The 62,359-nt window shown below is 41.1% G+C and overlaps 1 protein-coding gene across 5 annotated transcripts; it reads right to left on the minus strand.

Annotated features, from left to right (window-relative positions):
- Positions 1-12,818: 12,818 nt before the first annotated feature.
- On the minus strand, positions 12,819-60,337 carry DSE (dermatan sulfate epimerase). Of its 5 annotated transcripts, none has more exons than XM_042445321.1 (6): positions 60,174-60,337; positions 39,953-40,421; positions 23,476-23,729; positions 20,117-20,356; positions 17,740-17,947; positions 12,819-16,570 (listed from the first exon to the last, which is right to left on the minus strand). In XM_042445321.1, the coding sequence occupies exons 2-6, from the start codon at positions 40,366-40,368 to the stop codon at positions 14,812-14,814; spliced, it is 2,877 nt and encodes a 958-aa protein (XP_042301255.1). In that variant the 5' UTR covers positions 40,369-40,421; positions 60,174-60,337; the 3' UTR covers positions 12,819-14,811. The 5 variants fall into 5 exon arrangements, with proteins under 5 accessions (XP_042301255.1, XP_042301253.1, XP_042301254.1 ...); XM_042445319.1 differs by lacking the exon at positions 60,174-60,337 and adding an exon at positions 58,233-58,340; XM_042445320.1 differs by lacking the exon at positions 60,174-60,337 and adding an exon at positions 40,808-40,854.
- Positions 60,338-62,359: the final 2,022 nt, after the last annotated feature.

Genomic DNA, 62,359 nt, shown 5'->3' on the forward strand with positions numbered 1-62,359 from the left:
CTGCATTTAATTAGTCCACTATAACTGTATTTTAATAAACATTTTTAAATTTTTTTAAAAATAATTAGGTTGTTTATTTTTGGTTTGTTGGGTTTTTGTTTTTGTTTTTACAAAATCTTTTTTTCTGTTTTGTTATCATAACAATACATTATATTTGAAGATACCCAATGAGCACAACTGCCCAGTGCTTTAAATAGATAAATATGGTTCTGATTTGGCATTTGATGCTAAGGTTCAACTTTAACAATTACAAAATTTCATAACCTACATTCTGATGGTGTGTGTGTGTGAGAGAGAGAGAGAGAGAGAGATTATGGAGGGAGAGGGGTTTCTATTGGAAGCACTTGCCACTTGTGTTCTAATGTCTGCATTGTCTCCCTATTGCCTTTCAAGCTTGAATTAAGCTCTTGGTCATTAACCTATAAATTTTTAGCTATCACAGGAACAGTAGAACAATAAGAATAAATAATTTACACAAAAGCAGATCTCCTTCCTGGTCAGTTACCACCAGCTCAGAACCAATCAGTGTATACATGATGTTACAATTTTTGCTTCAGTTTTGCTCCATTGGGCTGCATTTGCTAAGACCATGCCACTGTCCTAAGAGATCCCCTTTTTGTTTTAACCTCTGTAAAGAATTTGAGGCCTAAGTACTGTACCTTAAAGACACCAGATCCCATCTAATCTTGAAAACACACACACACACACACACACACACACACACACACACTTCTTTGTGCTCCTCCAAAACTGGAGTTTTGATCTGATTGGTGCAGGAGAAAATGGTGGGTCACACACTTTCACCTTTAGAGGAAGGCAATGACAAACCTCCTCTAAATAATAAATCTTGCCATAAATACCTGCTGAGGGGGTCACCATGAATCCAAACTTACTTGAAGGTACAATTTCTTCTTCTTCTTCTTCTTCTTGGCTTTACTTCGTGAACGAAGATTCAGGAAGGACTCATCCGTACTTTCTACAAGTGCGTTGATGTTGGATGTATCCTTTGAGCCTGTGCAATGGATTTTTCTGTTGGAGTGCAGCGTGCACAGAACTGGCCCCACCCTTTAAACTAGAGGTTTGACAGCTGAGGCCTTGACAAGCATGGACGGTGGCAGCGAGGTCCTCGGGTCGTAGGTTTGATGAGAGCTTCCTTTTCTTAGATGGTTGACCTTACAGGGTTAGATGAGCACCATCTGCCCAGGTTTGGGGTTAGAGTTTTCCTTCTAGGATGGTTGCCATAAGGCTAGAGAGCCCATCCTACCCTTTGGTGTGCTTTGTCAGACCCTTTGGTTGTGACCTGTCTGGCATGGGAGGCCCTACCAGTGGCTATTATACCACCGCCAGCATAGCTCACAACTTCATTAGGGTACGCAAGCCTCTCCCCCACACAGTCAGAGCATAGCTGCAGGGGAATAGGAGGCCAGAAGATGACAGTTAAGGAGGGAGGAGCCTCTTTCTTCAGGCTAGCCCTGATGGAGCTGGGTCTGCCTGATCACTCCCTCTCAGGCCGGAAGATGACAGTTAAGGAGGGAGGAGCCTCTTCCTTCAGGCTAGCCTTTATGAAGGTACATAACAGTAATGGATAGGCTGGTATAAACCAGATCAGATTAGCCCATAAATTTATTTCAAAGCTCTGCTATTTTCTAGCCATTACGTATGCGGTAATACATCTCTGCCTCCCTCTCTCCTGTTATTTAGAACAGGCACAGGGAGCTTTTGACCCTCCAGATGTTTTGTACTAAGACTCCAACAGTCTGTTCATATGCAGGATAGGGTCATGGGAGTTATTGGCTTTGGTGGATCAATGCTTCCTCATTCCTCTTGGTTTAGAACCAAGGAATCCAAGGGATAGTGTAAGTGTTATTCATCCTTTTGATATGCTGTTTCTTTAAACATGAGCTCAGTTCAGCAGCAGAATCAACCAGTGCAGAAAGCTGGAAGGAATCACCAAGCTACTGAATTTAATTCCTGCCAGAAGCTTCATGTGAGGCAAGGTTCACTTGGGCATAACTCCAAAGGAGAAATGAGCACAACTGGGACAGATTTAGTAGGCTCTTCCATTTTATTTTTGTCTATTTTTCATCTTGGTTCTGGTTCTCAATTTGTAATCCCAGAAAATTATGGGTGAATTTTCTATTTTGCATCAAGTTCCTAAAATCCAAGTGTGTTACTGGATGCAGTAAATCAAAGGGCCCATTTGCCAAGGCTCCTTGTGTCAAAACAGTATGACCATACTCTCATGCTCTTTTGCTGACAAGAATTTTCCCTGCACAAGCACATTCAGTGGAGATGTCCAGTGAAATCTCTATTGATGCTGGATTTTTGTGATGCCATTCATCTTTCTAACTATGCCACAATTTGGACTGGAGTTCAGATGTGTGTGGATATGGAGTGCATCTTTAAAAATAACTGAGTTCAACTAGGAATATCACTTCTAGTTAAGCAACAAGTGCCCCTTATATGTACATGGCATCTTAGCCTCATTGCAGAGTATGCACAGGCCACACTACCCCCCCCCCAGCTTTTCATATAGATATGTCCTTATTTTAAATATTCCTCTATATAATCCCCTATTAATTATGAGCCATGAATACTCTGAAAATTCTGTTTCCCCTTTCCATTTAATTTTACATTATTTATATGAAAGAAAATGTTGTATCTCTTTAAATTACCTAAATGTGAGATTCAGAACATCCGTTTTAGATGCTTTTTTTCTTTTTTGCCACACATTCTGGCCTCATGTGCAGATAGTGTCATTAAATAGTTTAGTCAATAGGTGGCAACATACATAGTTGTATGTAGACTGAGCTAAGGATTCTGTTTTAAAATAACAATTCTTATCTAGCTTCCTGACTGCTGTATCTTTGCAGACATATGTGAAATTATATGCGTGCTCTGGAATCTTGCAATATGTTGGCTGGAATCTTGTTGGTGCCTTATGGTGGTGTGGTATGCACAATGTAAATATAAGCGTTAAGGCACTTTTTGGAGTGGCATCCAACAGCAGCTGAGGGATGGAAGAAAAAGTCATCTCCTTTACCAGAAAAAGTTGCTCTGTGGCAGCTTTCTCGCTTGATAGTGTTAAGGTTAGCAATCCTAGCATAACTATATGCAGTACCTGGTAGTTTGCATGTCTTTCTAAGAGTTTAGGCATAGCATGTATTCGTGCCATTTCCTGTTTGTTGATTTTAACTACACCTTCTGTCTTCCTGCATCATAGTCTGTAGTGTGTTAATCCTCTGCTTCATAGTCTATAATTCACTGCCTATCTTTCCTCCATGTTTGAAGAGCACATATTACTGATGTTCACACTATGATATGTTGTGAAATCTTTCATATTTGTAAGTAAAGCTACTTTGCTTATTTTTAAGCAAAGATTATACCTACTTCATTCATCCAAAGAACACCTTATGGGTAGGTGATTGTGTGTGACTGGATGTTACTCACCTTCTGCTTGCAAATACTAATTATTCTGCTTGTGAGATACACTACTACTTATCACAGTCACTAACAGACAAAACCAGCTTCCTGTTCTGCTACCCTCCCACTTAACCCCTGCTGCTGAACCACCACCATCTCTGCCAACATAAATTCAGCAAAGAATAGGATTGTAGCATCAGATGTAATGGCAAAAACAGGCTTGGAACTAGCTATATACTACAATTGGGGCTTATGTGGTTTAGTGTATAAAACTAAATTAGTTTGGATAGTAGTAAAAGTTTTATGAAAGTCTTATTAATTGGAAAAGGAGAAATGGAGAGGAGATTGCCCTTGGTGGAACAAGATGGGGGCCTGTGGAGCTTGCTTTTCGAAAAGAGACCTACCTACAGTACATTCCCTCAAAGGAAAATGGTTTCTCCCACCCTCTCAACCTACCTCCTTCCTGGCCTGATTTTTGAGGTTTTTAGGGCTGAATTCTAACCTCAGGGCTGAAGTAGTGGAAAAAAACCTTTGTTCTTTGCCCCATAATTTTGAGACAGCACACAGACAGGAAAGGAGTTGTATTGCTCTTCTCTTAGTTCATGAAGCTGACATCAGTGGAAACAAAGCTATCAAATGTCAGGGTTATGGTGAACCCACTCATTAAAAAATCTAGTCTGCTTCTGAATGCACAGCTCTGCTCTGGACACATGAATGGGATGTACATATATACACGTTTGTACTTGTCACTGTAATCTTCATTTCCATGGTTGAATAAAACAGGCAAAAAACCAAATAAGCAAGAAAAAAATTAAACAAGAAGATGTTGATAAAATAATCAGAACACTTGACTTTTGAAAGCTAAAGAGTTGTTAAAATTGTTAATCAAGATGTATCCTATTCATATGTGTCACCAATATTTAGGTAGTGTGTCTGCTTTTAAGGAACACTCTGAAATATCAGTGAAGTTCAATCCAAATGAGGAAAGAAAACAGACTGAAAAATCGTAAAGGTTTTGGCAAATAATCAGAGGACAGCCAATTAATCAAGCTTGGAATTTTTGAGCCAATACATCTAGAAATCTTACCAAATGCAGCTGCAGTTTTGATTTATAGAGAAAGGTATGGTCCAGAAAATTAATTTGTTCTCAGTAGAAAATCTAAAACTGAGGAAGTTTATAAAGCTTGAATACTTAAACTTTCACTGACCCTTCATTGCTTTAAACAAGAAGGCAAAGAAAAATGAATCAGGAAATAGCTTTGCTTTTTCATGAAGGTTTTGGACATCCAACCCCCTTTTTCATTTAAAATTAACTTGCAAGCACACTATGGAGTCTACAGAAGGGTTGTAGGTTGTTCTTTTGAACTGCATTGGAGTGGTTGTTGGCTAAATGTTTGCTATATTCCTTTTCACATTTGTAAACTGAATGCAAAATGTATGCTAGCTAGATGGCTTGGATTCAAATAATATGAAAAGCCCTATCTCCCAGCATAAGCCTGTCAGAGTTGTAAGATTTTAGGAAAGAGCTTTCAGTCCCACCACCATCACAGGCACTTTTGGTGAGGACATGGGAGAGACCCTTCTTGTTGGTTGCTTCCAGGTTGTTAATGCCCCAAAACAGGAGAACTGGCTGGCCTCATCTCTCTTCTCCTTCCACTGACAGCCAAAGGCCACCTTATTCAGTCAGGCCTCTAACTTAGAATTTATGTGAGAGAAAGCGCTTTTGATGGGATTGCACATTTCTCTTTTAACTATGGCGTTTTACAGACCGCCCAAAAGGGCGGTCTGCCACTGCCCTTCTTTGCTGTGTGAGGGAACAGCAGTGGACAAACCGCACGGTTCCCCGGTGCAGCAAAAAGAAGCCGCCAAAAGTGGCTTCTTTTTCCGGTGCTGTTGTGACACTGCAAGGTGCCGATGGCGCCCTTGCGGTGTCACAAGGGCGCTGAGACGTGCGGGCGCTAGGTGTCCGTCACGTCAAAATGGTGGTGCCCATCTGTATAGGGCCCCGCCATTTTGACGCCATCGTTACGTGCGAGGGGCAAGGCATGTCAGAAAGTGCTGCCCCTCGCGCGTAATGACGGCACCCGATAGGGCCCTTCTGGAATGCGCCTGTGTTTTCATTGTGTTTTATACTGATTTAACTTTGAGTTTTAAACCAAACTGTTGTTCCAATTATGTGGGGTTTTGTTTAGCATTTGTACAAATAATTTTTAAAAGATGTATACTGATGTAAGCACCCTTGGACCCTGTACAAGGAGAAAACAAACAAACAAACAAAAGGTCTATAGCTGAGGTGGAAATTGGCTGGCCATCCAAATGTTGGTGGACTGTAAATCTCAGTAGCCTAAGCCAGCACAGCCAGTGGGGAAGGATGCTTGGAGTGGAAGTTCAGCATCTGGAGAGCTGCACATTTCCAACCCTGACCTACAGTGACATCAACAGAGGCTTCTTCTCAAAACAAATTACATCTGGGTTGGAACAGTATTTGCCAGGACACAGCATGGGGACAAGATGGCCCCATCTGTTCCAGTTCTCATCCTATTTAGGGACATCTATGGCTGCTGTATATGAACTGTACTCAATCTGACCACTTCAACATTTTTTGATCTAAGTGGTATCTAAATGTTTCAGAATGAATCGATGAATAAATGCAATTAACATCATGGAGAGAATCCAGTTAGTGACATGAGCACATGCAATTGTTTATAGGCATTGTTTGTGGATGGAGTGAAGGTGCTATCCTGTAGCCCTTTGCACATCATCCAACCCACACCGCCTCAGCTGTCAAGCCCTGAGTGGGAGCATTGCTGCTGTGGCTTACAGAAGGGAGAGAAGGAAGGGGGGAGGTAGTTCATATGATGTAGTTCTGCACTGCATCCATGAGTGCATTCCCTTCCCATTTCTTTCTCCCTCTGAGTTGAGCTATTTGCTTCCCCAGTCATTCTTTCCCCATCACTAAGCAGCAGCTGCCACTGCATTTTCTGAGGCTTGACAGCTGCAGGGGTTTAGATGGGGCATGAAAGGCTAGAGGATAGTTTCTTAACATATTGGAGGACAGACACGGGATTGCAAGGACAAACTATTACACTCCTCCTGCTTGATATAGAATCTCTACCACATTTATGACTTGGAACAGGGCAGCTTTTTATATCATTAAGGTTATTCTTCAACCTTTCTGGAAATTTAGTCCAGAATGAAGTTCTGCTCTTGGTCATGGATAATTTTTGTCAGCTCATAGGTCATATTCATTAAGAATGCAATGGCTTTATTCCTTAAAAGCTTCCAGCATGAAAGCAGAATGCCCTCAAAGTATTCCAAACCTTCCCAGGGGAGGAAGAAGTACAGAAAGGCACCTTCACCAACAACCAAGTGAATCATAATCAGAAACTGATTGTAGATTGCAGGTTTTGAAGAAAATTTGCTGTCCTCGCCCTAATGTCATTTATCCCGGTCTGGTTGAAGAGTAGGCTTCTGAGTTACATGTTGAATAAAAAACCATTTTCTCCTATGATGAGGCTACAAGGGTAAATCTGAATTATTCATAACATGAATGGAAATATATCTATCCTACCATTGGATAGTCCCATTGGTCATAACAAACGAAGCATTCAGAACTGCTATTTTGTTAGTCACTCTTTCCTGAGAAGTTTTGTAATGTAATGTAATGTTTATGTACATGAACAAACATTGCCAGCTGAGGCTTTCCATGGGGGGGGGGGGGAACATTACTCTTTTACTAAGCCAAAGGAAATTAACAGCAGTTTGAGCACCGTGTTCCAGAAGTAAATGCTATTCTCCAAAGTAATTTTTTTGGGATGCGGCAACTTAACCAGGAAGCTCCAATTTGTCAAAGGAACTGATGGGTGACTAGACATTACCACAAACTTTATAGACCATTGCACGCAGCTTCAGTCTGATACTTAGACATATTAACACACACTGTGTATTGGGGGGAAAACCTCTCTTTAAAGGAGTTTCTGGTATATATTTTTAAAATCAGACTTAGGGAAATGAGCAAATTGTTTATCTGTGATGCTAATGACTTATCCAATGCTGGCTAACTGCAGCCTTCATTCTATCCATGAACTAGAAAACTCACACAACTTTTAACACTGCTTTAGTCTTGCAACAGTTCTTAGTATAAAATACCTTTTAGCCTTGAATTCTTTTTTTTTTGGGGGGGGGAAGCTTTCAGTCTCACATTTTCCCATGTTATAAAAATGCATGCTCTAAATGAACACTCCCAGACTGCAGGCTGATATCTTTCTACTGTGTTAACCATCTAACATAAAGGAAGGAGAGTGTTTGTCAAATTCTCTTCTCAGACATACATTTACTTTTCTTTGCACACAATAGAGAATTATAGCATTTCTTTTGCATCTGTCTTTTGGCACAAGTACCATTTTCTGAATAGTTTGTGAAAGGATACTGTGAGGGTTTGATAACCCCCCCCCCTCTCTCACAGCTCTTTCTTTGGCTGAGTTCACCCTCCTCTCCTCCTTTCTCTTCTCTCCTCATTTTCCTTCTCTCAGCCCCAGCACGTAATAAGAATAATGATAAGCAAGCTTTGATATCAATGCGTAGTTTGGAAGGAGGCCTTCACAGGGGAGGATAGGATGCAAAAGGGAGTCAGAGATGCCCAAGGTCTTTGACTCCCCGGGAGAACAAAGAAGCCTCACAGCAGACTGATAAGGAAAGTCTGGTTATAGAAACGAAAGTTATCCTCTGTTTGTTGGAATGTCAAAATGCTATAAAAGCTTTGCTCCCTGTTTTGGTCGGGGACACAGCTTGGTGAAAGATCCCCTGTGTTCTTTTGCATGCAAATAAAGGCCATCTTGGATCAACGGACCTGGTTTGTTTGTTTCTCCTGTTTTGGTACCTTTACAATACTAGACCTTCCTGGGAGGAGGAAAGCAATCCCGTGATTATTTTTTTACATATGTACTCCCAACACAAAATTTAATCTCTTTCACTCTCCCTTACATTAAACTATTTACTATGGAATTCCTCCCATCCCCAATTTTCTGGCCTTTCCACATGAGTTTTATTAGCAAATATTACAGCATTAAGCCATGCTGCTTATAAGAAGATCTATTATCAGCAAGTTTTATTGAACTATAAAATAAAAGCATTTCTCTATCATTTTACACATCCTGGCAACTTGTAAAAGCAGTAGCTATATCATTAGTTTTTATGTGGTGACACAAACCTCCCTCCCTCATGAACAAAATCTCTCTGTTTTTTTGCTAATGGGGATATCATCTCTGTGGTTAACAGGTAGTTCACAAATCAGTTTATCCTGAGGATGATCTCAATTAAAGAAACATATAATTAACATCATAGCACAATAAGTGCTCACTGGCATATTTTGAGACACCTGTAAAGATCAGCAGTTTGATTTATAAAGTATCTGAAGGAAGATGAAATGGATGTCTTACGCCACCCAAAGCCTTTCTAGTTCACACTGATCTAGGAGATGGGGGGCAGGCTCCCCCCTCCACAAAGAAGTCAAATTCATCCTTTTTGAGACCAGTTCCAAGCCAAATCTTGGGGTTTGGGAGCTGGAGATCCAATGTTGCCTCCAACTTGCCCTTGGCACACTCTCTTTCACAATTTATTTCCAGATGCTATGCTTCTCCCATAGACACATTTCCTCTTTGCTGGTGGAGGGGCCCTTCAAGTCAGTGGATCTGGGGTTTAGGGTTGCTGTGTTTGGTTATGATTAAATGATACCTCTTATCTAATGTAATTTGGATTTTTTTTACTTTAGCCACTCAAATTTTTTTAGATCTGTTACAGCTCATATGTTGCTTTCTGGAACTATTAAAATTTGCAGCTTGATACATCCACATATGTATATATTCAGTAGCTCATAGCATGTTTTTTTTTCCTTGCATGATCTCCATATGTCTTTTGCTAGTAATAGGGATAGCCTAAATAGCCCAGAGCCACCAGATCTCTGGAAGCTAGACCTGGTTAATGCTTGGATGGCAGACTGCCATTGAATATCAGATCCTGTAGGCTATATTTCAGAGGAAGGAACTAGCAAACCCCCTCTCAGTATTCCTTGCCTAACACCCTAGAAAAGTCATGGAGTTGTCATAAGTTGACATGTGACTTGAAAGTGCGCGCATGCGCGCGCGCACACACACACACACACAGAGGAACCCTTTGTGCAAGACCACAGAAGAAATACAAACAAGTTTCAAGAAACCTCATGGCGTCCTCTCATAGGGCAAGGTTGTCTAAAGCCATTTTCACCCAGTGACTATAAACTCCACAAGACAGAAAGGAATGGTAGCCATGTAAAGTTTTGCTTTGGGGTCCTTTGACATATACACAATGTCTGAAGAATTCAGCAGTGCCACTGTGGTTATGTCAATCATCTGACAAATTGAAATGGAAAATTTGGGGACTTTCCAAATATTGTTAGATTGACTCTCCTCTCATATGCCACCATTGGAAAGGCTGGCCAAGCAGTGGCATCATTGAAGTTGGTCTCACCTGGTAAAGTAGTGCAGGGGAAAGGGAGGCTGCCTCTGTCTTCCTCCCACTGCCTCGCTTGCATCACCACCCTGGGCCACCACTGCAGCCTCTGGATGGCCTTTCAGGGTCTGGTGTGCCAGATTCTGAATGCAAGGCACTCCTTGCAGCTGAGGGGAGGTGGTGCTGCAGCCTTTGGAGGGCCCATTCAGGGTCTGTGTGGTTGATGGGAGAGTGAGTAAGGGAGGTTATGCCCTTTCTCACTCACCCAGTAGCTGAATCAGTCCCTCCAGGTGTACCGCCCCACCAATGTCAACCAGTGCGGTCCACTCCTTGCAACACATGATGCCTCTGTGACCAAAACTAATGGAAAGTAAGAACCACACATCCCTACTCCTGCCATAAATGGTTGATAAGCTACTTAAATCACAATTGTGACATTAATGTTACAGTCATAACTCCCCTCCTTTACCAGGCATCATCTTTGGGGAGAAGGAAGTCCATTTTGCAAGTGGCCACAGCATGGGTGAACGACCTTTCTTTCAGGTGGGGGTAGGGGTCAGGCCAAGAGAGGTTACTTATTTAAATATACTTAAAGAAGTAGCTGGTGTAGAATACTAGCCTTACTATCTTACATGGGCATCCTTATACAATTTTAGGTAAAGGAATACTGGTGGTATAGAACAGAAAGGCAGCTATTTGCTTTTCCACAGCAATACAGTACTTCCCTTGAAAACTTTGGATCTCACTATATTAGCAGAATATCCTTTCCTGTATTTAAAATGTACTTTTAATGTATCTTTTCCCCAGGTGGAGAATTGTGACACTTAATACTAAGTCACATAAAAGTGCAAGTAAATATATTAAAGGAAGATAAGTGGAAAGTTTAGCTTCTGCTAAGGCACTGTGTGTGTAATGTTACTCTTCTTAGGGTTCCTTGCATAAAAGGGCACAGAACAGATACTCATAACCTCAAAGAATACTGAAAGAATATCACTGCCTGTGTGCATTTAATGCAGACAAACAATAGTAAAGTCAGAAAACACTTTTATATATAAAAATACATTGGTAGGAATGAAGTAGATAATTCATTTATAACTTATGATAAACAGCACTAATCCCATCTTGCAAAGATCAACACATTTTTACTGACAAGCTCTTAGGCAGCCTTCCAAATCTGGTGGCCTCCTGATGTGCTAAACTACAACTCCCATTACTTCAGCCAGCTCTAGTCCTGCAGGCTGGGGGTGACACTGGGGATGACAATGTACTTATGGAGACAACTACTTTAAGAAGGATGGTGCAGAAAATAGCCATTTCTTTGTTAAGGTTTTCCACTAAGTGAGAAGTGTGATTAGTGAAAACAAATTAAAAATGCCTTTAGAAAAGAAACAATCCTTTCTCATCTGTTCTACCAGGAAAACCCATCTTCTGCTGTCACTTGTAATTCTTTCTCTCCCAGAGTTTAAAGTCAGAAACAGACATCCCTCATTTACTTATCTGTGCATCATCCCATATTTTCACATTTACAGGGAGAGGGGAATGGGGTGGGTGGGTTTATGGGATATGGAGTGTATGTTATAATGTTGTTAGCCACCTCAGTTGTGCTGCTCAGAGGGGCAGGGTAAAAATATTATTATTATTATTATTATTATTATTATTATTATTAGACAGCCTGGTCTATTATTAACAGCTAAATGAAGCTTACATAATTGGAACACTGGTTTAGAAATAGGTTAGAACAGACTTTGACCAGGACATATCACAACAGAGGAACTAAAATCCACCTGCCAGGCTTGGACAGTATGTCCCATCTTGCCTTCCTTGAACTCTTGCTATCAAGATATCTACAACTATTTCATGGTCTCCTGTTGTATAATAATGTAATAGCATGGAAGGCTGCTTACCTGATAAATAAATCATTAACAAAAGTGCTCATGACTGCTCCCAAGAGTTTTAAAGATATGCTTTAGTGGAAAGTAGTAGGAAACATAGAAAGTGCCCATGAGCAATCTATTGTATCAATGGACAATCAAATTCAAATACAGTGTTACCCCGGGATACGAATGCGCCGCCTTACGAAATTTCCGGGTTACGAAAAAATCCAATTGAAAAAAACTGTTCCGGGTTACGAAGGTTATTTCGGGTTATGAAAGAAATTTTGGTGCTTTTCGGCGCTTTTTCGCACCAAATCCCGGCTTTTCCCCATTAGCGCCTATGGGGTTTCAGCTTGCGAAAGCCTTTCGGGTTACGAAAGCGGCGGCGGAACGAATTATTTTCGTAACCCGGGGTAACACTGTAGTGTATTATTTTGTCCAAACAATAATCAGATTTAGCTTTCCTTCAGGTCTCATTAATAGAACAGGATGCAGTTTGTGTAATAACAACATTTTATAATATTATTTTATAAAAACCCAGTTCTATGATATTAAGAAAATGTGCCTGTGTTCAATTTAGTGCATAATTATTTTGCATCCACACTTACAGCACCTTTTACCTGTCTAGACACAAGTCTTAATGAGTTCATTAGGACTTATATGTAAGTACACCAAAGATTGCAGCCTTGGATAGCAATATGTCTACAAGGATAGGAATTATGAAAGATTGGGAAGTATTAGATAGCAGTAAGGAGCTAAAAACACAAGAGGTCTGTGAAAAAAAAGATTGTATAGAACAGTAGTCCATAACAATGTGCACGATTATTTGGGAAACGTGCCACATGTAACATATACATAACAGATTTTGAAAAGTTCATTTTAAACAGTAAATAAGTCTTAAAGATGTTTTTGTGTTGATTTTCTAAAAATCTGTAGTAAATCCTATGAGGGCCATTATATAGAGGACCAGAAAATACTCATTATAGAAATATAAACCTGAAGAAGAAAAATAATCAAGTGAAAGATTCGCAAAACTGAGTTATGTATAATCTGTTTATTTAGCAAAAAATTATTTGGGAAAAAAGTTTTATCTCCCTCAAGTCATACAATAATAAGGCAGTTTTTCAGCTTCTCATTTTCAAATGTCTAAGATTAAAAAATTAACCCTATGATTGTTGCACGCAGGAGTATCACATCTGTTTATCACAGAAGCAATGCTATTTCCTGTTTTTTTTTTAAAAAAAAGATCTGGGTACCTGTGGAGCTGGTGAGCCTTCAATGTCAGGAGCATCCTCCAACTATTCCCACAAAAAGATAGTCCTCTCCAGAAGTCATTCAACAATCATGTACTTCACCACACACTCCCAGTTTCACTCACTCCCAGTACCAACACTCACCCACTGATACAGATATATCCCATTCCTTCATCCTGACTGCTTCCTATCTTTCTCAGTTGAACAACTGGGTTGGACCTATGCAGCTATTATTTCTTCCTCCCCTGCTATGATGGCATTCTCACACAATTTAAAAACCAATTCTCCAGTCAGGATTTGTAGATGACCAGCAGCAGATTTCTGAGAACAGATTCTATTGAAAAGAACTTGAGAGTCTTACAAGACTTCTCTGTGGTATTAGGACTAATGGTGTCTAATTCTGTAACTTGCAATGTGGAATGTTTTTTGCTTTATAGGCATGTGCAAGCTTTTAGTCCCACTGAAGAAGTGTGTGGCACTGGCCAAATCACATGAAACTGTTGCTCCTTCCCCCTCACCACAGTATAAATGGGGGGAAAGGACTGGAGACAAGAAGGATACCTGTGAAGGTATCATACTCTACCATTTCAAATAACAAGTGCTAGCTATGCCCTATGAGGAACAGCTTAGGGAACTGGGTATGTTTAGTCTGGAGAAGAGAAGGTGAATGACAGCCATATTTAAATATTTTAAGGGATGTCATATTGAGGATGGAGCAAGCCTGTTTTCTGAGGCTCCAGAGATTAGCACATGGAGCAATGTATTCAAAGGAATAAAGGAAAAAAGATTCAACCTAAACATTAGGAAGAACTTTCTGATGGTAAGACCTGTTTGACAGTGGAATATGCTGCCTCTGAGGGTGGTGAAGTATCCTTCTTTGGAAGTTTTTAAACAGAGGCTGTATGGCCACCTGTCAGAAGTGTTTTGGTTGTGTATTCCTGCATGGCAGGCTAGATGGTCATTGAGGTCTCTTCCCACTCTATGACTCTATCATTCTATGCAGACATCTGGAAGCTTTTGGACCACATATTCCCAACCCTAATTTAAAAGATATGCACAACCAAGCTCTTCATGTTCCACGGGCTGTAAGCTACTCCTACTACCTTTATATCTTAAGTTAGGCTATCTCATAACAAGTCACATTGGAAGGGAGAATGATTTCACATCATATTAAATGGTGTGGTAGGATGGGAGCAAGGCAAAGAGTATCTTCTTTGGAAGGCTGACTGAGATGAGAATAAAGCCCCACTGGCAGCTGTAGTGCCAATGCTTTAAGATAGACAGCGGCATGCATAAAAGAGTTTGGAGTGCAATGGAACACTGCTTTCATACAACCATCCATTCCAGTCTCTGTAGCACATGAGAATAGCCAGGATGATATTAAATTAATCTCAGTTGAATTTTGAAACACACACACACACACACACACACACACACACACCATGAAACAACTCAGCAAAAAGGGATTTTGTTTCTAAGGAAGGGAATGCAATGCCATACATGGGATTTCAGAACAAGGAGACATTAATTCATAGGACAAATCCAACTTGACCCGTATCTAGGGGGTGGTCTGAGAAATGTGCCCAAAACTCCAATGCCCATTAAAACTTATGTTCTCTGACTGCAAAAAGCCAATCTGTTTCCTGGAATGTGTCACAAAAGAAACAAAACATTCTTTGGCCCTATTAGGGTTAATGCTTTGCATAGGCATATCTAACCACAGAATGGTCAAGTTAACAGTCATGGCCTATTTTTCCTGCCTTTTTTTTCTTGTGCTAGCATTGTGACTGGGAACAAGAAGAATACAGCCACAGTAATATACAGCTGTCAATTAGCAAGACTGCATAAAGGCATCTTTGGCCATGGAGACTCTTGGCTTTCTGAAACCAAGTGATTTGCATTGCAAGCATGATAAAGAAAATCACAATGTTCAGAATGAGGAAGAGGCGGGTGTAAGATGCTGACATTGAAGGAGCACTACTTCGAGCAGTTGCAAACATCTGTGCAAAGCCAAATCGGCCTTTGACTGATACACTGTTTTTGTGTTTCCCATAAGTAATATCTGCAAAATCCAGAAGATCTTTCATTTCCTCATCTTCATCCACAGGCAGCTCTTTTTGAGCCAAAGTCTGTGCCTTCTGTCGAACTTTCCTTTCATTGACTTCAATCTGTGCAAAAATGTCAGGGCCAGCATCAATGAACTTATAGCCTTTGGCCACTTTTCTGTTCCTCTTTGACCTGCCTTGCTGCTGCTGCTGCTGAGAGATTGCAAATATTCTGTCAATGGCCTCCTCTGTCTGTCTCTTATCTGAAAACCTTAGCAGACGTTCAGCTGTTTTTCTGAAACTGTCTGTATTTCGTACCCGGGACAAAATCTGTTTCTCTAGCTGCTGAAAAACAGGTTTGAAATGCTGAAGGTTCTGTTCGACGACTGCTGCATAGTCTCTTACTTCTGATATGGGGAAACTTCTAATGGAAGCAGCTCGGTCAAACAGGACCTTCTGGCGGTCTGAAATAACTTGTGCAAAGACAGAGCGGCTTCTATCCTCTCCAGTCCACAAATAGATGGCATAGGCATGCTCACCAGTGGTAATGAAAACATTCAACTGCTGAGAATCCCCATGGACACTGAAGCTTTGGACATCGATGGAAGGTCCAATGAAGAGGTACACAGCTCTAGTGACCGGTCTACGTAGGCGAGTTGTGACATTCACATAATTTGTTCCATTGTAAGGGTAGCCTCTGGGATACATTCTTGTGTTGACAACAGCTTTTTCACTATAGCCAGTGTCATCCATCCAATACATCTTGTACAGCCCATCCCGTTGCCTAATAAAGGCCCCATGGACATCATCAATCACAGTTTCTTCAAAAGGCACATCCACATTGTGGAAAAAGCTGGTTGCCATTTCCAAGGGACTATCATTATCAAGATGTATTTGGTCCACTAGCAAGAGCAGCTGAGGATGTATAAGGAAAAGGTTTCTTTGGAAGCTTTTCAACTTTAGTTTGGGGTTGTAGGCACCTACTCCTTCACCTCTGATAAAGATGATCCCACTTCTTTCCATAGCAGCAACCACTCTCCCCTGGCAGTCTGCAGCCAAGTCATGTTTGTACTTTAACCACTTTGATGAGCAGTCTTCGGTAACTTGTCCTTCCCATGGATAGAAGCAGCTCTTTGATGCAGCTGGAGAAAACATCAGCACATTGTTTAAAAATGTGTACTTTGGTCCATACAGAGCTTCCGTTATGAAAGGTACACCATTGGGTGCAAAAGTAAACGAGTTCTGATCTGGGTGTTCATGACCAGCATTGAAGTTCCGCCAACCTTTGATCCAGTCTTTGTATTTGTTCCTGTGAACAATATCATATATTGCACGTCCTCCAAGCTTTCCCGATTTGAAGGAGAGGAAGGGTCTGTTGATTTCAGCTGGCAGTGCACTTCCATATGTTACAACTCCCCAGTCCTCAAAATAATGCAGCTTTGGAATACCATAATCTGGTGGAGGTACAAAACCCAGGCTTGCATCATACCTTAGCAAAATAAAAGAGAATAATCTCATGTTATGACAACAGCTGGTATTAATTATTGGTATGCTCAGATGTCAGTACAGACCTTGCTTATCCGTACATGGAGAATACAGTAACATACACTACCCCCCCCCTCCATTTTTGAAAAAGGGTGAAAAGTAGGTCAGGAAATTTTTTCAGAGAAATAAGTGATTTGTGAAAAAGTTGCCATGAGGAATGGCAACTTCTGAGATGAAACTGAATTGGAAAGTGTGGGTACAGGATGCAAACTTCTCATCAGGAGAGCTGTGCCCTGCTGCAGGTCAGAGCATACCCCTTCCAATATGAATTTGGTCTGAAAAGGGGTTTGTGCCCAATGCTTTTTTTTTTAATTGGGATATCATGGCCAGATGCAAAAGTGGCAGGGGTCCTCAATCTTTAATATTTTTGTAGAAGATGGAATTTCAGTGGTCACTCTCTGTTATACAGAATTGTTAAAAGTGAAAGAGATTTATTTGGTTTAGAGGAATATTCTCCCTTCCCCAAATCCTACAATGCTATTTTTTCTATATTGCTGCATTTTAAACAATGGGCCCATGCAGACAGGCCAAAATAAAGCTGCTTCAAGTCACTTTGGAGGTACGCTGTTTAAATGATGCATGCGTCCTAAGAGGCCAGAAGCCACACCAAAGCCACGCTCCAGTCCTAAGGACTGGAGTGCAGTTTTGGCACAGCTTCTGGCCTCTTAGGACGCATGCATCATTTAAACAGCATACCTCCAAAGTGACCCGAAGCAGCTTTATTTTGGCCTGTCTGTACAGGCCCTAAGGTTGCTTTTTGAAGAGAAAGTGTGTGCATCTTCACCTTTTTCCTTCTAATCTTAAGCAACAATGACTGTTATTTGCTAATTATTAGATGTGTGTGATTAAAACTTTAATCCAGAACACAGTTTCCTTGGAATAAACCTGACTTAGTACAGACTGACTTACTTTTTAATCTTGCACTGGACTGCACAATTAAGTAAACTGCAGCAGTACTGCAGGACTGGACAGGTCCTGGTGCATATCAGGTTCAATATAAAGAGAGTGCAACTCTTATTACTAATGAGTAAGACTCCCTAAAAAAACAAAACAAAACAAAACCCTCCCTCTCCCTCTTAAAATCCACATTCTAAGGATTTGTTTGTCTCATACCAGATAAATTCAGTGTGAAGGGTGCACCATCGCTGTCCTTTGGATGGAGTCCCTGGGCCTTCAAGCACTCTGTTCCTTCTGATCTGATCTGCCAACCAATTCCCACTGCCATTGCGCATAACAAATTTATCCAGGAATACCAACTGGCTCTCTGGTCCATAAAACCAGTTGTAGTTGGAATCTGCAATAGCAACTGTCCTTTGGAATCCTATGAGGGAATGTGAAAATGAAAAACAAATCCATACACACAAGTAAATTACCTAATACTATCTAAGCATCATGATGGAACTGTCACACTAAAACCAGGATGCCTAGGAAACTATAATGTTATGTTTAGCTATGTGCTAAACACTAGTAACTTCCTTGTCAGTATAATTATCACACTTTGTTCTTATAGGACTCATGCATTCTTCTAGAACTGTCAAATTAAGCTCATTTTAAACCACAGATCTTAAATGTGCCCCCTGGCCTGTGGTGGCTGGTGGCTTTCATGCTCTGGGTTTTACTTAGAACTTAGCAGGAGTTATCCAAGTGGGTGGATCTATTTTGAGGATATGATTCAGCACCCTGGGTAAGTCTTTTGAAATTTAACCTGACACCCGGAACAGATTTACTACCCGACTGGTCCTTGCTACAGTGTGCCTGTTTACAGAGTGCCTTTCCCCTGCTTTCTCTTCTTTATGAAAGAGGAAGGGCCACAGGCAATCCAGGATTGAAGCCTAACCTGCAGTTCTTCTAGCCCAGGTAGTCGTGGAAGTGTCCTTCTGGTGTCAAAGAGGACTGCATGTGCCTCTGCAAAGGAATGCTTTTCAAAAAAAAACTTGATGGGTTTATATCTGTTGCCAGCAGCACATCTGAGGGCATTATGCCCCAAACCAGGGCCTGCAGGATTAAGGCATCGACAATGCTAATCTAAGGCCTACTTATTTCAAGTGGATGCATGACAGGGCAGGAATCAAAGCAACACAGATCTGATAGAACTGTTTATGTGAACATCTGCTCAACCTCTCCCACCTTTTGTTCTGACCAATGTGAACCAGCAAAGCTTTAGAAACAACACATAATCTCTTACATCATTTCCCTAGCCCTTCCCATGTAGGATGCCTTGCCAAATCTCATGTCTAAAAATGCTTCACATTTCTGCATGTTGGTTGTTGTTGTACTTGTAGTAGTTTTAAACACTGCTTCATCCCTGTGTGCATTTTAATCCTCGTTTGATCAGGATTATGATAATTTATTTTCAGTTCCTTCAAATGATTCTTTTAAATGAAGGAAATGCTATCAACAGACTGATCAGTGGACAGGGAATGCACTTCCAACTGGAATTTGGAAGGTCCCAATGTCAAAATATTTACAAAGATCTTCACGACCTGTTCGTTCACATTTGACTACTTTTCTAACTTTGGATTGGCTATTTTATTCTAAAACTGCTTTTTATTACCATGAAATTATTGTCATTTAACTCTGTACATGTGTGTTGTGTAAGGACTTTGTTGCACAGGCAAAATTGGGGGGAAAGCGGGGTTTTTAATGAACATTGTCCCATGAAAATCACGTAATGAAGTGAAGATTTTCACACAACATCATGATTAAAGAGGACTTATCCCGGCAGTAACCAGGTAATAACCAGCAACAAATCATTCATGGGGAAATCCTGTGAATGATTTGTTGCTGTTGATTACCTGGTTATTGCTGGGATAAGTCCTGTTTAATTGAGATGTGTGTGAAAATCTTCACTGCGATCACATGATTTTCACGGGATAATGTCCATTTAAACCCTGCTTTTCCCTCGTGTGATAAAGATTGCATATAGAACACTGTGAGAGCAAGGGCAAAAGGACTGCTCACACTGCTCTTACAAGTAGATTCTATATCAGTTACATCTTAACATTTGTCAAAGAAGTTGTGTGGATGAAAAAAACATAATTGGATTTCATTTGTACAGGATACAAACAGGATATAAAACAGAAGATGTACATAGGGCATCTTATGCATGAGAAAGTGCATCTGTGGAGCAACACTCCAGATACTCCAACCTGTGTTATAGTTCAGAGGTTGGAAAAGTTACCTTTTTGAGTGTCCATGATGTCTGGGCACTATGCTGGCTGGGGGATTTGGGGGGACATTAGTGCAAACCAGTAACTCTTCCAAGTTCTGGACTGCTGCTGGTATGATCTGAAGTTGTGCTTGTGCTGCTTGCACTGCTTTACAGACAACTGGTGCATGTTAGCTCTGACACCAATTGTCACTTGAAGATACTTGAGTGGAAAGGCATCCCACTTTGAGTGAGAGCAGAGTTTGATACAGACACACAGTCTGGCACTGTAATGATCTAATAGTAACAGATTTTGAAAAATAAAATGATTGAGCTACTTGCCTGGCAGAACTGTCTTATACATAAAAGCAAAATGTTGTTTAAGCCAGGGGTGGTTGAAGTGGTTAATGTCAAAGTGCCTTTGGACAAGAAAGATGTACTGAAAAAGTGATCTGGTGGTGTAACTGCCATATGCTACTCCTTCATAGAGAGAGCCATCTGTCACTTCTTGCAGCAGAACTATAGACTTCTCCATGATGGTTAAGACTTGCTTAGTCCATAGGTATGCTTCCTGAAGATAACCTGAAAGAAAAAAAATGTAAGTGGAATGCCAATATCATCCCTACATGATTGATTAACTAAGATCCTTCAAAAATAGATGTAAATAGACATGGCATGGAGAGGATTGCAAATATAAGCACATGGGGTCTACATCCAAATTGGGAGTGGACAAATAATACACTATCCCTTGAATCTCAGCTTTCTTTTTAAAAAGGGACTCTGAACCATCAAAACAAATGCAACAGAATGATCCGTTCTCCTACATATTTGCACAAGTTACTTGTGGTCTGAATTGCCTATGTATACAAACCTTGGTAAATAGCATGAAAGTTAGATCAAGAGAAAGGAGGGAGATTAATGTGCAGTTGTCATCTAAAAGTAAAGGTAGTCCCTTGACATGAATATCTAGTCATAACTGATTGTGGGGGATGGTGTCCAAACCTGCTTTTCTTATACATTCTGCATACAAGTTGAACAGATAGGATGAAAGGATACAGCTGGGAACCATTCTGTTTCTCCGTGTTCTGTTCTGACAGTAGCCTCTTGTCTAGAGTACAGATTCCTCATCAGGACTATCAGATGTGTTGGTACTCCCATGTCTTTAACGGCATTCCACAGCCTTGCATGATCTATGCAGTCAAAGGCTTTGCTATAGTCTATAAAACACATGCTGATTTTCTAATGGCAAAATCAAGGCTTACTTTTTTGTATTTATTTATTTTTTTTAATATTTTCAAGCCACCAATGCCTGAGTATGTGGATAAATAATTCATGGATATGGAGGGCCAACTATTAAAAACAAATTATAAAAAGTAAACCTTGAATTTGCCATTTTATATAAGGACACCATTTTACTATTGTATATAATAGGATATGAGCATCCATGCATTTTGATATCAACAGGGAGTCCAAGAACTAAACTCTGGATGCTAAGTGCTCACTGCACTGACAAATAAATTGTGTTCAGATGGAAGACAACAGTGCTCTACCTATTCCAGCCCCAATACAGGTTGAATATCCCTGACCCAGAATTTAAAAATCTGAAGTACTCCAAAATCCAAAATTGTCCACACGCATGGCTGAGACAATGATGCCTTTGCTTTCTGATGAATCAGTGTAGGCAAACCTTGTTTCATGCAAAAAAGAATTTAAAATATTATTCATAAAATTACTTTCAGGCTATGTGTATAAGATGTATACGAAACATGAACCCAACTCAAAGGGTGCTTAGCAATGGCTCCTCTTCATCTTGGAAATAAGTGACCACAGGGTTCTGTCCTGGGCCCAGTGCTAGTCAACATCTTTATCAATAACTTGAATGAAGGAATAAGGGACATGCTTATCAGATTTGCAAATCATACTAAATTAGGCTAATACCTGAGATGACAGAATCAAAATTCAAAATCAACTTAATAGATTAGAAAGTTGGGCTAAAGCTAACAAAATGGATTTCAACACAGAGAAATGTAAGGTACTGCACTTAGGGGGGGGGAAATGAAATGCACAGATATAAGATGGGGGACACCTGGCTGAACGAGACTACATGTGAAAGGGATCTTGGAGTCCTAGCAGACCACAAGTTAAACATGAGTCAAGAGTGTGATGCAGCAGCTAAAAAGATTCTAGGCTGCATCAACAGAAGTATAGTGTCTAGATCAAGGGAAGTAATAGTGCCACTCTATTCTGCCTTGGTCAGGCCTCACCTGGAATACTGTGTCCAGTTCTGGCCAGCAAAATTCAAAAAGGATGTTGACAAATTGGAGTGTGTCCAGAGGAGGGTGACCAAAATGGTGATGGGTCTGGAAACCATGCCTTATGAGGATAGACTGGGTATATTTAGACTGGAGAAGAGACAGTTAAGGGGTGGTATGACAGCCCTCTTTAAGTATTTGAAAGGGTGTGGTGTCACATTGAGGATGGAACAAGCTTGTTTTCTGCTGCTCCAGAAACTAGAACATGGAACAATGGATGCAAGCTCCAGGAACAGAGACCTCACCTCAACATTAGGAGGAACTTCCTGACAGTAAGAGCTGTTTGACAGTGGAACACACTCCCTCAAGGGGTCCTCTTCCTTGGAGATCTTTAAACAGAGTCTGGATGGCCATCTGTCGGGGATGCTTTGATTGTGAGTTCCTGCATGGCAGGGAGTTGGACTGGATGGCCCTTGTGGTCTCTTCAAACTCTATAATTCTGTGAATTTCTAGTTTAGACTTAGGTCCTATCTTGAAGATATTGCCTTATGTATATGCAAATATTCCAAAATATGAAAACATCTGTAATCCAAAACACATCTGAGGTCGCAAACATTTTGAATAAGGGAAACACAACCTGTACATACTTCCGCTTGGTTGCATAAGAATAGATGTTGAGTACTAACATGTATGAACTAACTGTATCCATTTCCTAAAGGTTATTCATTGCAACATACCAAATTTAGATGTGTGGCTTCAGAAGTTATTGGATGTAATTGAGATGGACAAACTCTCAGCATACATAAAGCATAAAAACATTGACAAGATAGAGAAAGAATGGTTCCCGATAATACAATTCTGTAAATCGAGATGGCTGATCGAAGGGGTTCATACACAAACTTAAATGTATTTGGAAAAATCATGTACTTGTACAGCGTGTTGTATCTCATTCTTTTTGCTTTTTTAGTGCATGATATCTAGGTTTTTCTCTTTCTTTTTTTTATAACTAAGACAAAGTAAATACATTTAAGAGTAAAATTCCAGAGGTACAAAACAAGATAACATGTAATTATATGTAAAAACCGACTGTAAGACTATGTTAATAAGGGATAAGGAATGAAGGAAGTTGTTATTAGGGGAATATTACTTGAGGAGATAATAATAATAATAATAATAATAATAATAATAATAATAATAAGTTTTATTTATAAACCGCTTTTCCGCAGTGATCAAAGCAGTGTACAAGTAAGAATTGCAATGACAAAATACAGAATACAGACTAAAAATTGCAATACAAAGATAATATATGCTGTAAATATATAATCTTGCTAAATCATGTGAACAACTGTAATTTTATGTATTTGTAACAATAAAAAAGGTTATTCATAACTGGCAAACACAAATGTTTTAAATACACTTTAAAGGGGAGTCTCATTGTTTACCACATACCTTGATTCATTAGAACCAGGCTTCCTGCCAACAAGGCCACACAGTTGGTAGGCTGATGGTTGTGTAGGTATTGGAAACCCCATCCACGCCTATACGATGCTTCATACATATAACCTGAGGCGTTGGCAATTACCTCAAGAAATTTCTCCTGCTGAAACTTGCTAAGGTAGTTGTACAAGAAGTCATAGGCAGTGGCAAATCCGACCAAAGAGTGAGCAAGAGGAACTTCATCCCAGGGTGCATCCTTTACTAACCTGTCAAAGAGAGGAGAAGCATCAACGCTCTCTCATTTTTGCTGTAGAGAAACATTCTAAAAAAGTAACTGTAAAAACATGTAAGATTTTAAACTATGTTAATACACACTGCCAAGATCAGCTTCTCATTCACTCAAGCTGACTAGCAAATGGCTCTAAAATTCAGACGAATGTCATGGATGATCACAGTAGAAGAAAATTAACACTCATGTGCACATGAACTCTTACTGCCTTCCTTTTTCCCCCTCTTTTTTGATATATCACATTGATGTTGAAATACACTTTGTTATTAGAGGAACTGGTATAACAATTGAAAATTAGATAAGAGGAAACAAACATATACGAGATAAACAAGAATGGTGAAGATCACTATGGAAGTGCAAAATACATGATGTAAACCTTGATGTAGGATCTAAGATATGACTAACAGATGGATGAAAGCTGATATGTCCTTTTATTGTGTTGTAATGTGTTCTATGTGTATGTCTTTGGTTTGTTTTGTTACATGTATTTATAATTAAAAAAATTTAAAAAATGAGCAAAATTAAACCCTTCCCTTTCTCTAATTTCCCTAATTTCTGCCTTTGGAAGAAGCAAAGTTAAGCCCTTTTCCTTTCCCCTTGCTCTTTCAAAAAGCAAAATCCCAGGCTGGTGGGGGTTTTGACTTTGGAAAGAGCAATGTTTCTTTCCCTTTTCTCTATCCAAAGCCAAAATCCCATGGCTGGTGTGGTTTCTGTCTTTGAAATGAGCATTTTGCTCTTTCCAAAGGCAAAATCACATCTACTACCTCAATAGAATGGGGGCCTGGCATTCACATGTAGATGTAAAGGGGGGGGGGGAGCTTGAGAACCACTGGTGTAGTGGTTTGAATGTTGGACTGAAATTCCCTGACACTTGGGTTCAAATCTCCCCATGCCTATGGAAACCCATTGGGTGACCTTAGACAAGTCGCACACTCTTGGCCTCAGAGAACGGCAATGGCAAACCTCTCTGAACAAATTTTGCCAAGAAAAACCTATCTTGTGCTCACATAAGGTCATAAGTCCGAAATGACTTGAACGCATACAACCAGTCACAGGTAGCTCATGTTCAACAAGTTAAACTGAAATCAGCTAAGCCACTATTTCCCTCTTAGCTCATTTCCAAGAACATTTGAATTTTATTATTCTTCCTACCTATTCCACCTCCTAGATGTCTGACAAGTCATGGACACAGGCAAGCCTCCCTGACTCCAGATTTCAAGTGACAGATTTGCCTAGCTGTTGTTGTTCCACACACTGGAAAACAATTAGCATAAACAAGCCACAGCCAATAACAATGTGCATGTGATCCTCAAGACATGGGGAGCTCTCCCACTTACTGGTGGTTCTGATCCATGTACTCAGAAATCTTTCCCCATTCAACCTATTGGAAGTGCATGACTACATGTAAAGATGTTAAATCCACCAAAACTTCTAAGCATAACTCCATCACTGGATGGGAGACCTCCTGATCTGATTTTCATCTGCAGGGAAGAATTTTATTTATTTATTTAATTTATATGCCACCTTTCTCCCCAGAGGGACCCAAGGCAGATCACAGACAAAACATTTAAAATCACAATAAAATTCAAAACAATTAAAAACATCTACACCCAATATAAAATCACATAAAAATATACAAAAGTTAAAAACTAAAAACCCACCTGCTCCATAAAAACCACCCAGCTATGCATTATATATCAAATGCCTGCCTGCCTGCCTGCCTGGCTAAAAACATTTTTACTTGTCCACGAAAGGTCAGCAGAGAGGGGGCCAGTCTAGCTTCCCATAGAAGTGCATTCCACAGATGGGGAGCAGCGACTGAGAAGGCTATCTCTCATGTCCTGACCAAGTGAGCCTGTGATCTTGGTGGGACTGAGGGAAAGCCATCTTCTGAAGATCTTAGGGCTCTAGCAAGTTCGTATAGGGAGGTACAGTCACTCAAATAGTCTGGATCTAAGCCGTCCATTGAACGGCTTTTCTCAAGTGCAGCTGACAAAGCCAGTAATCTCTGATTAGTACATGCCTTTCATAACTTCATACAAGAGGCTGCCATTTTAGTGAGGCAGTGGTTTGGAGGCTGACATAAATTTTGAGCAAAGGGATTTTGTAGCATCTTTGAGACTAAGGTCTAATCTGCACTGCACAATTAATGCAATTTGAAACCTCTTTAATTGGCATGGTGCCATCCTTTGGAATCCTTGGATTTGTAGTTTGTTGTGACACTAGCACTCTCTGAAGAAAATATTAAGTATCTTAGAAAACTACAAATCCCAGAATTCTATACCATTGAGCCACAGAAGTTAAAGCAATGCCAAAGAAGCTGGAAGCATATGCTTTCAGACTTAACTCTACGGAAGCTTATGCTTTTTTCTCTCAGTCTTAAATGTGCTACATGATCTCTTTGCATACTGATCCATATTTACATGGCTTTGTCTTTGAATGAATTTTGATGTTTACACAACTCATCTATTTCGTGTCTGACTATAGTATCAAAGACATTTTACCTTGTATTGAATGTCTTCACTACTGAGTTAGATAATTACAGGTTGCAAATGGAGAAATAAATAGTTATTTTTGTAGCAATGCTGTTTATGTTTCTTTGAAATCAGAGTGGATTGGATTAGTGTGTGTTCCAAACTGATTAAATGCTTAGTGCTAGGATCTATGGAGATGTAAGCTACCGTATATTCCGGCGTACAAGACTGCTTTCTGACCCTCTAAAACGGGGTCAAAAGTTGGGGGGGGGTCTTGTACGCCGGTAAGAGCACTTACCTGGTTGTCCTGCCAGCTTCCAAAGCCCTGCAGAGCCCTTTGGAAGCCAGCGCAGGGGTGCCTTCCTGGCTGCTGGCTTCCAAAGGCCTCCGGAGGACTTTGGAAGCCGGCGCGAGGGGGTCTCCCTGGCTGCTGGCTTCCAAAGCCCTCCGGAGGATGCCCTCCGGAGGACTTTGGAAGCCGGTGCGAGGGGGCCTCCCTGGCTGCTGGCTTCCAAAGCCCTCCGGAGGACTTTGGAAGCTGGCGCAAAGGGGCCTCCCTGGCTGCTGGCTTCCAAAGGCCTCCGGAGGCCTGAAAAGCCAGCGTGCGCGCGCGCGCGCCCCTAACTGCCAGCTTCTCAGGCCTCTGGAGGCCTTTTGAAGCCAGCGTTTGTGGGCATCAGGCCCCCTAACTTGGCCTTTAATAGGCCAGAGCACTGCCTGCATGCAAGGCAGGCTTTGCAGGCCTCAGCAAAGGCCTGGGGAATTGTTGCCAGCAAGCCTTGAAGATAATTCCCCAAACGTTTGGCCAAAATTCACCAAATCCCCTCCCCCATCTCACCAAATACTTATTTCAACTCTCAAAATTACCATTAAAACTAATCACCAAAATCACACCAAAGTCTCTGAAAAGTCCCCGTTTTCGTGTGAAAGTCACTACATTGGCAACACATAGCAGCTAGCCCCCCCCCCCGTGTTAAAAAAAATAAAAATAATAAATGCATACAGTAATTAAAAATAAAAACAGAAAATAAGATAGATAGATAGATAGATAGACAGACAGACAGATAAGTAAAATAAATAAATAAATAAATAAATAAATCATAAGCCAAGCACATCATTGCGTGATTTGCCCGGTTGTTGTACATGTGGGTACCACCTACAGTACCGCACCAGTACTGTTACCTGTACCTGTTCATCAGTACAGCACCAGTACATACAGTACTGTATAGAACTATCAACAATCAAAATCCCATCATGGCTTCACAGCACAGAAGAAGAAATATGAAGCCAGTTTCAAACTTAAAGTTGTAAACTTTGCCAGGGAACATAATAACTGCGCTGCTGCAAGACAATATGAGAGTAACAAAAAGATGGTTCGGGCTGGAAAGCAAATGAAAAAGCATAGAGTATGCCAGGGGTAAGTGTGCATTACGAAGAGGCACCCCACATTGGCCAGAACTTGAAAAAACATGTAGCAGACATGGTGATGAGCATTGCCAAATTTATGTAGTGACAAGAAATCAAAATACGTCTGTTTGCACTTCAGTGGGCCAAATCTAACCCAGATCACAGCAACAATTTTAAGGCCACTGTATCCTGGTGTACTAGATTCATGGAAAGGCCATGATATGGTACTGAGGCAAAAGCGAAAATTGCTCAGAAATTACCTGCAGATCTTGATAGCAAGTAATTTTTTCCATAGATCGTAATACAACAGCGCACCTAAACATGGCTATGCGTTAGCAGTATTGGAAATGATGAGATGAAACTCCGATGAATTTGATATGGTTGGAAATAAAAACTGTCCATCAAAAAGGTGAAAAAACATTTTAATTAAACAACAGACATGAGAATCCAGTTTTACAGTGGTTTAGGATGCACAGCTGATGGCACCAAACTGAGACCAATGATTATTTTTAAAAGAAAAACCATGCCAAAAAGTTCCCTGTTGGTTGTTTGTTACATGTGAATGAAAAGGCTGGTGGATGAAGAAGGGGTAAAGCTATGGTTGACAATGTATGGAGCAGGCGACCAGGTGGACTTATTAAAAAACGTAGTCTACTGGTGTGGGATATGTTCAGGGCTCATTTAACTCCCAGCCCCAAGCAAAGCTTGCAAGACTAAACACAGATGTGGCAGTTATTCCTGCAGGATTGACATCGTTGGTACAGCCACTGGATGTGTGCCTAAACAAGCCATTTAAAGATCGCATTTGAGAACAGTGGAATGAATGGATGGTTAAGCGAAAAGTCATTCACAAAAAGGAGGAAAACTGCGTCTCCACAGTTGGATGTTTTGTGCAAATTCGTCCAAGCCTGGAATGATATTGATGCAGGAACACGTAATCAAGTCTTTCAGAAGTGTGGCTATCAAATTCATTAGATTGTATGGAGGATGACTACTTGTTGCAAGATGAAGAGAAGCGAAGCTGACACTACACCATCTGATACAGGTTCGATCCATACGATGACTGCCTTACAAGTGTTTCACAAGTCTCATTGATGTATTTATGGTATCAGATGAGAACAGGGGATTTTGAAGGCTTTCCTGTGAAACACCATAGCTTGCAGTTATGATGGGCATTGCTAACTCACCCGGGACTTGCCCCGCACTTGTCTCTCTCTCTTGTTTATTATCTTCCTCCTATCCTGTCAGTTCCAGTTTGGTTGACAGCTTAGAAGACAAACAGCATGGCAGCGCGTTTCTTTCGTTTTAGGTGAATTAGGAAAGTTTAATCCACTTCCACTGTTCTATGTTACATGTTGATGACCAACAGCCTTTGTTTATAGTGACAGTTTTCCTGTACTAAGCATTAGAATTAAAATTACCATATTGAAACAAATATGAGTTTTTTTAAATTTTATTTGTGTACATTATCGGCGAGGTATATCCCAAACTCTATATTTAAACTGGAAAAGTTGGGGGTCTTCTACGCCCAGTCGTCTTATAGGCCGGAAATACCGGTACCAACTTTACTAATGTATAACTACAAATTTGTACATAATAACACCTAAGCACTTTTATGTTGTACTGATTTCAACTGGAAATGCTGACACCTTTTCCTTAACACTCTAGCATTACAAACAACCTCTGAGCACTGGAAAAAATGTATCTTAAACATACGTTTGGGCTGGGTTGTGCTTGGTGCCTAGGAAAACACACACAAAATAGTAAAACCAGATAAAGGCGTAACTGTGACTGCAAGACTATAATAGCATGCACCACGTTCAGTGGCAAAGATGTATAAAATGTAACAAACTGCCTGCAAAGATTAAGATGGGTTAGAAATTTATTCTATGGGGGGCTGCTTTTTTCTTCGACTTAGACCGTTTCCTTCCAGTTTGGCATGACCCGGAAATGACTATGGACTACATTAATTTAGAAGTCTGTACATTTCTGAGTTTTCAGTGCAGTCTGTCAAGAAGAAAGAAGTATCTGACAACTTGTTGTCATGTAAAAACCAAGAACTTTAACTGTGCAAATGCACTCCTCGTCACTGCTGATACTTGGGTTCTAGGTTTTTTCAGAAGAGGTTTACCTCTTGGGATCCTGCCTCAATGTAAAGAAGCAGTAATCACTTCCGTTACCCGTTCAGCAAGTCCTCCTCAGCTTGTTTAATTAGCCATGAAGGGCAAGGGGCTAGTGCACTGTGGTGGCTCTCGTCTCTCCAAGGGCTGTCCAAATCCTCAGATACACCTTCGTGACTTCAGTGCATGCTTACCATGCCTACACAAATGTCTATGTTTAAAAAATGAACACAAAGTGAGAATCTCACCAACCAACAGAATGACCAGTTCCTGCCAAGGATGAAAAGAGTCTTTGTTGTTAATTGCTGTCAAGCTGTCTTTGACTTCAGCAACCCAAAGAATGAGAGACCTTCAAGTCACATTCTCACTGCTCTGCTCAGGTCTTGCCAACTCAGGACTGTGGCTTCCTTGAGTCTATCCATTTTGAATGAGGTTTTCCTCTTTTCGGCTCTTTTCTATCTTCCTAAGTATAATTTGTCTTGTAGTGAATCCTGTCTTCCATGATGTGTCCGAAGTAGACAGTAATACTGAAATAGTGTGTGTCCTGGAACAGAGTAGGCAGACTCATAAAGTAACAGGTGTAATGAAGGAACGCTTAGGAAACTCAACAGACCCCTTTGGAACAGCCTGCAGCCACCCTTTCCTTGGTGGATCGGCTGCTGCAACTACATGTCGTGGCCCGATCTGGCCTTTCTGTGGTGCAAAAAGGTGTTAGGTATTAGGTGTTACATCTAATGCCCCCTCATGGCAAATACTTTTTGATTTCACAGATGTTCTGCAAACAGAAAGATTATTTTTCTAAGTTCATCCTTTCTGCTGCAGTCTTCAGCACTATCCTCATGTGTTGAAGCGTCCTCCAAATCTTTGAAGAAGATTTGCAGTGGGAACTGCAGTAGGAAGGGTGAATGCAATAAATAACCTCTCTCCCTTCCAGGTCATGAAGCCTCTTTCACCAGCAGAGAGAAAGAAGTTGACACAATCATTCATGGATATGCAGTGGTAAATCTAGAAAGGGAAACTATAGTTTTTTATTCTGTTATATTCATGTAATGCTGTAGCAGGCCTGCACTTTTAAAAAATGCAGACAGTTTGCATAAACCATAAAAGACTCTAGTTCATAAACACTGGAGTAAACACTGATGATCTACAAAACTATGACTGAAAGGAACTATGGAAGCATTCATATATTAAGACGTTGGAGTCATTTATTGCCTTCAAAATGTCATACTGCATCAATGGGTGTCAAACTGAAAGGACAACCCCTACGTGCATCCCTATATTAAAACATTACATATACCTGAGAAAGATGTTTTTGTTTACTTCTCTTTTTGGCAAATGCTTCTACTCTAAATGTACAAAATTATGAACTCAAGGCATTCATGTTTGAATTAGACCTTGAGCAAACAGAATAGTCACTTCATCAGCCCTTTAATTAAGGACAAGAATTCTCTCTCTTGTTCATCTGTTCATTTACCCATCATCTATTTTACTTTTACTTATCCCGATTTCCCACCATATTGATTTTTATTTTACAGAAGCAGTATCACAAAAATCAGCCATGCTAGTGACTTTCAGAAAAATGTGGAACTGCTCCACATTTTCTGAATGAATCAATCACAGATCAAATATTTTAGACCTCAGAAAGTTTCCCCATAATCCTACATTTAGTGAGGCATTAATTGGCTTATTTATGTACTTTCATTCTGCCAAATTGCAATCCCACACAGACCTAAAGTAGAGATGAATAGTTGCTAAATTTCTGCAAGCTACTGGGAAGATTTCATCCTCTGTTTGATCATCTGGCCTGGGCCCCCGTTTGACTATGTAATATCCCTTTGTAAAATGGGAAAGATTTCTGGGTCCTCCAATCACAGGAATATGGTTAAACCATACAATTCCTTCAATGATAAAGAAAATTGTTGGAATACTAATTAAAATATTAAATTATTGCTGTCTCTTGGCAGTAGCATATGCAGCATGATTGGATATTGATTTTCCAGTGCTGGCACCAATAAAAAACTAAGTGCAGTTGAAAAGTACAAATATGTGTGTAACTAGCAACTTTTAGAATTTATGGGAGGAGGATCCTCTCAATACAAAAGTATTTTTTGGGATGCTATGTAAAGGTATTGTACTGCAGCCCTTCGAATCCCTCATCTTCACATGATGGGCAGAATGAGACAGTGATGATAAGAACTAGGCGAGATCGGGCCCTCCGTTCTGGTAGTCAAGGCTGCTGTCTCAGCCCAGTATTCCTCTGCCCCATCCCATTCACCCCTTTTCACTTGCTGCCCCTCACTCCTGGAACCTTCTTCCCCCACAAGCAAGAGCCATCACTTCTTTAACCAGCTCTCAAAACGGAGTTGAAAACCATCCTGTTCAGAGAAGCCTTCCCAGGCATTGCATAATTGTCGCTTACCATTGCTAATTGTCGCTTACTATTTGATGTTCTTTTGGTGCCTGTTTATAAACCATTTCCTGTATTGCTATGTACTGATATATCATTATCCTACTTGAGAGTATGTATTTCCCTGGAAATGATTAACCATCCATTATGAAGCCAAGCCCTCCCTCCAGTCCATCGCCTTGTCCAGGCTTGGAGTAGAGAGGAACTGCTGGACCTCTTACCCTTTCCCTCCACCACTCCCTTCTCCTTCTGTGTCAGTCTTTTAGATTGTAAGCCCGAGGGCAGGGCGTCTAACTAAAAAAGATTGCATGTACAGCGCTGTGTAAATTTACAGCGCTTCATAAATAAAGGTTAATCATAATTAATAATCATACTAATAACATGTAACAAACTACTCATTGGTACATGTTACAGATCAGCATGTAGCCACTTTTAATCCATGAAGTGGAGACAGAAAACACCAATGAAGCCATCTTGTATCACCTGGACTAAAACTGTTATTTCTAGCCTTGTTTGCCTTCCTAACAATACTTCTTCCTAATCAAGACCTAAGTTGCTGTCACCTAACAAAATGCTCTTTTTAATGTGGTCCATATGTGTTTACCTTCTCCTCTCTGCCTGTAGTACACAGTCTGAAACACTGTCCATCATTTGTTTCCTTATCAAGCTCTCAAAAGCAGCCATCAAAATAGTTATGGCTCATTTCCAAGAGATTTGATTCTAAAGCCAGGTTTATAAACATTTCCCCTAGAAACCTGTCATTTCCATGCAAGATCATCAAGCTTTTTTTGGATGAATTAACTAAGGTACTAAACTCGCCTCAGTGAACAAGTCTGCACACATTTGCGTTACAAAGCTTGGACTCCATCATATGTTGGCAAATTTGGCTCTGTCCCCATTGTGTTTTTGCCTTCTCAGCATTCATTTTCACTGATACATTCTATTTGATAGCATATGGATAAAACCATAAGATTTACTAGCATCTCATACCTGCACAGAAACTAGTTTTGCTTCGATTGCCAGCCAGTAAAACAAAACTGAAATCACAGGGGATGCAATTAATGGTATCAAAAATTTTGCTTTTTAAATGCACAATCTCAAGGCTTGGTTGGATATTTATTACTGTATACAGTGCACTCTTTCTTTACGCGAGGGATCTGTTCCGGACTCCCTCACATAAAGCAAATTCTGTCTATGCTCGAGCCCCATTTAAATGAATGGGGTTCAGGCAGCAGTGGCACGCGCGTGCCATGGGCGCACACCCAATTGTTCCCTATGGGACGCACCACCCCATCTCCCCGCACGACTTTCAGCGTATGGTGAAAGCCGCTTATGATGCGGGCGCACTGTATACTCATGTACAGTCTGCCCTTCTTATACACAGATTTTTTTAATACATGGATTCAAGCATTCACGGTTTGAAAACGTTCAAAAATAGTAAAAATTTCAAATATCAAACCTTGATTTTCCATTTTTTATAAGGGACACCATTTTGCTATGCCATTATATTTAATGGGACTTGAGCATCTCCAGATTTTGTTATCCACAGAACCAAACCCCAGCGTATAACAAGAGTCCACTGTATAAGTCTAGAAATTTGAGTAAAAAAATGACCCCCAAAACCTGGGTCGACTTATCCATGGGTCAATGCAAGTGTTGTGCCTTAACTCAAAATAGGATCCATCTCCCTCTCTGAATAGAGGCAAAAGGTAAGAGTTTAGTCCCTTCTAGGAGAACCTAAAAGAAGCACCATCCTCCTCTATTCTTTCCACTCTGGTGCTGCTTCTGGCCTTTTTGAATGCTTGGGCAGGAAAATAGAAGCATTCTTTGGCAACATTTTCCTTTCCTTCATTCTTTACATCCTTTGTTGAATGCCCCTAAATTTTACCCTCAACTTATACAGGGGTCATATCGAAATTCATAATTTTGGCCCCCAAACCTGCCCTCAACTTATACATGAGGTTGAGTTACAGTCATGTATATATGGTAGTTACAAAATTCTCCACATGAAAATAGTTTTCTTACACATTTATTACTATGCAGGAACCATACATGAAAAAGATTAAAGTCTAGCCAGAAAATAGTGTTATGTAGCAATGATGGGTCACATTTCATAGATTTCACCATGAATAGTGTCAACAGGAGATTTTGGCTTGGAGGTTCACTAAACCATATCATTGCCATTTATATTCTGTTGAAGTGGTCCAGGCCTCAGAAGTGTCTGCCATGTATTATGTTTCAACTTTCATGAACTCTCACTGATGAAAATAGACCTATTTAAATCAATGAGACTTAATAGTGTTTGTAAGTATGGGGTGAAACAGACTGCCCCAAAGAGGTGGCTTGAAGCTGACCATTCAAAAGGTGGATTGGGGCTGCACCAACCATGAGCTGCAGTCCCAACCCACCTTTTTGCCAGCCAAAAAAGAAGTAGCAAATAGTCACTTCTTTTTGCTTTGGCAAAAAGCAAGCTTTTCCTCCCTGTCACGGAAACTGGCTTTATGGTGCTCTGGCCGCATGCAGCATCTAAACAACACATTGCCAATGTACTCAGAAGACAGGCAGAGTGCAGTATCTGGGTATCCAGCAGCTGGGTATGTGGGCAGCCGGACAGAGTGCAGCCCGCTTCCAGGTGGCTTCAGAGCATGTTGCATCAAAACGCCACACTCTGAAGCCACCCGGACAACAACGGTCTGTTTCGCCCCTATGATCAAGTCTGGATTCAGTCCATTTTTGTCCAGAATATAGATGAATTGATAGTGGGTCCTGGCAGAAAGGATTTAACACAAGATGATTCATGTGTAGGTACACATTTTCCTACAGTTATGTCTTGTGGCTTACATCTATCCTAAGGATTTCTGTTGGACAGTCTAACTATCTAGAGTACAAAGGGGCTGTCTGGAGACCCTTAAAACAATCTATATAGTTGTATTAAAATTTTTGGCAGATCATACTTTTAAAAACCCTGTCAACCAGGTGCCCTGTTTCTTGAACACTAGCTGCAGTTTCCCATGGCTTCAGCCCGACTGATTATCCAACTTTTCCTGATATATATCAAAGTAACACTAGCTGCCTCTAGCCTGAATTAATGCATATCTTAACATAGGTCACACATTTGTGGAGATATATTTACAGAAACAGGACATTTTACTGTTGTCAACCGCCCGGATTGGTTTCCCATAGGGCGGTATACAAATAAATAAATAAATAAATAAATAAATAATTATTATTATTATTATTATTATTATTATTTCAAAAGTCAGGTGCTTTGTATCCAGCATATACTACTGAATCACATTTATTTTACTAGCATGAGGTAAATACATGGTACAGAATTTTTTTTTACAGCATGACAGTTGTAGCAGAACCAGCAATGTTGTAGCAAAAACAACAATCTGGGACCTTAAGGACTAGAATATGTATTATAGCATATGTTTTTGTGACCCAAAATGCATGTCATCAGATGCAAGGACATGGATTTTATGAAAGAGGGCATAGACAGATTGGGAGAAAGGGGCAGACAGAGGCTGCCCCTTTCTTCTCTGGATCATTGCCACGGCAACCACACGGTGCAGCAATGATCCGCTCCAAAAAGGAGCTGCAAAATGTGGCTCCTTTCTCCGCCACTGCCGAGGCACTATAAGCGCCCTGGAGTGGCGCTGTGATGTCCTTTGTGTGCTGCAACATTTGGATGCGGTGGATGAGCCATGTCATCATCATGTGTGCTGTGTAAATGGCTGAGCACTAAGATGGCGCCCATGGTGCACTATAGGGCTCAGAAGCATGAGGACACTCCACTCTCCTGAGCTCTACTTTTGGTCCCACAGATAGTGATAGACGAAATCATTATTCTTTACAGTGACACAAATCCGTTTTGCTATATTGAAGAATTTCAAGAAGCTCCTCAGAATGAGCTGAAAAACAAATAGAATATGGCCATCCAGGTGTTCCTAGACTGCAAACTCCCATCAACTCTCAGCATCAGCTGTTCTGGCTAGAGTTGATGGGAGCTGTAGTCAAATAACCTATGGACAGCCATATGTTTCTGGCCCTTAAGACGGATCTCTTCCGGCAGGCCTTCCCAACCTAGTTTCCTCTCCCCGAATAGGAATATGACTTGATTGTGATCAATGTCTCTCTATCAGCCCAATTTTTATCTATTGTATTTTAGTGTTTTTAAATTATGATTATCCTATATTGTAATTTTATAATTGGGGTGGAGGGTTGGGAAGGGATTAGTTTTGAATTTTATTGTATTTTTAATGTATTTTTACTGTTGTGACCCGCCCGGATTCCTTCTATTATTATTATTATTATTATTATTATTATTATTATTATTATGTTTCTAACTTCTTTTATAAAATATCCTACTTGACAGGATTTTTTTTAAAAAACCAGAATCATTGTTTTAGTTTCATGAGTGACATAACCACTCTGACCTCTAGCAAAAAGGTGGGAAAGATATAGAATTAAATTGAAAAAAATCTAAAAGGGAAGAAATGGAAGAAATAAACTAGACAAGCAGATGCCTACCAAACAAAACAAAACAAAACAAAATGATGAAGTCACTGAATGACAAAGGTGAAGGCTGCATCTGCACTGCACAGATAATCCAGTTTGACACATTTTTAACTGCCATGGCTCAATGCTATGGAATTCTGGAATTGTAGTTTTGTGAGATATTTCATCTTCTCTGTCAGACAGCTCTGGTGTCACAAAAAGCATTGAGCCATAGCCGTAAAAGTAGTGTCAAACTGGATTATTTCTGCAGTGTGGATGTAGCCAGAGTCTTATGGACAGAAAGTTAGACATTGGGTACATCTACACTGACAACTGAATCTAGGGCTGGCCTGGATCATTATGCCCTGGACTGACCACGATGGTAACCACATGCACTGGGATGAATCTAGTGGCATGCTATGTCATTGTGCACACGGACCAGCCAGGCCATCACCACATAAGGCCCGTTCCCACTCAGTGCCACTAACACTGCAACCTCACTGGCCAAGCAGCTCCCTGCAAGAGCCTGGCTGGCACCATCACTGAGGTTGGAACAGAGCCCTCTGCTATGTGCCAAGCAAATGTACAATTATATTCTAGTCTACTGGAATGGAATTTAATTCAGGATTATTAAAAGCATCTCCCCCAAATTGGTCATTTTATGAAGTTCTAGGAAGAGAAAGTACAATTCAATAGGAAATGTTTAAAGATGTATTGGAACATGATAGATCATAATAATCATGAAAAGGAATTGAAAGTGATAGCAAGTGTTGGTTGGATGTATGTTGAAATTAATGTTTTAACATGACCAAAAAGGACTTTTAACTGTATGTTAAATTCTGTTCTTCTAGACCAATCTTAGCAATACAGACATGCTATTTGGCATCTCTAGTGGACTGGCTTTTTTTCTGAAATAATTTTGATAACTAGCAACACTTCACTAATGTTTCCCTAAAATAATCTTGTTAGTGACATACACATCAGTAAATCACACTACTCATGCAGGGTGAGTTATTTACCATGGCACAACAGTCATATTTTGCTGCCAGTGGTGAAAGTGAAATGGCACCAAGTCAATCATGTGTTGTTATTTGGCATTGGGGTTCCATAATGCTTCTGTAGTGTATCTCTGTATATTTATGCTATGCTGAGGGGGTGCTGGACTCAGCCAAGGTGAGAAAGGCATAAAAATTGAGAGACATGTACCAAGGAACTTTGGGCCTAAATACTCTAAAGACACCAGATCCCATCTGCTCTTGAAAGCTAGGCAGAGTCAGCACTGGTTAGTATTTGGATGGCTGATTGTCAATGAATACCAGGTGTTGTTCAGAGAAAGGAACTGGCAGAATCACCTAAGAAATTCCCATGAAATTCATGGAGTCATTGTAAATTGAAAGATGACTTGAAACACACATACACCAAGGAGCTCAGTTGGCTACAACTTTCAAGCCTATATCTACTTGATGCTTATGAATGTGTTATTTATTTAGTGCCAAGTGTTCTTTTTTTACTTCCAAATTAATATGTCTTTATTAAGGTGCAGAAAATCTAACTCCTATCGCTAGCCACAAAATAAATGCTAGGCTCAGATCAAGACTTTTGCCCTATATAGATATTCTGCTTTGGTGTCTATTAAACACACTTCTCTGTCAAAGACTTAGCTGAAAGCATTGTTTATATGAAAAAGCAATATTTACTACTGGGATTCTATGCTTCCAGATATTCAATACAATATAAAAAAGGGTGGATAACATTTGGCTCTCCATGTATCTTGGACCACAGCTCTCATAAACTTTTACTATCAGTGAGGGTTGGTGGGCCTAATGGGAGTTGTATCATTGGCCAAGCTTGAAGAGATGAAGACTTCCCATATTTACTATACACTGAATATATAGACACTTACTGAATATATGATATTTCCAAAATATTTTGAATATTATATAATAATAATAATAATAATAATAATAATAATAATTTGTATATTTCCCACCTCTCCCTATACCATCAATGCGCCATTACTGCACTGTGGCATGTCCATGATGCAAGTGTGGCACCACGATGTGTGGACGCTGCCGCCCTGTGTGGACGGGTGGCCGCCATAATGGGGCCACCACCATGCGCTAGGGTTCAGGAGCATGAGGATGCTGCGTGCTCTCGAACCCTAGTTACGGCCCGATGATGGCGTTTCCCGCCCATCTGTCTCGAGCCTTTGATTACTTTTTATATACAAACACATGCAGGGATCTAATTACTTCCCTAGTATGTATAACAAATGAAGTCTTCATCCAAACTACATAAATTTTGACACTACTTTAACAGTCATGGCTCAATGGTATGGAATTCTGGGAATTGTATTTTCTTGTGGCACCAGAGCTCTCTGACAGAGAAGGTTAAATGTCTCACAAAACTACAATTCCCAGAATTCCACAGCACTGAACCATGGCAGTTAAATTGGTGTCAAACTGGATTATTTCTGCAGGATGGATGCAGCCAAAAATAAGAAAAAAAATCCAATTAACTAGAACCATAAATGTAACCGGGAAAAACTATCTATACAAAAGGATAGCTTGGTGGGCAAATATGCAGTCAATTGATGTAAAATGGCAGCCATCCTAATATTAGATTGTCATAACCTAGACAACATACTCTTGTATCAGTAACATAAACTCCTGTAGAAGTCCACACCCACTGTGACAAACTAGCATAAATGCTGAAATAGTTTTTTTTTAACCTACTATTCATGATACCACAAAACTATTATTACATTCAAGGAGATCCCTCCTGTTAGGATGATTAAATAAAGTGTTTATATTTAAAAAATCAAGTTTAACCTGAATTACTGATTGTATAAGAAATATAACTGAACCACCATATAGACTGGAGTATAGTAATGCTGGTCCTGACGACCTCTCGAGGGATAACAGCCAAATAGGAGAATATTATTCAATAGAAAACAGGAGTACCCAATTTAGACAGGAAACAGTTTCCACAGATCAAAGATTTAAAGGGGGCGGTTTGCCTCCTAAAATGCAAAAATCTAGGTTAAGTATGCCTGTTTAAGTATGTGACTAACATCATATATATATTTTAGAAAATGCTGTAAGATTCTGTTCATGTTTTTTTTTAGGTACAGGTATTGGATAATACTTGTTTTCTGAAAACACATTAAGAAAGGAAGCCGGAATTTTCTACCACTTTACTTGATCTCTCTCTCTCTCATAGCATACTGTTTTCACATCATTCTAATCTGAACAGATTAATTTTGCACTTTAAAAAAAGGACAAAAATCTACCAACTAGGCTGAGCCGCCATTCTTTCCATGTAATCTTTGGCCATGTTGATGGCTTCCATGTTCTCAGGATAAAGTATACAGAACATCGCCAGGGCGCCCAAGTTGTTGCCGTAAATTTCATTCCATCGAGCACTGAAGTCGTTGGGATCCCAGGGAGGAAGGTATTCCAAAGGATTTGACAGCATGATCTGTACAGCTTCAACCAACTGCAGTGCGATGTGTTGGTGTGTAGTAGTGGCCTTGGCTCGCAAATCTGGCATCTCATCTCTGGAAAAGTAGAGCATTGGGTAGCTATCGTAGTTGGCATTAACGAAGGGAACCACAGTGCTCCAAGTTTTGTTGGTGCAGTAGACTACTGCAAAGCAAACCATATATATGAAAAACACACTAGGAGCCCCCCGTGTGTGAGTCCTCATTGTGGCATTAGAGCTCCAGGTCTCAATGGCAGTCGAACCATCTTTGAAGGAGCCTAGACAGCAAAAACAAGAATAGAAAGGTAATTAATCCTAAATCAAAATTAGAAGTAGAAACATCATTCACATATACTTCAGATCCTTGCAATGCCTAAATTAGCACTTGATATAATTTACAATAATCCTGCATTTACATGTCAAATATTGAAATGAAACATAACCAACAGAATTTTATAACCTCTTTTACTATATGACACTGAAAGGCACTCCCACGGCATACAGTACTTGCAAATTTGCAATACATAATGCTGTACATGGAAAACACCTCATACCTTATCCATACACGGAGGAAATGAATCCAGTATGTCAGTCTCTTACCCTTCCTTCCTCCCTGCTCTCACACACACAACCAGAAAACCAGAAAAGAAACAACAGAATCTACCTGTTTGGTGATGATTTCTTTGAGCTGTGGATAGGAGGACTGCTTGGAGAACCAGAGACATCCAAGAAGAAATCTTTCACTTGACACAAATTTTATGATCTAAGTTATAAAACATTTTGATACTACTTGAGAGGTACAATATTTGACAGGGGACAGAGCTGGTGGACATATGTACATGCAACATCGTGGTAAGCATAACTATAAGCTGCTGCCAGGTAGGTCAATGGAAAAGGAAAATGCAAGAGAATAGAAGAGTTGGTGATCTAAGTGCCATCATGGAAAGACCTAAATGACTTTCACAAAGACCAGCATGTATTTTCAGCATACTGCTGACAACAAAGATGTGATTTGATTTATAAATTTAAAAAATTCTGTGCTTTCTGGTCTGGTTTATGTGGTGAGCTATAACTGACTGCAGAGTAAGAATACATATGCTTGTCATAGCCATGGGAGAAGCCAGTTAACTATGCTGACCTTCGTGGAAACACTTGAGATTAAACCATCCCTTTTGAAGACGTAAAATGCAATATTACTAGAAATGGAAAAGCATATTGTTTCCATGAGTTCTACCTTTTTTCTGCTAACAACTTTCCCCAGTTTCTCCCTTTGTACTAGCAGTTAGGGTTAATAACCTATGCTGGTGCTAGCCAGTGTATGGGTATGCTGTACTGTGAACTGCCCAACTTTGTTTTGTTTTTCTGAAGGCATCCCATTATGGACAGATAGCACTAGGGATGGAAATTCTTGATTTTCCACTTCCCAACAGGTGTTGAGAAAAGGCATTGATATTTCTTCCCATACTGTCAAAGCATTCAGGGTATTTTTTTTTTCCTGCAAAGGATGGAAAACTCCCCACAAAGTTAAAAAATGGCACATTTTCAAAAAAAAAAAAAACCTCATGCAGTTTCTTGTGTAACTTTTCTGAAGTACATGTGCACAGTTGCACGTCTGCTTCCAGAAACAACTGTTTTATTTTGCACAATGATTTGAGAAAGAGAGAAAAGATAACACAGGAATAGATGGATTAGATACCAGCAATTAATAAATCAAGGAGTACTGCATACTGGAGTTTTGGGGCTGTTTTTATAGTCTTGCTTGATAGAAGGGCCAAGGTATGGAGCAAAAATCACAATCAACCCCCTTTTACCCTCTAAGGAATCCCAAACAATGGACTCTTTGGGCTCTGAGTCTATGCTCCCCTTCTTGTCAACTCAGATTCCCCAATTCTTTTTTCATCCCTGCTAATTTGCTACATCCCTGCCAAGGCTTCACCTCTCCTGTTCCCTCTTGCCTTTTACTGCCTTCTCCGGGCTGGTTTCTTGTGCAACTTGCTCCCTGAACAATCTGGGCTCTGAGTCTGAACTGCTTTCTTAACCTGCCTGCCTACTCTGATTCTCCTTCTCATACCTGCTCATTTGCTTCATCTCTGGCATGGCTGGTCCTCTCCTACCCCCTATCCCCTTTCTCTGCCACTCTTTCTCAGCTCATCGTCCAGAATCAGTGAACAGGCAGGTCAGAAAGGAGTGAAAAAAGGAGGGCATGGAGAGTTGCAATGGGTAAAGTGACAGGAGAGGATCACCCTTGGCAAGACTGAAGCAAATTACAAGGAAAAAACAGTCATAGTTTTTGTGGGTTTTTCAGGCTATGTGGCCATGTTCTAGAAGAGTTTATGCTCTGAAGATGCCAGCCACAGATGCTGGTGAAATGTCAGGAATAAACTCTTCTAGAACATGGCCACATAGCCTGAAAAAACATGAAGAACTATGGATGCCAGCCATGAAAACTCACAGTCATAGTTTTCACAGTTAACGTGCACAACTTTAAGGCTTATCATTCAAATAATGCTCAACTCTTTTCTGTCCTTTTCAGTGTTGAGCCATTCAGATGTTTTAAAAATTGTGTCATTTTAGTAGTTACATGTACAAATTTGCCTTGGAGAGTTGCTCTGTATTCCAAAGCTATGGACAAAGTTGTGCTGTGTGCTGTGCTGAGAATAACAAAAAAGTTCCCTCAAGACGTGGGAACTTTCCAAGTGCTCTTTTTCTTTCTGCCAGTTTGGTTGGGAACACCAAATTTTGACCACATTCAGGAAATTGTTGAATAGCCTTTCCCTCCCTACATAGCGCAGGTTAGTATAAAGGTGATCCGGACCGAATCCAGCCCCACTCTAGGTTAACAGTTCTAATATACAGACAACCTAAGTAGGCACAAAAAGATTTTTCTGCCTTCAAAACAGTTAAAATAGCCTAATGTAAATCATTTCTCACTGTGCTTGTACAAAAGGAGGAGGGGTAAGGAGGGAGAGTTTATGTTATTACCAGCCAACACTGTGCTGAATTGGCTGATGTTCACAGCTGTGGAGCAAAGAATCTGGAATGTGGGAGGTTTGCACAGGGGTCATTTAGAATTGTTGTATAAGGCCTCCAGTTGTGACAAGCCTTCATTAAGACGGAGGAAAAAGCAGAATAGGATTCTGGAAATATATTTGAAATAACTAGCCTTTAGGGCATGTGTGTTTTTAAAATCTTACTTAGATTAAAAGAATCTTTCCATTTGCATGTGGAGATTTACAGTCTACCACTTAAAAAGAGGAATGTTGGGGTGGGGACACATATTTTCTACAATTGTATACCTGTTTTAACAGGGTTGAAAATGGCAATCTTAAAGTTTTTAAAAAACTGTTTAAATATAATCACATAGACAAAAACCTTTCAAAACTACCAACCAATTCAACCTAGGCTTTAGATTTTAAAAGGCTAAGATCTCTGTGAGGAAAGTCAAAGAATTCCTGAAATTCTCAAGAGGGGAAAGGTTAGGGAAAGCAAGACCAAGAGAGATGGATTTATGTAAATAATGAACAGTAGTTTTTAATTATTAAAACCAGAACTAGGCTGAGGGCAAAGAAATGGCATTCAAGGCCTATTCCACAGTATTTTTCCTGAAGAAAAGCTGTTTCATAAAATTCAGAAAAGGGGAAAAGCATGTAAGAAGCTAATGTAAACAGAAGCCACACACAGAGATCAAGTTCTTTAAATCTGGTGGCCAGAAATTAAACTAATAAATTCATGTTCGAGCACAGGAATAAGGATTCAAGGGAAAATATTACACACATAACTAATAGGCTTCTTCTGAAATTATCTGCATCCTTGGGGCATATAACCAGCTCAGAAAATTGCACAGAAAACATGCAAAGAATCTAAGTGCATGACCTAGTGGAAATAGCTGTATTGTTTCTATACATAGTGATATAATATATGCATTACTTCTTTAGTGATACACATATAAAACCAGTAGAAATGTTTTCTATTCATTATGAGCATTATGAGCATACAATGGAACCACCAATACTAATTATTGCAATTCATTTTCATTCACATTGCAAAACTGAATTCCACATCGATTATAGAACATATTAGAAATTATTTTTCTTCAAAGGCAATGAAAATAGTTTTCCTGCTATCTGGATAAAACTATGTCTGGCACAGAGCGTGGAAACAATATGAACAATGACATCAGAGAAGACTGGGCCTCCAAGGATGGGCAGAATCATTTCTGAAAGGTGCCAAGATTAAGTGTCAAATAAATGAAACAGAATTCACAAGGAGAATTTGTGTGTGTGTGCGCGCGCGTGCGTATGCACACAGCTAGGGACTCGGAAATAATTGAGCTCCCTGAAACCTTGGAAGCAAAAGAGGAAGCCGGCAGCTCTTTGCTTCCTTCCTCAGGCTTCAGAGAAGTCCCCGGACCTCTCTGAAGCCTTGGGAAGGAAGAAGCAATGAACTTGCGCTCCCCTGCCCTTGCAGCACCTCAAACAGCCTGCTAAAGCTATTTGAGACTTTGGGAGGGAGACGTGTGAAAATACTAGTCCTCCCCACATTATTTGTGAATTTTTTACTTCTGCAGGGTCTTTTGCCCCTAACCCGCGTGAATACTGAGGGATAACTGTATAGCCTACAGCACCTGGCATTTGTTGCCAGTCTCCCTTCCAGTTCCTAACTGGGGCTGACTTGCTTAGCTTTGAAGATCAGATGGGATCTGGTGCCTTTCAGGTATTTCAGGTATTTACTGTGTATACTCATGTGTAAGTTTAGAAATTGTAGTTTAAAAAATTGACCTCCAAAAAACCTGAATCAACTTATCCATGGATCAATGTAAATAGTGGACTATTAACTCTTTTCAAAAAACAAACCATTCCTTTCTCTGAGTAGTGTGTTCAAAGGCAAGATCTTAAGTCCATCCCAGGACCACCTGAAAGAAGTGTGCACTCCTTATACTCTCTCTGCCATGGTAATGCTTCTGATTTTTGTAATGCCTTGGTAGGAAAATGGCAACTTCTCTTTCACCACACCAGCGTGTGGTTGCCGTGGCCCTGATCTGGCATTAAAAGGGGCGGTCTCTACAGTCCGAGATAGTGACACCATTGCTTTCTGATTGTTCCATTTACACAAATTTTGTTACATGCAAAAAAAATTATTAAACCTATAACCTTCCGGCTATGTGTACAAGATGTACAAGGTGTATATGAAACATAAATGAATATTGTGTTTAGACTTGGGTCACATCTCCAAGGTATCTCATTATGTATATGCAAATATTCCCAAAATAGCTGGTTTCAAACACTTTGGGTAAGGGATACTTAGCCTATAGGCATAATTCTGTCCATTATGTTGTATGAAATTTAAAAAGAATTAGGTTTTTTGTCTACTGATGACAAATCACAGCAATGTTTCAGTAGCCAAACTAAAAACTGCCTCACTACAGTGGAGCATTCTTATCCATGGACTTGCCATCTGCAGATTTCAGCATCCACAGATGGCAAGCCCCCAGTTATCTCCAATGGCGGCACAGGCACATGACTGCATTGTCATTAGGGTCAGCCTCCAGTTGTTCTTAATAGTGGCGCATGGACATGTGTACATGCCACCATTGGGAACAACGGGGACTGTCTCTAATGGCCATGTGCATCTGCCACTATTGGGGAAGTGGGAGTTGACATCCTGTGGATTTTGGTATTCATGGGGGTGGTCCGGAATGGATCCCCTGCAGATATCAAGGTCCCACTGTATTTAAATTCCTTGTTGATTCTCTTATCAAGATTGTTTACATTGATGTCAAGTGCACTTCCACCATGTTTGCATGCCAAAGGGAGCAATCTTAATGGAAAATGATAGATTAACTCCATTAAATTTGATCTAATATAAACTGGTTTATGCTGAAGGCTTCTTCTGAAGTAATCTTGGGCGCGTTACAGACGGGCCCTTTGCAGCGCGTCCATGACGTGCTAGGGTTGCCTTGGGGCGGTGCATGCACACGCCCCGCAACCCTAGCACGTCATGCATGCACCGCAGTTGTGCAGCACCATACATACGGCGCGCGTATCTGTCACGTCGCAGCTGCGCAGCTTCCAGACGGAGCTGCACAGCTGCGACATAACAGTGCTGTTTTGGGGGCTTTGCGGCGCCACAAGAAGGAGCTGCTTTTTTGTGCTCCTTCTTTGCTGCACAGCTGCACCGCGCAATTTGTATGCTGCGGCGCAGCTGTGCAGCAAAGAGAGGCGCCAAGGAGGCGCCTCTTTTGGGCAGTCTGTAACGCGCCTAAGTAATGTACTATGTGAGCTAAGGGGATTCATCTAAATAATGATGGTCTCTTTTACAACTGGTGCCACATTATGGCACGCGCACGTGCGTGCGCGCGCACACACACTAATAAATGTTGCATCAGTGATATCCCAAAGGATCTGTTGTCTCATCTCACTCCCTGCTCACATCAAAGAATACTCCTCCCCTTTTAAAAAATGTGATAAAGGGAGCATGCTGGTACTAATGGAGCAGCAACCAAGGTATCTGTTTCTGTAGCAGTAACAGGCTAAATCTGGGCCCAGTTTTCCTATTTCCAACCTCTGTATGGAATCCTGTGTATCATTTTTAATGATCTAATATGTGCTCTCAACTTAAGAACAATTAGAAGTTGATTTTTTTTTCTGTGTATGAACTCCAGAGTCGTATTCCAGGCTTTTGGTTTTGAAAAGACTGGCCATGTTAAGTCCTAAAGCCGATTATTGCTCTCAACATAAGCCCAGTGAATCAGTGGCTGCTTGTTAAGTCAATACTTTGCATAAACCCGAGTTCTTCAATTTTCTACTCTTAACTATTACCAGCAATTGGGTTATTGTATATATTCTTAACTAAATATGCTCACAAATTTAAAACAGTACTAAGAGCCAAAGCAGACCCCTTTGAGCGCTGGGTTGGGGCCACAGCAACCACACGCCACACCCCATTTTGCTGGCTTTTCTACCACAGTGGTGGCTTTTGGGTGTTTCTATGGTGTGTGGCATATAAACGCTGTGCTGCTGGAGTGCCGTAACATTTCCTGCCAAGTGCTCAGGCGGGTAATGTGAGATCAGCTTGGTGTTGGGGTGTGCACCATCTAAACACCATGCCCCCACACTGCCCCAAAGCTGGTGTATTGTGCCAGTCTGCTTCGCCAGTAAGTTACACTAAGTCCTTTTACAAAGAGCATACTGCCCTAAGAAGTAGGCACTCTTCTTCTCCTATATGGCACATATTTAACAGTTCTTCCACAAGTTATTTAAGAATAGGTATACATACTCCTTTCTTGCAGGCATTCTAATAAATTCTGGTTAGACATCTGTCAGAAATATTTTTGGTATGGTACATTCTGTTTCAAATTCCTTCTACCTTCCAAACATTTGGGGGGGGGGGGGAATCACTCCTACAATTGTTGAACATTCCCAGGGCAGTCAGATACAGACACAAACACTGAAACAAGACATCAATCGCCTCAAGAAAAAGAATGAATATAAGTATTATGCCAGCTGTCATTTTACAAGATCTTCCCTGTTTCAGAGGGGTATGGAGAATTTCAAGGAGATTTCTTTGAATGCATCAGTGCAGGGCTTCAGGACTTAGCTTACTTGAATAAGGTAAGCTAAAGAGTTTGTGCTCCTACTTTTGAAAGTTATGTGCCACTCTCATTGCTTTCCAGCATTCCTAGCTTCTTGTGGTCAGAAAGCCTGCAAAAGCTCTACTGGTTTTGGATTTCAACTCCAGAACACCTGAGTATTAGCCATGCTTCTGAGCCTTTGGGAAGCTGAAGTCCCAAACTCTGAAAGATTTGAGAACCTCTAACCTTGAAGACTTAACACCACAGCCCTGTCTTTCCAGCTTTGCTCTTTGCTGACTGCATGAATGATCAGCAACTTTGTTGTTGCTTGTTGTTACAAGTAGTAATAAAATATACAAAATAAAAGTATCAAGAGAGATAAACATGTGATTTTTAAGAATCATTGGACATGACAATGATTTCTGGTACTAAAGAGGAGAGATTTGAGATATGGAAGGCATGCATGGGGGAGTGGAGGTCTGGAAACAGAGCACTGGAACTTATGAGGAACAGAGCATTTCCACTAGCTCCATCAAAGGAGAAAGTAGTCTGGCAAGCCAACAGTGGTGAGAAATTCACCCAAGCAAGCAGTACCATCACAGGAGAGAGAAAGAGATTACAACTAGAGATCAGGCAATGAACTCAGGAAATTCAGTTCTGAATTACTTAACATTTCCAAGGGTGTCATCACTCATAACAACCATGTGAATTGCAAGATATACAATCACAGTGAAGTAATCACTATATTAACATATTCTAAAGTTCATGCACAAGCTTGCAGGATATATAGGTTGAGCCGCCCTTATCTGAAAAACCTTATCCAAAAACCAAAAATTTTCATGGGTGACTAAAATAGTGACACTTCTGCTTTCTGATGGTTTAATGTACACAAACTTTGTTTCATGCAGGAAATTATTAAAAATGTTGCATAAAATTACCTTCAGGCTACTTGTATATGAAACATAAATGTATATGAAACATAAATGACAAGACTTCGGTGCGTTACAAACCACCATACAGAGACATCCTCAGGATGCCCTAGGTTTAAAAAGGGGCGTCACTTCTTGACACCCCCAAGCCTAATACGTCCTGAGGACGTACAACATGGTGGTGCCCCATCTACATGGGGGCCGCCATGATGGCATCACGAATGCGCCACCTCCAAACGAGGTGGTGCGGCCGTGATGCCGTCGTGCCGCATGAGGGCGCTTACCGCGCCCTTTCGTCGGAGCAGGAAGGAGCTCCGAAACGGAGCTCCTTCCTGGTCTTGCATCGCTGGGCGCAGCCTTTAGATGGCAGTGCCCAGCGACGCAAGGGAGAAAGGGGCCAAGCGGCCCCTTTCTCCTCTTCCCTGCCTCCGCGGGGTGTCCTTGGGGCTTGAAGCCCCAAGGACACCCCTTTCCAGGCCTCAGGGAAGGGGCCTTTTGCCGCTTCCCCACGGCCTGGAAAGCGGCGGATCGGGGCCTCAGTGGCTGCCGCTCTCACCGCTGAGGCCCTGATCCAGCGGGGAAAGGGGCGGGTGCAGGCCGCCGCTTTTCGGCGGTCTGTAATGCGCCATAGATTAGGGTTTCATTTCCAAGATATCTCATTATCTACATACTGTATTTGCAAATATAGATATTCCAAATAAATAAATAAATCCAAAATATGAAACACTTTTGTTCCCAAGCGTTTCAGATAAGGGAGACTCAGTCTGTATTTTGTTTTCCCCTATGACCCAAAACCCATCAGATGAAAAGACAGGTGCCAAGATCCTACATCGGGAGATTGGGCATAAATTCCACTAACGTAGAACTATGTCCTATCAGACTGCATATAGCTCCTGAAACCCCCCAAAGTCCCCAAAACCTCACTATTTATTTTTTTCAGGATGATTTTGGGGCATTTTTTTTTACCCCTGAACTGACCGCCTCCTAAAAAACCACCCAAAGAAGTGGTGGTTTGCTTCCTCAATCCCCCAGAACCCACAAAATTCTTTTTAAATTATGGGGAATTGATGTTCAGGAGATTTCTCACCCCCAAACCAACCTGAAAGACCCAAAACTGCCTGCAAAACTTCCATGTCCAATGCCTCCAAATCAGCCAAAATGGTCACCCCAAAATTCATCAGTGTGAGCACTGGATGAGCACAGACAAGAATGGCCACCACCTCCTCTGCATTAGGACATCATTCTCCAGGACCTCGAGAGGATCCCAAGGAGGCCACAGAGAATCATAGAATTATAGGGCTGGAAGAGACCACAAGGGCCATCCAGTCCAATCCCCTGCCAAGCAGGATAACTTCATCATTGTACATCCAGCACATAAATGAATGATTCTCAGCCACTCCCCACTGGCCAGTAAAATGCTGTGTTGTGAAGCAGGTTTTGAAGGGATTGTGCATTGTGCATAGGAAGTAGTCAATTCCTCCCTATGCAACTACCAGTACATGTACAGATACACACACACACACACACAGAGACAGAGACAGAGAGAGAGAGAGAGAGAGAGAGAGAACATAAATAAGGTCAGTCCTCCATATCCATAGATTCTGCATCCACAGATTCAACCATCATGAAATGAAAATATTAATTTTTTAAAAATCCAAAAAGCAAACCTTGATTTTGCCAAGACTAATTTTCTAGTTAAAAAAATAAAAATGAAAATGCTTTTAAAATATAACAAATTATTTTAGATTATCTTCAATTACCTTGTATCTACACATGGTATGAACGAAATACAAATGACATGATAACATCTATTTATTGAACATCTATTTATTGAAAACAGTAGCAAAGCTTAAATGCATAAAATAAACAAATGCCCAGTCACTATTTTATCAATTCTGAATGACATATCAGAACAGAAAATATTCCCACAAGGTTTGGCTGGGCAAAACTGCAAAGCGTTCACCAATTAAACTGAAAAACATAAACAATAACTTCTGTATTGCTGACATCATCTTAGAAAAAATGTACTCTCCCTCCCCATGATTTAGATGGTCAGAAATGATGTTACATGTTTCCTCAATAATTTGTTTCTGGTTATTTGGCTGCCTTTTCGAAAGTGTAAACAGATCTTTCTAGGCACACATTTTGCAGCTTTTCCTTTTATGATTATGATAATAGCAGCTGTGAATTCTCCAAATATTACTAGACCACAATCTCAGAAAGACCACTCCCTATCAATTTGCTCGAGGGGTGCATACCGTACATAACATTTAGACTAGAGTAGTAGACACCAATGATCTTAGTCAAATGGACTTTTCACAAACGAGCAAAAATAATGTGACAGAGTAATTTTGTTCTTGAAGTCCATCTACTGGGTCAGATAAGACTGCTCCCAAATTTCACTTCTGACAACAAAGCATAATACAGCTGGCCCTCCTTATCCACGGATTTTTTACCCACGGAGTCAAGAATTCATGGCTTGAAAATATTTTTAAAAAGTATAAATTCCAAATAGTAAATCTTGATTTTGCCATTTTATTTATTTATTTATTTATTGCTATGCCATTGTATTTAATGGGACTTCAGCATGGGACTTGAGCATCCATAGATTGTGTTATCCACGAGTGGTCCTGGAACCAAATCCCAACAGATTCTCTTAAGGGGATCTGTTACGGATTCTCCCCATAAGGGAAATTCTGTGTATGCTTGAGCCCTATTCAAAAGAATGGGGCTTGTGCCCGTGGCGTGGTGCTCACGCCACAGGCGCGCACACCATTACCCCTTCTGGGGTGTGCTGATCATACTCCTCACGCGGCTTTCAGCATATGCTGAAATCCATAATTTTGGCTTCAAAACCGGCCATCGCCTTATATATGAGGTTGACTTATAATCAAATATATACAGTACTCTAGCAGCAATGTCCACCAGATGTTGCTATGTATTTTGAAGGAAGATCAAATTCTCATATCACAAATCCCATAACATTCAGGATAAGTTGTTTTCTCACTATCTTTGTTCTCCTAGTACAGTAGTCCCTTGGCTTACCGTTCTGGACCCCCCCCCCCCTTGATCCGGAAAATGCGTAAGCTGAAGTCCCATTCAGTTGAATGGGACTCATGCTCGCGGTGTGGGAGAGCGCATGAATCATGGGAATGGGCGCACCATTCATTCTCCCATTGTATGGCTTCTGCGTAAGCAGGAAGTTGCATATGGGGTACCTGCCTATGGTACGGGTACACTGTATCTTCCTTTTTATTTCCACAGAAATTAAATTAAAGAAGAAATGATGATACAGCTGCACAGTGTGTTTGGATCAGTAATCCTTTATCTAGAACATCAGTTCTCAACCTGTGGGTGGGGGTCGAACTACGCTTTCACAGGGGTCATCTAAGACCATCGGAAAACACATAACAAAAATAATTTTATAGTTGGGGGTCACCACAACATGAGGAGCTGTATTAAAGGGTCATGGCATTAGGAAAGTTGAGAACAACTGATCTAGAAGCACCCCTTGTTAGAGCTTACTTCACAAGTGCTGCAGTACAACAACCTGTGTGTCTATTTCAGTTGTGTATGTTCTGTAGTCATGATGAGCATAGGAAGCCAGGAACCTGGTGGCCTGTCCATACTGAAGTGCTGGCTCTGGGACAAGTCATCCTTTTCCCCTGTGCTGCTCAGCATGGGTTCAATCCAGTTGTTCACATGCCACAAAACCATGCACTCACCCTAGGTTTTAGGGGAAACACTGGGGTTTTCCTTGTCTTTGTGTACTCTGGGACAAAGTCCACTTAATGGGGAAAGCCCACAGTAGTCCACCAGAAGTCACCATGCAAACAGTCAGCACCAGTCTCAATGTGAGCACAGGGTTTTTCACCTGCACAGTCAACCCCCTAGCCTCAGATTGCCTTCTCCCTACTCCTCTAATGGGATTTCCCTTTTCATATATATCTTTATTGCTGCCCTCAGGATGCTCCAAACTGTGCTTTGCCCTGTGGAGGCCACATGTGCCTTTCCCCAGAGGGACTCAAAACATTCATCTCCTGTTTCCTCTTGAATTTCCTTTCCCACTTAACTACCCTTCATCTTAACAGTGCCAACCTACACAATGTACCTGCTGTAGCTTTCATTCCTCCTTGTGCTAATGTCCCTCAACCTTCTCCTGTACAGAAAGAGCTGTGCTCACACATCCATCATGTGCTGAGTTACAGATTTCTCTGCAGGCAGAAAATATTTTCACATGCTATTCCAGAAAAATGTCATTTCCCATGGATGCTATGGCCTTTATCTGGCTGGATGGTGTGGGGGTTCATGTATGTTATTTATTTTATTTAATAAAATATTTACATCACACTCTTTATCACAAGATTTCAAAGTGGAGGATGAATAAAATCAGTGTAAACAGTTTAAAATAATATTGAATTTAAAACAATGAAAGTATTTTTTAAAGAATAAAAGCAAAATAGTTGGAATCTTGTAGGTGACATACCGTATATACTTGACTATAAGTCGACCTCATGTATAAGTTAAGGGCAGGTTTTGGGACCAAAATTATGGTTTTTGATATGACCCATGGATAAATCAAGAGTAAAGTTTAGAGGCATCTAACAAAGGATGTAAAGGACGAAGCAAAGGAAAGCAATGCCAAAGTACTTACAAAATTCCAGCAGGCATAACTGTTTGTGTTCATACTAAAGGCTGGATGGATGAGAAAATAAAGGGGGTTCACTGATGCCAGGGCAGATGACACTCTTGCCTTTCACCAGGGATTTGTTCCTTTTTTAATGAGAGTTAAAGCACAGTACCTACATTGACCCATGGTTAAACTGACTCAGGTCGACTCAGGTTTTTTGGATCAATTTTTTGACCTAAATTTCTAGACTTATACATGAGTATATGCATATAACCTGGGGTTACATAAGCATGTCTTTTTAAATTCATTTGTATATCAGGCAGGTTATAGATTAAAGCATGATATGACATATTCTTGCCTAATAAAATATTTAAAAAGCCCTTTTCCTGGTTACTAAAAGCATAAGTAAGTATCTCTAATTATCATTATTTCATTACTTACTGTACAGTGTCCAAATCACGACTGAAGTTTTTACTACAAGTTGAGTCTCCCTTATCTAGCATTCTGAAATAAGAAATACTCTAAAATCCAAAACTTTTTTCATTTGTGGCTGAGATAGTGACATCTTTGCTTTCTGATAGTTTAGTGTACACAAACTTTTGGTTCATGCACAATATTAAAAAAATGTTTATAAAATTACTTTCAGGCTATGTGTATAAGTTATATATGAAATATAAATGAATTTTATGTTTAGACTTGAGTCCAGTTTTCAAGATATCATTAAGTATTTGCAAACACACACTCCAAAATCCAGATATTAGATTTTCCAAATTGCTAGCCCAGTGAACAGAATTAGATTATTCACAAGAGTTAATTTTTAATATCAAAACTTAATTTTTAAAAGTCTATTTTCAATTTGATAACTATTTTATTCCCATTTTTAGGTCTACAAAACTGTAGCAGATTCCACAATATGCTTTGCATATACAGTGTATTTTCTGCAAATATAACAGACAGAAAACAAGCATAAACATTTTGTGAAATCAAAGGCTTTCATGGCTGGCATACATAGTTTTTTGTTGGTTTTTCAGGCTATGTGGCCATGTTTTAGAAGAGCTTATTCCTGACGTTTCACCAGCATTTGTGGCTGGCATCTGCAGAGAAAGCATTCTCCAAAGATGCCAGCCACAGATGCTGGTGAAACGTTAGGACTAAACTCATCTAAAAAATGGCCACATCGCCTGAAAAACCCACAAAAAACTATAAACATTTTATTCTGACACCTTTAATAATCTCTGTTATTATTCAGCCACAGGAAGTTACCTACTCTCTTGTGAAGCAAAGAGGTTTACACTGTATTATCCAATACTAAAGGGAAGAAGAAGAAAAACTAGAAGAGAATGGAGAGATTAATCTCCACCTATCTTTCAAGGATTCATACTGTAATCTTGAGATTGTTAGGAACAAATCCCAAATGATGAATAGCTGCCCTGTTTGTGCATGTCTTTATCACCAGGGTTCCTGTCCTTTTGGAGCCTTTTCCTGTAGCATTCAAACTAGAATCCAAATTGCAGGGTGGTAAGCAGTGCTCAGAACTTTAATTCTAAATTGTTTGATTCTATTTGGCCATCTCAAGATAGTAATCCTGCCATAAGAGAAACTGTCTTTCTACAATTCTTTTCCCTTCACTCTTTATACTGTACATGTGCTTTAACACTGACAAATACAGAGTGTGTTGAGATGAGATTATGTATGGGATTATATTGTAAATCTCCCACAGTACAAAGCAAATAGGAAGTAGCTCACAGTCCAAGAAGGCTAAACCAGCAGCAACAATGGAGATTATCAGACAAGGGATGTCCTGTCTCTGTCCTTCCCGTGTGATTGTGGAAAGGACTTTCAGACGGGATTCACACTTATCCCGTTAGGGAAGTGCGAATGATGGCGACTGCACTCAGGCTTTCAGATGAAATCCTGCAGATCCATCATTATCCCACCATTTCCTTGTCATTAAAGCAACATTGGCCAGCATTTTGCATTAAAGGAAGTTTGCATTAATGCAATGCTGCTTTAATGACAGGTTAATGGTGGGATCAACACTACAATTTGAAAGCCTTTTGTGCCATCACAGTCATGGACGGGATAAGGATGGAGGAGTAATCCCATCCCTATCCTGTCCGTGTGTGAAAATCTCCAATGGTGGCTTCTGATACCTCTTGCTCTACTTGCAGTGGGCTTTCTCCCTCTTTTGCCCCTTCTCTTTCCCCAGATCTCTACAAATCAGAGTAAAATCCAGGGTTAAAGAGTCCAACTGGTAGCACATTTTTCTAACTCAAAATATAACACTGTCTTGTTAATAGTGGTCCCTCCTACAAAGCAAAGAGAGTTTAAAATATATGAACATCCCACTCAGAAGTGTGCATCACCTTGTGGGTGACAGGAGGGAAAAGGGAACTTAAAATTCTTAACACGGCAATACAGGAAAAACAAAAATTGCTATAAGGCTCCCAGTTTGTTTACAAAATCTGGTATCTGTGTACAGTATTTAGAACTGGATTACTGAATAATCTGCAGCGTCCATGTTTATACCAGCAGTGGCAGGAGCCAGGGAGGGATCTTATGCATTTCTTTTTTTCTCTTCAGTTATAGAGATGTCCAAAAGCACTTCACATTTCACATGAGACATTTCTCTGAGACATCTGAATGGACACCTTCTATATTACATTTTAAAATGGAACCCACATTCCTTTAAAAAAGATTATACAACTTTGATGTGCCTCCCTTACAGGTAAGTAGGGTGGCCTTTCACATCCGCTGGTATTACAGGGACAAGACCCCTGTGAAATTTGGAAAACTACTATATTTTTACCTGAGAGAATACTTCTCTAGGAATCTCTAGGTTCTCTAGGAGAACCTACAAATGCCTAGAGAAGTGTTCTCTCTAGGAATCTCTAGTTCCTCCAGCTTGACGTCTGGCAGACGTTGTCCATAGAATCACACTGGAAGAACAAGAGATTTCTAGAGAGAACATATTAATCAAATCCATGAATAATCAAATCCCCAGAAATCAAAATTGCTAAAGTAGAGGGCTGACTCAACTACCCTGAGTTCTTTTCCAGCTTTCTTTTGACAGTCTTATTAGAGATTCTTTTTGCTGACTTCTTGGGAGAACTTGGCAGTTTGTATTTGTGGTTTTGATATCAATTATTACAGAATTAGAACTATAACTATTCTGTATGGACAGAATACAGTTCAGAATAACAGAAGAGAAGTACAGACAGGAGGCTCCATGCCGTGCTGCCCCAGCAAGCCCTGTGTCTGTGCTGCAGAATCCCCATGCTGCAGCATAGATGTGCCTCAAAAAAAGAGCTGCCTAGAGCAGTTTCTTTTTTGTGATACCGGAAGCGGGAAGGGGCGCCGCCATGATGCCACTTCCTGCTAGTGACATCTGGTCGCTGTATGGTGGCGGTGGCATCATGGCGGCCCCTGTTTGGATGGGAGGCCACCATGATGCTGGCGCCCATATGTATTAGAGTTCGGGAACATGCGGTTGATGTGCACTCCTGAACTCTAATATCGCTGCTGCCACACCACATAGTGCCCGTGTGTACCGAGCCAGAGTTTAAATACACTGAATGGGGTGAGCTTTCTACATTGGGTCAAACTGTTCCAAATATTTGCATATCTTGATGAAAAAAAAAAAAAACCTGACCTCAAACATGCACCTCCAGCCTCATTCTCAAGGATGTTCAATCTTTAATGCAAATACAAAAAGCCCTACCTTGGTCAAACCAGAATGAGAATTGTACAACTTTCCAATATCATCAGGCTGCAACTTCCAGAGACCCTAGCCAGCAAACTAAATGGTGAGAAGGCTGGGAACTGTGGTACAAATTTATGGAGAAATCTTACATAACCTACCTAGGACCCATTCCCACTGCACAATTACAGTTCTATGATTCCACTTTAAATGCCATGACTGCATCCTATGGAACTTTGGGATTCATAGGCCCAGAACAGACAGGCCTTTGCGGTGCCCTCATCACATGCGAGGGTCGCCTGGTGGGCAGAGAGGCCACACGCCCGGCAACCTTCGCACGTGATGAGGGCGCCACAGCTGTGGTGTGCTCACCAGATGGGGTGCGTAATGGTGACGTCACAGCTGTGCCGCTTCCAGACGGGGTGCCACAGCTGCGATGTCATTGCGCCAGCTCTGGTGATTTGCGGCGCCGCAAAAAGGAGCTGCTTGCAGGCGATCCTTTTTTGCTCTGCAGCAGCGCCTCAGAATTTGTTTGTTGTGGAGCTCCTGCAGAGCAAAGAGAGGCTCCAGCAAGCCACCCTTTTTGGGCAGTCTGTACCATGCCATTAGAATTATCTGGCTGAGAATTCTAATGACCTGAATTGTAAATTCCAGGATTCTATAGGCTGCAGCCAAGTAACTTAGGCGGGGTACAGACCGCCAGAAAGAGGTGGCTAGGAGCCGCCTCTCTTTTTCATGTAGCAGCACCGCAGCAACCAAATTGTGTGAAGCGCTTGCACAAAAAAGGAGCGGTGAAAAGCAGCTCCTTTTTGCGCCGCTGTAAACAGCTGGCAGTGGCGCAAGCACGTCATTGCCGCACGGCTCCATCTGCTGCGCAACAGTGACCTTATAGCTATGTGTGCCATCCGCACAATGCCGCACAGCTATGGCATCATGGCGACGTGCTAGGGTTGTGGGGCATGTGCACGCGCCACCCCGAGGCAACCCTAGAATGTTGCCATGATGCCGCAAAGGGCCTGTCTGTACAGGGCCTTAAAGTGGAATCATAGCATTATAATTTTGAAGTATGAAAGGGCCTTTATGCACAGATGTGTACATTTGTTCCCAGCTGGAGTCACAGATGGACTTGGAGCAACATGGGAGAGTCATATGCTGTTTATAGAAGTGCAAATTTCCTTTTTGTGGTCTCTCTCACATTTTAACAATAATCACATGTGGCCCAGACAGTGCAAAAGGATCAATTGTACAATTTAGCATTACCTATAAAAGTGGTCTGCAGTTGTTTTTTAAAATACATGCAGCTGGAGGTGTAAGTCCCATTTGTCTTGAAGAAATTTTGTTGTTAACTGCCCTCCAGTTGACTTTGACTCCTGGTGACCCTATGGACGAGACATCTCCCAGACTCCTTGTCTTCAACCTTTCTGCTCAAGTCCTACATGCTCATACCTGTGTCCTCCCCGATTGAGTCTAACCATCTGGCATGTGGTCTTCCTCGCTTTATACTGCCTTCCGCCCTTCCTAGTATTTTTAATTAGTCTTCTTTAATTAGTCATTTTTCCTCATGTTGTGGCCAAAGTATGAGAGCCTCAATTTATTCATCCTTGCTTCCAATGAGAGTTCAGGCTTGATCTACTCTATAACCCACTTATTTGCTTTCTTGGCCTTCCACAGGATCCTCACCACTCTTCTCCAGTACCACATATCAAATACATTGATTTTCTTCCTATCAGCCTTTTTCATTGTCCAGCTTTCACATTAGTATATGGTGATGAGGAAAACGACGACTTGGACAATTCGCACTTCAAGGGTCCTAAACTCTCCCTGGAAGGCAAGATGATCAAACTGAGGCTGTTGCACTTTGGACTCATCATGAGAAGGCAATAATGCTAGGAAAGGTGGAGGGGCACAGAAAGAGAGGAAGGCTGCATGCTAGATAGAAAGACTCAATCAGGGAGGACACATGTATGAACTTACAGGATCCAAGGAGAGCAGTGGAGGCCAGGCAGTCTTGGAATTGTTTCATCCACAGGGTCACTATGAGTCAGGAATGACTTGAAGGCAGTTAACAACAATCCTCACTTTGGTGTTCAGAAATGTATCTTTACACTTTATGATCTTGTCCAGTCCTTTCACAGCTGCCCTTCCCAATCTGTCTTCTTCTTATTTCTGAGCAAATATGCAGCAGGGTCATTCTGTGAAGACCCATGGCTGGCTGCAAGGTGGCATTGCTGCAGAACAGCCCTGATCTCTGAAAGCATCACCACAAGAGGCTAAAATGTTAGACCTTCAAAAGTTCTGCCTTTTTTCCCTGCCTAAACAACAACTTCACATTTAAGTGCCAAGATCTGCTTTCGTTTTGCTCTTGGGGTCTACAAGGGAGGCTGGCCTCTTGACTGCAGAACCAAACTGATGAACCAGTCAGTCTGAACAGTGCTCATACACACACACACTGTTCTCTCACACAAGCACAAACACATTCTCTCGTTCACACACTCTTTCACACGCAAATATTCTCTCTAGCACACACATTTTCTCTCTCACACATACACACACTGTTCTTTCACACATACACAAACATATTCTGTCACACACACACACTCAGAGACAAATGTTCTCTCTCACACATACAAATACTCTCTCTCACACACACAAACATTCACACACACAACCAAATATTCTCTTTCACACACACTTACACACCAACGTTCTTTCCCTCCCTCCCCTTCTCTCTCTCTCACACACACACACCCTCCGGGCCCAACCCACTCCCCTTCCTTATTTTTGCTCGGAGTCCCCAAGACGGAGGGAGATGAATCACTGGGCTCCTTTCCCACGACTTGGTTGGAAGAAGGGGAAAGGCCTCTCCCTCCCATCCCTGGAACTCGCCTTCTCCAACTTCCAACTTCTCTCCTCAAAAGGGACGTGTCTCCCCAGAAAGAGAGGGCAGAAAGAGTGTGTGTGTGTGGGGGGGGGGTGTCCCAAGCCAGGGAGGGAGGCTGGCCCTGGGTGCGTTGCCCAAAGAGGCACCTCCTGGAGACCCCCGGGAGGTGGGCAACGCACCCAGGGCCAGCTTCCCTAGAGTAGCCCCCACTGCTCCCTCCTCTCTTTCTCCCCCTCACTTCCCCTCCAAGCCCAGAAGAAGCAGCAGCAGCAGAAGTAGAGGGGAGCCAGCGCCTCCTCTGCTCTCCTCTTCCTCTTTACCTCTGCTCTTCCTAGCGCAGCCTGCCTCACTCCATGGCGGGGAAGCCCACCAAGGCCAGGGGAGCCCCTCCTTTGGCTTCTCCGGGACGAAGCAGGAGGAGGAGGTCTCTGGCCGCAGCGCTGGAAGGATGCTGGTTTGGGGTGGAGAAAGGAAAGCCAGCGCAAGGAGAAGGGCTTTTGGAAGAAGAGGAGGAGAAGGAGGCTCTCACGTCAGAGGAGGAGGAGGGGGAGGGGGAGGGGGAGGGCAGGGGTTTGTGTCTCTGGGGAGGGGTCAGCCCCCCCTTGCAGTGAGAGGAGGAGGAGGAGGAGGCCTTTTCCCGCCAAAGCAGAGGGGTCTCTTGGAAGGGGGACCCAATGTCTTGCAATCCCTTTGAGATTCAATGAAAGAAAGTCATTGGCAGCAGGAGCTTTCCTAGATTTCTGACTTACTTCCTCGGATGCAGTTGGATATCATCATTATCATCACCATCATCACCACCACAATAATGTAGAGAGAGCTTGTAGCCCCTTTGAGACTCACTTGAAGAAAGAAATTGGCAGCATGAGCTTTCCTACTAGGCTTCAGTCTTCTTCCTCAGATACATGCCTTCTTTTTCCCAAGCAGGGTGAGGAGAGGCTTCCGCTGCCAAAGGAGGTCAAAAAGGAGGGCATGCGATGCAAGGGGAAAAAATGGAGGACCTGACCACCTATAAATGTAGACTGAACTCTACGAAAGTGCCTGCTGCCCGCTTCTTTCTTTCCTTTTTGAGTCCCAAAGCTACTACAAGCGGTCTCCCATTGCCCAAAATTGTGTGTGGTAGTCTATCATGCAATAACATGAAACCCCATGATTGCGTTCGGATTGCCATTGGGTTATACTTCCAATTTCCCTTGTCTGATAAAGTCCAGAGGACTCTCTCTCTCTCTCTCTCTCTCTCCATACTGAAGCTCCAGATTAGGCCTGCACAACTTGGTCATAGATAGGGGCCAAAATTAAAATAAGCTAAACTTCTTAGGGCCGCAATTAAATATTTACTATTAATAATAATTAATATCAGTTAGTATGCATTATTTATATAGCGCCTGTAGATTTGCACAAAGATGTACATACAAACAATAAAATAGATACTTTGAACTGTATATGCTGTATGGATGTTTTATAATGCTGTACACCGCCCTGATTATATAGAAGGGCGGTATAGAAATAAAATTTTTATTATTATTATTATTATTTATATGAGTAAACCTGCCCATGGCATACAATCTAAGAAATAGTAGCAGAATACATATAAATAATACATAACAATACAGGAAAGGGTTCAGTAAAACATCCCCCTTCTCCTGTGCCCAGCCCTCTTTTCTCAGGAGAAAGCCAAAGAGCAGAGGAGCCTCGTCTGTCTTTCTCTTCCTCTGCCCAGATCTCTTTTTGGGAGAAAGCCAAGCAATGGAGGAGCCTTGAGGAGCAAATGTTTGCCACATCCTCGTGGGCCGCCTGAAATCTTTTGGTGGGCCGTATGTTGTTCAGTTGTGCAGGCCTGCTCCAGACTCACATATAGCTATAGGTTTGACTTCCAGGAATGGAAGTCCCTACTTCTCTGTCAAGGCTCTGAAACGGCATTTTGGAGGGAAGATTGGAATGGAGGTCCAAGGAAAGGAGGGACTCTGGTCACCCTGACACACAGCCCCACCGAAGAGGAGCAACAACACTGCAAAATCAGTGGCATACAGTCTTGGCCTCAAGGAGAGGGTGACCAGAAATGCTGTCCTTTTTGAGGACATGTCTTAGATTGCAGCCTTCTCTCCAGGTGGACTTCTCAAATGTCCACTCTTTGGAGCATGGTGAAGAAGCATGGATTTACACTGATATGAGCTTTCACTTGGTCATATTCTACTTTTTCCCTTGAATGTCCTCCATTTTAAAGTGCCTTGCCCTCAGGGTGACCAGAGGCCCTCCTTTTCCAGGACCTGCGCTCTGTTTCAGCCTTCTTCTGTCCAGGAGAAATCCCCAAGTGTCCTCCATTTTGAGCAAGGAGATCCTCCTTTCCTAGGACCTGTCCTCTGTTTCAGCCTTCTGTCCAGGAGAAATGCCAAAAGGTCTTCCATTTTGAGCAGGACTCAGAAATAAGTGAATAATAATAATAATAATAATAATAATAATAATAATAATAATAATAATAATAATAATAATAATAATAATAATAATAATA

This window comes from Sceloporus undulatus, chromosome 1 (assembly GCF_019175285.1).
Source record: "Sceloporus undulatus isolate JIND9_A2432 ecotype Alabama chromosome 1, SceUnd_v1.1, whole genome shotgun sequence".
Taxonomy (NCBI): Eukaryota; Metazoa; Chordata; class Lepidosauria; order Squamata; family Phrynosomatidae; genus Sceloporus; species Sceloporus undulatus.

Bases quoted from the DNA above. Each gene is read 5' to 3' on its own strand.
- DSE (XM_042445319.1), bottom strand. From the start codon at position 58,269: ATGTATTTTAAAAAACAACTGCAGACCACTTTTATAG. The intron at 17,948-20,116 runs GCAAGTAGCTCA...ATTCCCTCATAG, and splicing joins GTATAAGACAGTTCTGCCAG to GATTCCAAAGGACAGTTGCT. The intron at 16,571-17,739 runs GTATGAGACAAA...TATTTTGCTAAG, and splicing joins CTTCACACTGAATTTATCTG to GTATGATGCAAGCCTGGGTT.